Genomic DNA, 72,089 nt, shown 5'->3' on the forward strand with positions numbered 1-72,089 from the left:
AATTCCTGGCATCCTTAAACAAATGTACAGATGTTAGCTGCATCTCTTCCCACTGCTTTTAAAACAGGAAAGCCTCCAGGCTTTCAGCTCAACTGCAGTGTCTTACATGTCCAATAAGCTACTTTGTCAACAAAAGGAGCCTTGGGGAACATCACTGAAGGGACTTTTTTGTCAGCTGGCTTTCAAGTATCATGCAAGGCCAACACACGACATCAAGCTATTGAGAAATCTGGCCTGGTGAGAAATTTGTCTTGAATAAGTGTGTCGTGCATTAAAACAATTACGGGATGTACACAAGACAAATAATAAGATGGCCTGTACTGCCCCCACAGACTCATCCCTGAAAGATCATCACATGTGGGCACAACTGTCCACAAAACTGTCTCCATTTTCCCCTACTATTTCCCAGGCAGGACACCTTCAGGTACATTACATCAGAAAGAGCCTGGCAGGATTGGCACAAGGTCCACAGAGGAACACCCTTTTCATGTCTTTTCAAACAGTACTCCCTACGGTGAGGTAGAAGTAACTTGTCATTAGCTATGCCCCAAACAATCATCTCCACTCTGAATGTCCTGGGGGCAGTTGGATCAGCCAGAGTCAAGGAGCCTGCAGGGAGAGGGGTCAGACCTGGCACCGAGGCACAGAATGGGATGGTCCTGACTCAGTTTGCATCCTCTGGGAGATGATTTGCTCTGTGTGCACAGTTGGTAAAGTTTACTGCATCCTGTGACTCTCCTGCCAAAGTCTCATTCACAGTGAGGATCCAAATCAAAGGCTCTGCTGCCTCTACAGCCCTGCCTCCTCGTAAGAGGTTAGGTTACACATTTTCCATGGACTAGAGGAGTGCCCACGTCCTACAGCTTAAAAGCAAAAATTAAAGAATTGACTGGATCCAAAGAAATTTTTTGTTTCCAAAAAGACTAAATATGAATGATTTCAGAGTCTGGAATCCCTTCACTCAGTGCTTTCCGAAACCCTAGCCGTAGTTCCAAAATCTACTGAGAGAGAAAAAACAAGCAAATCTTTCCCACTTCTGAAGATATGGCATACTTGCTTCAGTGCCCATTAAACAAGACAGCAAGTTTTCCTCCTCTTTGCCAGGTTAAACTATAGATATTCCTTCCCATTCTCTTGTACTGTCTTCCAGAGCACACACAAAGCACCATCTGGCCCTTCATTAACTCTATTTGATTTCCTTTGATCCCATGTAAATGATGAGAAAAAGATCTAAGACTCTCTTCTCCTCTTTAGACATATGCATAACTCACATCAGTGTCAATGGGAGTTAAATATCCCTCTGGAGAGGAAGAAATAGAAACCACTGTGTATTTCTCTGCAGCATCTTTGACTTTGCAAAATGGAAACAAAGTGGTCCAAAACCTAATTCCCAGAGCAAATTTCTCCAAGTTTGAAAGTGAACCTGTGTGAGGATGTAGAAATACCAGATGCTGTGACCGGACACAACAGGGTAGCTGATGTTCTTATTCCTAAACCAAAACACCTCAGCTGCCATGAATTCAAGTGGTAGCAACTCAGAGAGAAATAATAAAATTCAAAATATATCTTGAGGTTATGATCAATTTATTTAATCGTTTCTTTTTGTACAAGATGATAAGCAACGTTGTGAATTAAGGTCTGAGGTCAGAGAGCCTTCCAAGACAGCTCTTATACTTGGCCGCCAGAACAACACCATCTTTCCTGTTGTTCAGCACAGTGTTTTCTTACTGCTCATTAAGTTTGTAATAGCAAAAGATGTCTCGTGAGTTTTGCACTGGCCAGAGATGTACCAGATCCAGATAGCTAACAGTTACCAGTTACATCCCCAAGGCACACTTTCCAAGGCACCTGGGGGAGTTTATGCCCAAGTAACATCACACCAATTGTGCTGTGATGGTGAAATCTATGAGTATGTGTAGCCCAAGGAGAACTGCAGTCACCCAGTGAGCCATGGTGAGGCATGGAGGTGGCAGTCCCAAAGATCCTATAATATCCCTAGGATATATAGATTCTCTTAGGGTAGAGCCCAAACACTGTACTGAAGCTCATCCTGACACAGATCTTCTTGCTGAGCCCAGCTGCCAGGAGGGTTCTCAGCCCCCTTCTATTCCATCGTCCCTTTAGAGAGGCTTCTCATGGATCAAATGGTGTATTTAGGGTTGATTGTTGAGGGCTGACAGTTATGGCTGGTGACCCTGCACATAGTAGGAGGATTGAAACTAGATATCATTGTGGTCCTTTACTACCCGGGCCATTCTATGATCCTATGATTCTATGACCCAGTGTGGTAAGAATGATTAAGAGCTTATCCATCTGAATATGTGGGCAAAGCTCAGCACTCATCCCCTCCAGCAAACCAAGGTCCTCCATGTCAGTGTGTGCATATCTGTATATTTACAACTCTATATAAAGGTGTATTTCTGCACTCTTGAGGAAGGCCCAGTGGGGAGCCAGCAACACAGCATGGCAGGCAGGCAAGAGTCGGGCCCGCTGGATGGCCACTTTGCTTCGCCGGCATTTAATGCGGGCTCTGATCTGGTGCAATAATCAATAACCATCCTTCAGTCTTTGAACACCAGGGGGCTGAGAGGACTTTTCAAGACAAATTCCTCAGGCGATGATGTATACTTCACACTTACTGTGCACTTTCCACTGAGAAAAAGAGTGAGAAAGAAATAAGGGGGAAAAGAGAGAGAGAGAGAGAATTAAGAAGAAAGAGGGGAGGGAATTTTAAAATAAATAAATAAATAAAATAAAAAGGTGTGTGTGTGTGGGGGGGGGGAAGTGTAAAACAATAAAGCAAAGTATTGCATTTATCTACGGAAGTCAACGACTGCAAGAATCCTGACCACAAGGCGTGCCTATGTGTAATGGGGAAGCTTTCACCGAGAAATATGCGTGCGCGTGTGTAAGTTTCTATACGCACACGCATCTATCTAAATACGATGTATGGTTGTACATGATTATGTATACGAGTATGCTTATGCACGGACACATTTGGTTGTTTTTAGAAAGGCGCCGAGGGGCTCCGCACACGCAAAGCTGAGAGGCGAGGGGCTGCAAAGCGCGGCTCTGTGCCACGCAGCGGGACCCCCCCGCGCCGCCTCGCCCCGCTCCCCGGGTAATTACAAGCAGAACGCTCGCACCGTTTTTAATAACTGTCTCCCTTTCAGCACATCGAAAAAGCAATATATTCCAAAGATATATTATGTATGCAACACTTGATAAAGGAGCTCGGGGGAAATGATCTCCTGGATGTTCCTCGGCACGTATTTTGCTCAGCCTGATGGAGGAGGAATTGAATTTCGGCAGCCAGAACCCCTTCCTCCAGGTGATTCGGGGCTCACCCCGTTGCAGCGGACGCTGGAAGCCGGCGTGCGTGTGCCGAACCGGTGCGGTGTTGCTCAGCTGAAGCTCGACTTCCTCCTCCATCAGCGCGTCTCCCCTCCGAGACGGTGCGGGCTCTGTTCTGCATTTCGGGGCCGAGCTGAAAATCCGAGCGGGGAGCTCCGAGGCAGAGCGTTGGGGTGAATGTGCGCTTCGGGCAGCGCGGCGTTTCGATTCCCCCCGCTTATAAACACGAGAACGGCCTTCCGAGGAACTCAGACAACTTTGTAAAACACCCTCGGCTCACACGTTCGCACCGAGAAGAGCAGTAAAAAGGGATGAGTGTAGGGTCTGGATTTTATATTTTCCCGTCCTCTGGGGTCTGGTTTTAGACACAGGGAATTGTCTCGGGTTTTATTTCGGGATTTTTTTTTCTTCTCGTTGTGGGGAGGGGTTCAGCTTTCAAGCCGACACATACAGGTGTTCCCCCCCCCCTCCTTCCAGCTCGACGAGGACGACATCGAAAGGGAAATCACGTCTCTCAGAGCTCAGACAAAAGGCTCTCGGCTTTCCCCACCGCCCGAACCCTCGGCAAGTGGGAGCCGCGAGCAGAGAGGCGGCCCGAGGAGGCCGGGCGGGGGCTTTCGTTCAGCGATCGACCCGCTCTCGGAACACGGAAAAATAAAATGCGACTTTTCCCTTCTCTTTGCGATGATCTCTGCTTCTTTCCAGCAATGGGGAAATGCCATTTTTCCCTCCCCTCCCTGGGAAACGGGAAAAGCGCTGGGAGCGTTCTCCTGGAGGAAGAGAAGCGCTTCTACCGCTCGTAGAGCCGGGGCTCGGCTGTCGGAGCGCGGCCGTAGTTGCCCTCGGCTCGGCCCGTGTGCGGGGAGAGCGTCGGGACGGTGCGGGAGAGGGGCCCCATGATGCGGGCGGCTTCGCGTGTCCCAGAGGGAAGTCGGGCTGAGGGAGAACCCCCCGGGGCTGGTTCAGGGCCTTAAGTCCTTATATAACCTCGCATTTTAAATAAAATTAACTACAGTAATTAAAAGCTTTCTTCGGCGCGGTTCGGTAATAAAACAGTTGGGGAAAAAAACAAACAAAACCAAGCCAAACAAAAAAAAAACCCAACACCCGAAACTTCTCCCATTCGGACGCTGCAAGAAGTTGGCAATTAGCTACAGAAATCCTTCTGTAAACTAACGACCTGATCAGTGAGGAATACATACACTGTCCTTCCTTCTTTTTTTTTCCTTTCCGTTTTGTTTCTTTCCCTCCTTTTTCTTTCTTTTTTCTTTTTTTTCTTTTTCCCTATGAAAATGTCTCTATTCATTTGAGCACAATGTACCGAAACTCTGAGCCCGACTCTTCGTCGCACAGTACGCAAAGAAGAGAACCCACTCGCTCGGGTACGGCGGGCTCTGTAACTATCGGCGTTGCCAATAGATGGCACAGTGGCCTTTCCCTTGCTCGGAAGCTCCCGCTCCCCGCTTATTTACCTCGCTTGTTTGTTTGGCTCGCAGCAAGTTTTTTGACGCATAAACGTCTCTTCGCGTTTCCTTCCCCGGGGTACAGAAACCCGAGGTATCTTTACAAAGGTATATTGCAAAAATTAAAATTACAGATGTAATACATACTGTGAAACCTATAAAAATGCGTTTACAATGGTTACTTAAAAAAGAAATTTATAACTTTCATATGTACCTTACTCGCGCAATATGCAACTGCCATATGTTTCCTAGTGCCATAATTCAGTTTTTCCTGGACAGCTGGAGCAGGTAGGACTTCTGAAAGTACATTTCGTGTAATATGAGAACTGGCCCCGACTAAAGACCGAGGGCTGCCATAAAAAGACACAAGCCTCGCTTAACAAACGCTGTTTAACTACACATCGTTTCTTACAATGGTTCGATATAAACGTTCCCGTAGCCCCGCGTTATGACAAAACGGGGATACGCTGTATCTTTTTACTGCTGAAATCCCAGCCTCGCAAACATAAATATTTCCAATTAGTGGCTCCACTCTAAACTACAGTGATTTAAAGCTACCTAATTTAATTTAATTCCATACACGTTTTCATATTTTTCCTGAGACAATAGTGAAAATACGAGTTAAATTTATAGGAAAGCAATAAAGAAGTAAAGCCAGAGGTTTCTTCAGCCCTCATTTAGCGTTTGCAAAGGTTTATTTTGAGACTGCGGCCATGAAAAGGTTCTTTTTCAAAATCACTTGTCTGAAACGAGCAATGAATGTAAGTGGGAGAGTCACATTAAGGACTGGAGATTTCCCTCAAAATGATTCACGTTCGTGGCTGCATAATTCCGAATTAAGGTAGTAATTTAAGAGCTATAAAGCACGAGCACCAGAATATCTATAATTTTAGCACGGGTGCGTTTAAACTGTGTTTTCAATTCCTTTATGCAATTCCTCAGCATTTTCACCCGTCTGGAAAGCCGATCGGTCGGCTGCACGTTTATTTCCATACGCTGATTTTATTTAGCCTTCAGCAGCAGGCGAACGATTGTTTCTTCCCGCAGTTTTAAAACGAGACCTGAGGCTGCGGGGCAGCGGCCGGCAGAGGCGGGCGGGCGGCCGAGGGGCTCGGCGGAGAGGGCAGGGAAAGGCCGCCCGCCCCCACGCCGGACGCGACGCGCAGCTGCCGCCGGACAGGTCGCGACGTCGGCGGGCAGGGCGGGCCGGCCGCGACCCGTTCGCCCGATCCGCATCCGGCCTCCCCGGCTGAAGTCGGGACAACGTGTTCCAACAGAAGCGAGAAGCCCTCCTCCAGCCTCGCTCACGGAGCCTGCGTGAGGGCCACCGTCGCGCCGCTGTCACCTCACTCCCGGCACGTTGAGCTTGGTTTGGGGGTGACAAGTGATGCCCGCACAATTGCTCCCCGCAGCCCAGGATAACCCTGGGGTCACCGCAGGCGACTCTGGGCTCCATGAGCAGTGAGTGCAGTGCGGTTTCCCTAGAGCATCCCCCCCCCCCTTGCACCCGGTTCCCAATTCTACGCTCCCGGGCTGGGAGCATCTACATCTGGAGCCTGGGGTCGGGCCGCGTCGCGGATTTTGGGATCCGTCCCAGGTGCAGAAGGAGCCGTGGCAGGGCTGGGCCCCGGGACGAGCGCTGGAGGCTGCGCGCGTCTGAAGCCACCGCAGCGCGGGTTGAAGCCGCGCGGTGCGCGCCCGCGGAAGGTAACGCACGTTCGTAGTAACGAAGAGGAGCCCCGAGGACGCTTCGGCCGGATTTTTGCCCCTCTATGAGGCGGCCGGGGCCTGTGGTACCCCGCCACGTCCGGGGCCGCGGAGTGGCTTCCGTTCAGTCAAAGCCACTCTTAACTTTATCTCAGGTCTTCTGGGACAGAGATCTGCAGCTCCTTGAGAGCCACTCTGGGTTCTCTGCTCATTCCGGCAGTGGGACATCTGAGGTGCTAATTCAGACCCATTCCTCCCTCTCACCGGCTACGGGTGAGAAACAGGCGGAGGTGAGATCGGGACGCACAAAAATGAGATCTGCACGCGAATCTTTCCCTGCCGTCTGTACTTTCTCACTGCGTTTGGCTGAGCGGCCCCGTCAGCTGCCCGCTGTCAGTGAGAAACCATTGGGCTGACTGGGGAAAAAATGGATAATGATATAAATATGTTTTCCTCGGTGACCGCTCCTCCGCTCCCCTGCTGGGAAGTTACAGCACACGGGGGCTTTAAAGAGCGAAGCGCTTCGCGAACACTCCGTCCCTCTCCGAGTAACTCGGAAACATTTGCAGAAATCGCACTGCGAACGGCGATGCACAGCCGTAAGGATCTCCTAAACAGCACCCGACATTCTCGAAGGCAGAATAGGAAAAGAAATATCTTTATGGCGGAAAACGGCTTCAATATCTTTCTATTTTCGAAAGCCGCAATGTGAGGCTTTCCTGTATCAAAGGCGCAGCGCCTCACCCGAGTGTCCGCAGAGCCGCACCGCATGTCACCGTCTGGGAACAAAAGTAACCCCGGAAAGGTGCTTTGAATACATGCATTATCCCATCAGCAGCTCGCTAGATAGAAAGATTCTTCTCTCTTGCAGAATCCCATAAGGAAAAAAAATCTCACAGACATATGGACCGCACGTTGTTTGGTACATTTAATTGGATCCCGTTTGGGTTTTTTTAAAACAAAAAACAACAACAAAAAATCAAACAACAAAAAAGAAAACAAACAAACAAACAAACAAGCAAAACACCAAAAGGAAAAAAAAAAAAAAAGTCAAGAAATGAAAACAACGTCACAAGGAATCTATAGAAATCTAGCAAGGAAAAGATAAGAACCCAACAGCGGCCAGCGCCCAACCTCCCGGCATCACCACCACCAACGCCAAGAGGGGTGATGCGGCCCTTCTGCGTGATGCGCGCAACCCGCACGGCCCGGCTCCCCCCGCGGCCACCCCGCCGCACCCGCTGTCCCCGCAGCTCCCGAAGGGGTCCCGCCCCCCCTCCCCCCTTCCGTCCCTCCGCGCCGAGCCCCTACCTGCTCTGCCGGCCCCTCCGGGCTGTAGCAGCGGAAGAGCGGGGCCGCGAAAGGCGCCGTCGGAGCTCGGCGGGCGGGCGGCTCGCGGAGCGCCCTGGGGCAGCCCGGAGCCATTTCCTTCCTACCTCCCCCTATCGATCCCAGCCCCAGCGCGAGGGCGGTTCAGCTCCTGCGGGATCCTCGAGCTTAACACGCTCCGACCCCTCTCGCACATGTGATTTCCATCGGATTCGGTTGCGGCGGGGCAGGGCAGCTCAGACGGGCTTCAGTCCGCGGTGCGGTGAATGCGTCCCGGACGGAGAGCGCAGAAAGCGAACCCCGCGACACCGCGAGCTCCCCGCAGCCCCATTCGACCCGAAGTGGGATTTTATCGGGGTGTACGGCACAACCCTTCCATCGTGGTGGGGTTTTGGTTTGTTTTTTTCTTTAATCGTTTATCTGTCTGTCACTCCCTCGTGCTTTGAAAGAGATGTAAACAATTTAATCGCCGGTAACGCTACGTGGGGTAACTCATCTCTGGGTATGTTTAACACTCAGCCCTTCCCCGACGAAGCGGCCCATCCGCTATTGAAACGCGGCACACACCGCGCGCTGGGGATAGGTGAAACCCTACAGCTCATTTCACGTCTCCCCTCACGGCGGCTCCTTCCCCCCCGGGTGCCATCACCGGGTCCCGTTCCGCAGCCCGGAAACAAACGAACAAACCCCCCAAACTCAAATACTCAAAGAGGAACGAAGGGAAACAAGACAAACATCCCAATAGGTTTTCCCTGGGAACGCACGGCAAAGAGTGACTGCCCCAAATCTGCAGCTTTTCCATCGTATCGCTCATGGGAAGGATTTCGGAAAGGATTTCCCCGACCCTACGCCGTGCACCTGAATGAGGCCGTGGTTGCGTCCAACGATCGGCGTCGGAGCGGCTGCGCCCAAATCCCTTTTGCAGCACCGCGACGGACCCCCGACAGACGAGCAGCGCTCAGACCCCCCCTCCCGAACCGGGCCCGAACGGAACGAAGTCCCGCGGCAGAACCCCCTCCTTCCCCCCCCCCCTTTCCCGTTGCGGGGGTCGCTCCCGTTAACCCCCACCGCAGGGTGCGGCGATGCCGGCCGGGCCCCCCCTCTCTGTTCGCCGCCGCGGGGCCCCGCTCGGGCCGGGCCGAGCCGGGGCGGTGTTGCGACGCTGATTGGGCAGCGGGCGGCCGTGAGGGCTCAGCCCCCGCCCCGCGGCCCCGCCCGGCCCCTCCGCCCCGCGGCACTAATGAGCGGTCCGTCCCCGCGCTCTCCTGCCTGGAAGTGCTGACAGATCAAGGCAACAAATTTCAATTACAAGCCCTAATTTGTGTCCGCAGAGCGTTTGTTACCCATGTCAGTCCTGTTGGGCCCATCAGACGGGGCAGAGCGAGAAGGAGGAGGAGGAGGAGGAGGAGGAGGAGGGGGAGAAAAAGGGAGCATCTGCAAAAAGGAATAGAGGGCTCTTTTTTTTTTCCTCCCCTCGGAAAAAAAAAAAAAAAAAAAAAAAAAAAAAAAAAAGACAACAACAACAACAAAAAAAACTTGGCTGATAACTCGGATTTAAAAAGAAAGGCGAGGAAAAGCCCAGGCCCCAGCCGGCGCGGTCGGGAGGACGGGCGGGCGGCGCTGGCTGCAGGGGGGGCATGGCCGACAAGCGGCGGGCCTCGCCCGGCACCACCATGAGCCTGAAGGCTCACGCCTTCTCGGTGGAGGCGCTCATCGGGGCCGAGAAGCAGCAGCCCCCCGCGCCGCCCCCGCGGCAGCCCAAGCGGCGGAAGGTGGGCGGCGAGGACGAGGCGGCGGACGACGAAGCGGGCAGCGGCTGCTGCGCCGGGAGCCCGGCGGCCACCAGCGGTAGGAACGGCGGAGACATGGAGCCGGGCTGCGCCCGAGGGCCCGCCGGTGAGTGGCCGCCCCGGCCCGGGGAGGGGACTGGGAGCGGCGGGGAAGGCGAAGAGTTCGTAACGTCCGCGTGCGGGATGCGCGCGGCTCTCGGTATCCCTCCGTATAACCCGTCCGTACGCGCGTGGAGGGCTGAGCGAAACGCGCCCGAACGAAACTCGCGCGACGGAGCGCCCGGCGCTGTCCCGGCCCTTTGGCTTCCTTTCCGCTCTCTCCGCAGGAGCCGAGGAGGGATTCGCGGCGTCGTCCCCGCCCGCCTCGCCCGTCGTGGGCTCCCCGAAGGGCTCCGGGCCCGCCTCGCCTCTGCCCGCTCCCCAGGCGCCGCGCGTGGAGCTGCAGGGCGCCGAGCTCTGGAAGCGCTTCCACGAGATCGGCACCGAGATGATCATCACCAAGGCGGGCAGGTAACGGCTCCCGGGCAGCGGAGTAGACCGGGCCGAGCCGGGGCATCTCCGCGGGTGGGATTGCGCCGAGGAAATGGATGTACGGCTTAGGGAGACTGCCCCGGCTGTAGACGTTCGAGCTTCCCTGCTCGTTGGGGTGAGGTCTGCGCGCTGCGCCCTTCGGAGGGGAAACTTTTCCCCTTCCCAGAGCGTACAGATGGCCAAAACCTGGATAGTATAAGCGGATCTGAACTTATTAGAAATTACAAAAACATATTTTATTGGATCCATATGCTACCTTCTGAGTGTTCAGAGGGGCTTTATTAATGATGGAAACGCGGTCTCAAGCAGCACAAAGTAACATTTGTCTTAGGGAGCCCGGGCAGGGGGTTCTTTTGTACCTTACAGGTGCATCGCAACGGCAGCGCGCTGCCCGACGGTGTGCAGTTACCCTCGGGGTTTTCAGAAATCAAAGACATGGGGCTTTTCTTTCCAGTAACGACTTGTAATTGTTGGGTTGGTTTCTTTTTTCTTTTTCTTTTTATTATTATTATTATTTTCTTAAAGAGCAGCAAATAATAAATCAGAAGGGCTTTCGGGCTGATAGAGCTCGCACAAGTCATTCCCATTTTGCGGTCAGCTCAGTGGTGCAGTGTTTTCTTTGTTAGCATCAAGAATGAACTTTCTCGATAAAAGCCGTGCCAAGCACAGGCTGAAGTAAGAAACGCATTTTTACACTGAAACGACAGCACCAGCTAATTACTCCATTTTCTCCCCAGAAGGATGTGGATTGCGAACGTATTTTTTCTTTCCAAAGTTGCCCGTACGCCCGTTTCTGCTTCCAATAAAGAAGTTTTACTGTACCTCTCAAAGGCAGAGCAGCCGTTGCGCTTTACCTTAGCAGGCTGCAGACAGGAAGTCCGTCTCAATAAAGACCATATTGTTCAGTTACGGCGTAGCACGTTGTGTTTATAACCATCCTCACAGCGTTCGGGTTGTGTCACCGCAGACCCAGCTGTGCAACGTGCTGAGGTCCAGTGTGCCGTTTGCTGCTGTCAGTTGTTTGCACTGCTGTGAGCAGCGGTGCTCTTGCACCGAGGCTGCGTTTGCACATCTCTAGAAATGCATATCTAACTAACGGGCTTCGAGTGGGCTCATTGCTGAAGCGCAACCTCGAAACAAAATGATTTACTGTCTAACAATAAAGCTGAAATGATGTGGTAATAGTTGTACTCCCAAAGCGTATCCCAAAACATACGGAGCATTGTTCAAGTGAATGCACTTCTGAAATCTGTTTTGACATATCGAATGGGCCGTTTCATGGCTGTGTAACTGGAATCGGCAGAAAGGACTCTGTGGGCTAAAGGGAAGAACGAGGAAAATCCCACCAAGCGGTTCCTTGTCCTAAACAACCCTTCCCCACTCTGTTTTGCATTAAAAGTGACCTTTCTCTTTCCATGTTCAGGCGGATGTTTCCCGCAATGAGAGTGAAGATCTCAGGTTTAGACCCCCATCAGCAGTATTACATCGCCATGGATATTGTGCCGGTGGATAACAAAAGATACAGGTACGGTGGCTTTCAGGCAGGAGACATACGATGTGCGCAGTGGGGATCCTAGCTATTGCAAGACAATATTAACAGCATATAAATTAGCAGAATGCGGTGTTCAGCTCTCCTTCAGATTCCTGTTGTGTAGCCGGGATGTTAAAAAAGTATATAAAATCAGTGTGCCAAGTGTGCAGAACTAACAGGAGTGTTGCTGGAGCTCTGTGTGCCTTTGGCTCATGCTGTATGTGTGCTGTGGGCAAGCACTCTGTCTCTTGCTTTTGCAGGCTGTGCTTGTGGTACTCTTATCCTGTGTTATTCCTCGCCATGTCACTGGGAATTATTTCCTGTTAACACGTAGATAGATAGGAGAAATGCTCAATTTTCTAGCATTTAATGGCAATAACATAAAAACATTCTGGCATTAACCTCTGACTGAATGGTGATAGAATGTAACGTGCACGAGCTTTCTTGGTCATGCTTCAAAGTGATTCATTTACTTCAGTAGCAGTTTATCACTGAGATATTTGTCTGCTTAGATTCACAAAGGGTAGTGTTTCTAATTACTATTAAAATAAATAAATAAATAAATGGCATAGTTGTCTGAAAAATAATGTGATGAACAAAAGTAGTTGTTCTTCCAGCATTTGAGAGTTAGGAGCGATGTGCTTAAGCTCTGACTGCTGTGAGGGCAGCTGTAGTTCCAGACAGCCTGTTAGGCTGTGTTAAAGCCCTGCTCCTGTAGCAATGGTAGCAGGATTGGGCCCGCAGCAGTCACTGCTACTTGGGGACATTTGTGTGTTACGCTTTACAAATGTGCAGCCAGGATCAGCCTCACCAAGTGGTTCAGTGGAGGCAGGAGTGGGCCCCTACTGATGCTGTTTCGATCGTTTCAACCCCATACTTAGTGTAATTTAGGGGAAACCGCTGCCTATTTAATTGTAGAAGTACGAATATTTCAGGCTAAGACTAAAAGGTTGGTTCAACAGGAATGCCTCCTTGTTTCCTAAACAAACAGCACCCTATGTTTTTTTGCGTGTCCTTACCTCACTAGCTGTACTTTTGCCTTATTCTCCTGCGGTATGCAAGTAGTTTCTTAGTACTGCTTTTGATTTTGCTTTTTTCAGCAAGGTGCAGGTAGAAACACTGAACATGTCCAATGCACATCGCTTTTCTGGCCATATCATAGGGGAGAAATGCCTTTTTTATTTCTTTCCTTCCCTTGGAACAGAGTGGTGCAGCTGAAATAAGACTTAGTGTTGCATTTACTTAGCGATCAAAAGATATCCTTCCTAGTAGGTCTGAGCACCTTCTTAACTCAGAGGAAGAGAAAGTAAATAGTTCAAATTGAACAAAAATATTCATACAAAAGACAGTTGCACTGAGTATGAGTTATTTTAAACACAGTTCACTTTAAATAAATGCCTTCATGCTGTCTGCATTGTCTGCATAGTAAGATGCATGGTCCCTGGATAAGTGAGGTAGCTTAGTGTTGTGCACTGGGCATTATTGTTGTAGCTGGCAAATTTAAGTTTCTGCGATCATATTTGAGTACCATGTCTTTAATTTTCCTACTGGATGTTACTGTTTTTCTTGATTCCCATTCTCCTTGCTTTGTATGCAGTCTATGCATTCATCTATTTCTGCCTTATTTAACTTGTGCTGCTCATGTGGCTTTGAAAGCTGATTGTCTTGCAAATGCAATAGCAGCCTTATATTGAGCCTTTACTTCAACTGTCATAGCGAATAGCAAAACTAAACAGGAATGAAGAAAATCGAACCTAGGTCTCGATTTCTAGCAAAATTGGACCTCACTGTAAATAATAGGAAGCTTAAACTCTTGTCATAAATGTAAAATATTTAGAATATTATTTACTTTTGTAGGAAAAGTATATATATTATAAAGCAACAAATATAAAATAGATGGCGAAATGTCACAGCAGTTGACTGCATGGTTTAGGATTGAGAACTTGTCTCCAGATGGGATTTGGGAGAAGATTTTACCACTGTTCCAGATCTTCCTTTTACAGCTTGATAGGTGCTTTATGGAGGGTTGTGTGCACTGGATCATTTTAACTTCTGATCGTTGTTCAGCTTTTTCTACTTTGGAACCAGATTGTACAAACATATGATACTCTTTCATGGATTAAAAAAAAAACAACCAACAAGGACTGATTCACAGGAACTTTACTGTAGTTGGAAAAAAAGACCTCGGCATTTTTATTTAGCACTTTTAAAAATTGCCCTATGAAGTATCTGCCTTCAAAATAAGTTTTCTACCAAAGCAAGCGCTTCTTACATGAGAAAAAGATTTTTGTCAGCACTGGCCTATCAAATGAAATACAAGCTGTGTTTTTAAATTTTCGAGCCTTTCTGTGATAGTATTCAGGAAAAATAATATGGTATTTCAGAAACATCTAGAACGTAGTTTGACATAGCTTCATTATTTTTCCCAATCACAATGTTGTCTCCCTTCAATAGTGTTATTTATAGACTCTTATACTAGACTCAACATGTTAAATCTTCCAAATATGGAATTCCTGCTTGATTTGATAAGTGAAGGACCATATTCTGCCCTGTTTGCTGATGCTTTTTCAGAGCGGAGCTGTAGTAGTCAATGACTTGACACCAGCTTAAACCTCAGCATAGAGGCTAGCGAAAAGGCTATTATGGGCTTTAGAATCACTGATTTTCAATGAGACCACAGGTTTTTAACTTTCCTCTTTCACATACTGGACCCGTCCTTTGGAACTAAGATAATCATATTTCTTGTACTTTCATGCTAGTTATTTGATGGGTTCTTGCTATAGTTGTAAGGAGCCTAATCTATTAATTCAGACTGGGTCTGATAAATAATTCCAGATTCTGTGGTGATAGACATTTGTTTTTCTTTTGCAGGTATGTTTATCATAGCTCCAAGTGGATGGTGGCTGGTAACGCTGACTCCCCAGTACCACCTCGTGTTTATATTCACCCCGATTCACCGGCCTCCGGGGAAACATGGATGAGGCAAGTGATCAGCTTCGACAAGCTGAAGCTCACCAACAACGAACTTGATGATCAAGGGCATGTGAGTACTTGCTCTTTTACGGTATGATATGTAGGTGCATTGCTCAGCCCTGCAGGACTCTGACATACAGCTTCAGAGTGCCAGAAATAGGCTTGACTTTTCAAAGCTGTTTTGGAACTTTACCGTTCAGATTTAAAATCTGCTTACTTTCTTCTCTGATAATTAACTGCTTATTAGAGCCTGCTGTTTTACTCCCCCCTCAAAAATAAAACTCCTTCTGCAAAGTCAGACTTTACAAGGCTAGATTGCCTAATACGAAGGGGCAGAATTGCTCTCATGTTTTCCCACCAAGCGTGTTACTTGCAACTTCTGCTCTGATCAAAAAGTACGTTTAAATTCACAAGTGGCTAGGAGAAACATTAATAGCGTGTAATAACTTCATGCGAATAAAAATACACTTAACTATTTTCTTAACCTAAACATTTGTGTGAAATCCCATGAGGTGTTAATAATTGCAGTCAAAAACGAACAACATGGGAGCTGGGTTTGCTCCGATAATGATTTATTGCATACCTTATGAAGCGAGACCCTTTCACAGCTGAGGCTCATTACTTCTGAAAAACTGGCGAAGACGTATGCAGTATGAGTGTTCTGTTTGCAAGTTCTAAATTGTTTAGTTATGACATTATCTAATGTGACAAAATGTGTTATGTTAATATTTCCTTTTCTCTTCAAAACTGTTGAAACATGACAGATGTAAGCCAGTATCTTTCCAGCAACCCCTAAAATAGTTTCATTTGACACCTTAGGAAATAATTAAAAAATGAGAATTGTTTTTAGCCCGAGCGAAGTCTTTAATTTTGGAAAAATCCAGTAATAAATCTCAAATGTAGGCTTGCTTTCAAAAGAAGCATTGAATTCCAGGCAGTAGAGTTCTGAGATCTAAGAGGCAAGTTTTGAAACAGGATGTAGATTCAATCGCCCTTAATGTAGCACACTTTATTAAGTGGGATGCTTTCCCCTGCATAGACGGGAGTGAGAGTAAAAAAACATACCTGGGACAGGGTGCAAAGATACTACATGCATCTTCCAATACAGTTGAACTCTGACATTAAACCAAGTATTCTGAGTGTGATGCTTATTTTCCCTGTTTCTGCTTGCAAAGGAGATTGACTTGAAACTGTGGTCAAATTGTGCAGGAGTTTAAGCTTTTAAGTTACATACGCAGGAATATGGGAGACGGGCTAGACTGAGCGAGCTAGTGTGATAGTGTCTCCCTTGTGTACAGTGCTGTTCATAGTTGTGTTACCCATACTTTTCTTAAAGGAAGAGGATATTTGTATCTTTTGAGTTGGTGGCACTTTTGTTCAGGATTGTAGAAAACATATTGCGCATTGGCTGTTTCCAGAGTTGCAGTTAGGGAATCTCAGTAGGCAGTGTTTAAGTCTTCGCACAGATTGTCCTGTTATTTTCCCAGTGACTGTGTATTTGAGACTTTCCTTGGGTGGGAGTTGCTTTCTCTGAGTCCAGAGTTTGTTGTAAAGTCTTCACAAAAGGAAGCAGATGGGCAGAAGTTGCTTTTCCAATGGAGAGCTGGTCCTTGTACTCAGTGGTCTCCAAGCAGGAGAATATGGATTCAGGAGTCTACCCATGCATATGCAGCCACAGAACACTCCATTATGAATTCTAGGGCATGTAGAAAATTGTACTGCTATATGCTTCCATCCCAGGTCTTAGCTTTATTTTTCTTCAGAACTGAAACCTGCGTAGTGTACACAGCTCGCCATTATTCATAATGCAAGGGGATATAAATTTTCTGGTCTTTAGTTAAGCGTGTCGATTTGGGAATGAGTGAAGCAAAGCTCTAGCGCAATGATTTGGGACACATTGAACTGATTCAAAGCTACAGCAGCACCCCTCCTCCTCAAAATGGAAATTTAAGTATTAAAATAAAAGGACAAAAGAAGGATGACTGCAAAATAATTTCATATTTCTTAAATCTGGGAAATTGCAAACATGTCATTCATAATTACCAGAAAAGGCAAAAGCAGAAAGCAGAAAAGTGTCTTTTCCAATGGGTACATTTTTTCTTTTAAAGCTATGGTAGCATGGAATGCTGTATTGAAAAAGCTATGTAGACTCCGAATGCCTCCAGCAACAATGGAAAACGAATAATCATATTTTGTGATGAATATAAAAAAAACAATTGTTTCTCATAAGCAGGAAGGAACCATTTTTCTCCAGAGGGTACCAGAGGAGGGATGGTGGATTAGAGGAGCTGAGGTCAGGTCCAAACTGTCCCTAGAATATTAGTTTTTATATCAAGTGCTCTGATTCTCCCACCTCTGTTGTGGGAGGTTGGGTGTGTTTTATGTTATTAGAAAGCTTTTTTTTTTTTTTCCTCCTGCATAGGCAGAATGGCTCAGGGAAGCCTCCATAGCTGCTCTGCATTCTGCCTTCCTTCCTCCAGTGGCACAAGCAGTATCAGGATTTAGCTGTTCTTTCAGTATACGTTCCATGCTGCTTGGTTCTGGGATTTTGATCCTTGCTGAAATCTTTATTCTCCCTGCACTCCCTGAAGGTGTCAGTTTTTGCAGAGTGTTTGTGTTAAAATCCTGGGGCTCGGTTTTGACCTTGCACATGTAAATTTCCATTGAGGTCGGGAGTTTGTGTGAGCTCAACCCAGAGCCCTTTTAACGGAGCATTAACTCCCAGAGCCACTGACAGAAGTGACTCATGCTCATGGGAACGGTGGCTGTGTTTGCAAACAGATGCTCAGGTAGTATTTCTGTGTGGTATTTATATGGTGGTAGTAACTGACGGCAGCCAGCTTGCTTTGCGCTGCGCGGGTCCTGCGGCAAATGGCCCCGTTGGCCTGGTGTTAGCGTTTTGTTCAGGGAGCTGGCTGTTTCTGAGGCATCTTGCTTGGCTTCTCAATCACTCTTTGGGCTTTTTGCTGCCTTCTGCTGTTTGCGTCAGTGTTTTGAGTGGGAGTTTGCGATGACATGATTTTATAGTGCTGTTCTGTGGAGGGATTTTGAAGTACATCTGCACGTAGGACATTCTGATACATGAGTTCCCCTTGCAGGCTGAGGAGATCAAGCAGGATTTGTAAGGAGATGTTTTCCTGGTGTATTTTTGATCTCAGAAGAGAGGCCCAGAGTAAATTCCTACTTTGGAAAGATTGTGCGCCTATACAGGCGTTAAAGCTAGATCAGATCATTGAGACGCATACTGTATGGCATTCTTGTCTTTTGTTTGAGTTGCTAAGATGTGAAAAAGCAAATCTGTGTCTTGCAGTTGATGTTGAGATTGGGTCGCTCATGGTTGGGTTCTGTTTGTCTCATGAGTCAGTACTTCTTGCCTCCAGACTGGGGAATAACTGCTATGCTGTAAAATGGGTCTCCCTGTCTAATTTGAGCTGGGCAATTTTTCTGTTTTAATGTAGCTTTGTGTCTGAATTTGAACAGAGCGCAAAAGCTACTATTTTTGATATTGTTTTCTCTACTCTTCAACTAAATGTTTTTCGATGCTGAAGAACATCTAACTTTGAGTGAAAATGAGGCTGTTAGTGTGTTAATTGTTTCACGGGTGTACAGTAGATTTTACCTTCCTCAGTTTGAAAGTGGGGTTAAGCTGAAGGCTGTGGTGGGCTCTTGCCCTTCCGTGCCGTAGCTCCGAGCAACAAGCTCTGCTATCATTGGGACCCTGTGGCTTGTAATGCTGAAAAGCTGGAAAACATCAGCACTTGCAGTTCCTCTTTGTGGAAATTATTGTTCCACGCATCTCCCTGACTGCAGAAAGCCTGACTACATGGGCTTTGCTTGATGAAGGAAGATTTTTGGAGACCACAGCAGCAAGATGAGGACAGTGAAACCATGCCATAGGAGAACTGAGCCCACTGGTGCTGGCTGTGACGTCTGTCTCATGGTAGCACCGAAGGTGAGAGCCAGCACTGAGGCCTCATCGTGGCAGCTCCTTTCCATGCACCTACTGTGAGGTGACTCTGGTCAGAGAAAGCTTTGTGTGTCTGTGAATGCTGTGTTCGTTACTCCATGCTGCTTCCATATGGTTGTGGCCTCCTCCTTCTCCCAGGCCAATAGTAATGTCAGGGCAACTGCCGTGGTCCAAGTGCCACAACACTGAGGACTTTCACTGTGTCATAGAGGTTTACTGCCCTGGGAAGTGATGGCACGGTGCTGGTGGGCAAAATCCTTCTCAGCTCTCACTGTCCTGTTTGCCCATACCTACTGAGGAAGGGTGAAGGGCTTGAGTGTGAGGCCTCGATATATAGGGGGAAGAATGGATTTTTTATAGCAGTATGGGAGTTAAGCTTGTGTTTGATAAACAAGGATTTTGCTTGGTAATTGTCAGGACATACTAGAAAACAGCCTACTTGCTGTTGCTGCATGCTTAGGGAAGCTGCCAGCCTTGAGTGAGGGGTAAAATGTTGCTGTGCTGCCTCTGGAGCAGTTCAGAAAAGAGCCTGAGACTTCTGCATGACAAAGCCTTTCGCTGTGCTTGTCCTGGGAAGGAGAAAGCCATGCTTGGTGTCCTTTGGTCATGGTGGTGTGGCTGTGGGGAAGGTTGGAGAGAGACTTATGGCAGGGGTGCAGGCGCTGCTCTGCTCTATGCCCTGCCTGGGCTCAGCTCTGCACCAGGCCTTCAGAGTGGGCATTGCACTCGCCTTTCCTTCTGCACCCTGTTTGCATAGTGCTACTGCTCTCCATGTGGTGTTCATCCCCATGCTGCTGTAACTTTGCTTGTTCTGATACATGAACCAAGTCGTTCATAGCTGCCTGGATTATCACTGCATACAGGCAAGTGTTCATGCTCAGTTGTGCACGGGTAGACGACAAAACACAGGATAGCGATGAGCTCAAATGATGGAAAGGGGTTTCCTTGATGGATATTTTTTCTTTTTTTCTGTTGCACCAGGACCTTCCTTGGTATCACTGGTTATTCACAGGAAAATGGGATCAAGAATATCCTGTGCTGGCTACATTTTCATTTTGTAGATCTTTGCCCACAGAGAACTGAAAGCACAGATGTAAAGCATGCACATTTACTTACTCAAGATTTCAGAAACTAGGAAAAGGCCTCTTATAAGAACATCCACAGGTCGCTCCCTGAGCAAATTAATTGAAGCCTGTGATGTCATCGTCAAAGCCTTACTTGCAGGCTAATAAAAAACATGATTATCCAGAAACTTGGCGTATCATAAATGGGGTCATGTCATTTGGCCGGGACCAAGTGTGTTAAACTAGCCAAACCCTAGTTTAGCCAAATGAATGCAATGTCCTCTATGTCATTTGGATGAATGAGCTTCCATGGTATCTGGCATTCAGGCATAAAGGCTCTGTCAAGTGTCTGAGCATATACATATTCTGAGGCTACTCACGGAGCAGGAAATGAAAAAACTTCCCCTGATTTTTGATTAGGGGTTGCACAGGCCAGTAGCCATTTACTTATCAACTTATTAATTTATTAGACCTTCCAAGAATAATAGCTGAGCTTCAGGTTTTGATTTTTGTTTGTTTGCTTGTTTTATTGAAGTCTTCTTTTTGGTGGTTGTAGCTGAAGTGGAATAGAAAAAAAAAAAAAAAAGAAAAAAAATGCATATGTTAAATCTCTTCTAAAATTTGGGAACAATACCAAGAACTATTTTTGTTTAACTTAATGCTCTATGAGTTCATACAGTTCTTGTTTATCCTTTATTCTTACTTGAACTTTTGTATGCTGGGAGGGATTTGGGTATTGATGTTCATTGTCTGTGTATGTATTACAAACCTATGGTTACTAACGCTTCACAGTTGTGGCTTTTGGTGTTATTTTACTCTGCATTTCTGCTGGTTCTGAGTATGAAAGTCACAGACTATGTTCAAAACACGACACGTTTCCAGCCTTCTGGATATCAGGAAGAAAAATGCTCTAAGCATGACCTGAGGGCTCTGAAAACAAACGGCAAATGCTGCTGTTGTTAATCGTGTTAGATCAAATCCAGGCTCGGTCGGGGGGGGGGGGGGGGAAGCAATGAAACTTTCCTAATTCCAGTGAGACCAGGACTTTGCTCCCCCCACATTTTCTAAGCCAGTTTCCTGATTTTGCAGTTCCCAAGTCATATTTTTTTAAATGCTTGGAGTTGGCAATAACATAAATGCACAGGGATTAGACTACTGTAATAAGAACCTTCGGAGGTTAAAGAAAACATTTGATTTCCAGTAAGTGGCATGGTAAACACATGCCCTAATCTGTTCCAAAAAGCCATTAGTCCTGGAGCAGCAGGGTGTCCTTTCTAATAAATGTTATCTTTTCCTTTCATTTTGACTGCATAGATTATCCTTCACTCTATGCATAAATACCAGCCTCGTGTCCACGTCATCCGGAAAGACTGTGGAGATGATCTGTCCCCGGTAAAGCCTATCCCTTCAGGAGAAGGAGTTAAAGCATTCTCCTTTCCAGAGACAGTTTTCACCACTGTCACAGCATACCAAAATCAACAGGTAATGTTCTGCTTAGAGCTTGACAGGCTTTTCAGAGTAGACCAGAGATGTAAGAGACGGGGCAAAAGGAGATATGTTTCTTATATCACCAAGAAGCATTGTCTAAACCTCTTGTAATATTACAAGCAACTTTCACTAGTAGTATTGCAGCAGCGCCCAGAGGCGATAGCTGAGACTTCAGGCCATACGGGCTAAATGATGTGTATAAGNGTAACTTTTTTTAATGATGATCTCGCAGTTTTAAGTTGACAGCATTAAAGTTAATAGTGTCCTAATTATAAATGTGGCACTGAAACAGATGTCAAGGAGGAGTCTGAATTTTAAAGGCACTTCTAAGTGTACATAAGTGATCAGATATTCAAGCATTTTGAACCTGTCTCCAGTTATGTCAAAAGTCTGTCTGAATTAGGTGCCCTGCAATCTTAAAGGGGAAGCTGATGTCTGAAGAAAGCTGCGTTAATTTTCATTAACTGGATTCAGCATACATATTATTAACATATGATTTATCTGGGTCCATGCACACCCTAAACTAAATTGCAGTTTACCTGACTCCAGTGTTTGGTTCTTATTGCCACTTGTTTAAGTATTAATATACAGAGCGACACTATATTTAGTGCTGTGATATTTATTAACTCCATATAATAAATTACAGTATATTTTAGGAACTTATATATGCCTTGTCATCTCTACAAAGGGAGAACCATGAAAAGAGACTGTAATAAATAATGAAACTTAATTATTTGGTGTATACACTGTTTATTTAAGTAAATTACAAGCATCTTTTTTTCCCCTCCGTTTTATTTTTTTAATAGGGCACAATAGCCTAGTGATAATCTCTCTTTTCACATTTCCTTCTTGACCCATACAGAAATAAAATTTAATTTAAATTTTATTGCAATTAGGCAATGTACTCTCTTAGGTGAAGAATGACATTTGCCAGAAGATTTTCCTTGAGAATTCCAACCTGCCATTTAGTAGCATTAAATACCTATTAGCTTCTCTGGGGAATTGCAAAAATAATGGCCAGAAGGCTGGGCCTTATTTTGCTGCCTTTCAAGAGACCTGTCTTAAACCATGCAAATGTTGAGATGTTTCTGCTTTAAGTGTTGGGAGTTAGGATATTTCACTGTCAGAAGAGTCACTTTTTGTACTACTTACCTGAATTTTGCAGCTGTTAATTTCTTTAATCATCTTCACAGATAACTCGTCTGAAGATTGACAGGAATCCATTTGCCAAAGGGTTTAGAGATTCAGGACGTAACAGGTAGGTGCTGGAGAAGGAGTGGGCTTGTTGTTGCTGACAGAGCCAGTTTGTGAAGGCTGGTAGTAGATATCCTTCATATTGAGGGGACTACCTGTATTTACAAATTAGTCTGAGGACTTGGGCTCCCTGAGGGAGCACTTAGTCTTCCCATTAAAGATCTCAGTGGTGGCTTCCTGCTCCTCCTCCCCTGACCCTCTTGATCATGAACTGATTGGCAGGTGGCTTGACATAAGTACTCATGTTTCCTTTCATTGGAAACTGCAGCATACTGTGAAGGCTTAAAATCAAATTAATGCAGACTGAAGTATGTGATCTTTAAGAGGTTGGTTAAGACCAGAGTGTGCCACAGGACGGGAGTAGGGAAGTATGTACAGCCAAGGGGACTGTGTCACTATGATGCTGTAAGCTGTGATCTTTGGGCACCGCAGTGAGCATGTAGGTAATGATACTGACCTAGGCATGGGAATTCTCCAAAGCCAGCAGGCAAGGGTACGAGGGAGCACGGCTGGCCAGCAGAAGAAGCTGTTCCTGAAGTCTCCCTCCTGGCTAGAGACACAAACTGCAAATATGAATATCCATCTCCTTCATGCGAGTGTATTAGGATAAAGTGACTCCTTTTTTCTTAAAGAGGGAGAATCTTGTTCCCCTCCTGCAGTAATCTGATAGTTATTACTCATGCTTAGGAGGCTGGAGATGTGTGTCAAAGTATTTCTTTTGCTTAATGAGTTTTAAATCCACTTCCCAGGTGAATGCTTTTCTTACTAGGCTATAGATGACCTTGAAGCAGGCCCTATTTCCACCTTTTCTGTTGCAGTTGAACTGATTAATTGCTTGCTTTTTCTTGATCCACTATTCTTTCAAAATAGCAATAGGGAATCTGAGCAGTGCAAAGTGGAGGCTTAGGTCTAGTCCCTGCTGCCAGAACTGATGAGGTATTTTATGCAAAGATTGTTCAATGCAAAATACTTAAGCCTGTTATGAATTGTGTGTTCAACCATTTCATCTAAAAAAAGCAGCATTTAATTGCGGTGCATAGTATACATCAGTTCCAGTGACCACTTTGCGTTTGCTGTCTACAGCTGCTATATTTATGATCTAGTCTTCCAGAGAAGGGAGCAGACTGTGCTCTGGTAGGAATGTTCAGAGAGAATCTTTCGTTGGCTGCTTTACTGAGCTTTACTTTTAGCAGAGGCTACAGCTTTAAAGACCGTTTTGTTCTTCCACCTGAATTAACTGAACGCTGTGACTGAACAGCAAACAAGATTATTTTTTAGAAGATGAACATTTTTAGAAGGGATGGAGCTATAAAAATGTACAGGAGTCCACTGCAAGTATCTTCTCAGTTTTCAGTCCATATTTCCTGCTTTCTAAGATTTTTGTCTTCTGTCAAGAAACAATTGGCAATACCCTGTCCTGAAACCTGGAAAGAATGTCCCAGGCCCTGGCATAAATAGACTTTTGTCCATTTCTCTTACTTTCTATTTTGCATTTAAATTAGCAGTAACTTCCAGATAAAAGAAGTGACTGAAGAAGCAAAATTTGATTTGTGTACTTGAGTTTACCCAAGAAAAAAATTTCTCTGCAGCTGCAGCTGTGTAAAACTAGTTACTGTACGGAGGCTGTTCAGAGATGTTCTTTTCGTTTAGCTTCTAGGAATTGTTTGGGTTCAGGCATTAAAAAGGGGCATGTTTTTGAAAGGAAAAACAGTTACAGTCCATTTCTGTAAACTATGAAGCCTGTCTTGTAGAGGTGTGTTTTGGAATTGGTTTTAGATAAGGTCTGAAAGCTTTTACCCTAATAAAACCACTCGTTATGGAAGTGACTCTGTGTACTTTGTTGCAAAGAGGCGTTAGTTTGCTGAAATCAGTACTGCTGTTTTCTTTGATAGGCTTCGTGGCACTGAATAAGTATGTTTGGATGTGAAGCTTAGGTTTCAAATTTTTGAGGAAAGCACTGGTTTACTCATCTGATTAATAGTTTACTCTGTTACCAAACACAAAAATTACAGGGTCTGCTGCAAACGTAATGCCTCCTATTTTATTATGTTGACCAAAAATGTCAGAGGCAAGTGTTGGTGGTATGGCAGTAGAGGTTGAACCTTCCTGCCAGTATTCCATTACATTTTGTTGCCCTGCGATAGATGGCAGCAGAGAGGCAGTCTGACAAAATGGCATCTGGCATGGAATTATGGATGAAGCAGAGGTGTGGAGTTGACTTCCTCCAAGCGGAAAACATAACACCCACTGACATTCATTGATGTTTGCTGGATGTTTATGGAGGCCAAACAGTGGGTGTGAGCACAGAGAGGTGCTGCATTTCAGCAGTGTTGACAGCACCATAGAAGTCAACAAACCTTCTGGGTGGCTGTGCACAGCAGTCACACAAAATGGAGAGCATCTCAGTCAGCTCATCAAATTAGTGGATTACAGCCAGAGGATTGTGTATGGAGATGAATGTCACTTAACTGGTGGCAATGATGGAATATCACAAAGATTGTGCCAAGGCAGTCCCTGGTGAAGCTGAAGATGACAGTTTCCTGAAATGCACTGATACCAATGATGATGTGTTGTTACCACTATGAGCCAGAGTCAAAATGAAAGTCCATGGAGTGGTGACATGAAGAAGTTCAAGATGCAGCCCTCAGAGGGCGAAGTGATATATACAGGCTTTTTTTTGCAATAGGAAAGAAGTGATCCTTCTGGATTTCCTGGAACCCAGGTGAACAGTCAGCTCTGACTGCTACATGATGACAGTGGCTCTGCTGAAGGCTCCAGCTTCCAGTGTAAGGATAAAGAAGACAACCTTTCTCTTGCAACACAACACCAGGCCTCATAACAGTCTCAAGACCATAAAGCACATTGCCAGTCTTGGCTGAACTGCATACCCACCATATAGTCCAGATGTGGCATCTTCCAGCTTCCATCTGTTTGGACAGAAGAAAGATGGATTGTGTGGGCAACATTTTCCTAGCAATTGTGCCATCATAGCAGCTGTGAATCAGTGGGTGGTTACCTTCACTGGTGCAGATCTGTATGAGCACAGTATGATGGCTCTTGTTCATCTCTGGCAAAAATACGTAGGTAATGGTGGTGACTATGTTAAAAATGGTGTTTTGTAGCTGAGAATTTTCTCTGTCAAATAGTTTTATTGTGCTCTTTGTTGTAATTTTAATGGAAATAAATAGGAGGCATTACTTTTGGAGTGACTTATATAAATATTAAGATTTCTATCTTCATAGGTCAAACTGTTCTACTTCTCACCTACACATCTTAGTTTGTGAGAAAAGTGTAGGAAGTGCTGCACACCACTATGTTTAACTTTTCAAAGTTGCTTTAATTATTGTGGCTGTCTTACTTATTAAAAATACTCCCTTTCAGGTCATTTTCCTTTAGTTCCACAGGCTATTTTACAGAAATCAGTAGCTTCACCTTTTAAAAGTGTTCCCTGTACATTTGCAAAGTGCAACAGAATTTATGTGCTGAGAATTGCTTCATTCTTCAGTTAGGCCTTACATTTGACCCTATAAAAACTTTTACTCAGGAAAGGTCCAGAATTTCTCTCTTTAAATGCTTCAGGAAAAACATAACTGTTTTGTTAAATAAACTTGGCTATTTGATAGCGCAAATTAGAGTGGTGATAAAATGTGGAAATTGTTCAAAAGCATCTTGTATAAATTATCACCTTGGCTACACTCCTCCAGGAGGTGGCTTTTATCTCCACTTTAACTAGAATTGAAAATTCACCATTACTGCAGAAAATGAAGGCTATCTTTTTAGTCGAGGTTAAGCTAATAAATGCTTTATAACCGTTTCCTGGAATACATTTGTGGTCTTGGAAATGTAAGTAGAAGAAGCAGTATTAGAAGAACTTGTTGGTAGCTTCAAATTGAGCTGTTTGTATAATGCTAGTTTACAAATGTTGCTGCTCTAAGGCAGGCACTCATAGTTGGTATGTATCTGGTGCTGACACTTAGCAGGCCTTTGGGGCTTGAAAGCCAAAAATAATTGCAGAACTATAACTTGCAGCTGCATTCTGTGAGAAAGCATATGAGCCTTTACTTTCTGGACATAGAGATTCTTCTAAATACGATCTGCCATGACCGTGTAGATAGTTTTTTTTGTTTTGTCAGGAGAGTATTGATGGAAAATGATTAAAGATCTTTATTTTCTAAAGACATTTTTCCCAGCACCTGAGACACAACATTCTTTGCAAAACAGCTGTATGCCCCTTCATTGCTCACAGTGTTTGTGTGATTGTCCAACTCATCAGAAAAGACTTGAAGTCCGGTTTCAATAATGGCCAGTTGATCACCTTTGCTCTAGTCAGAAATAGGAGATTGCTTCTCTGGCAATTAGAGCAGCTGCTTTAAAGGAAATGCCGTGGTAGGAAAGCGTTTAATATTGTTGCAGCCAGCTCCACTCAAAAAAAAAAAAAAAAAAGCCAGCACCCCAAATAAAATCATAATAGAGAAGCAGACTTGTGGAAATGGAAAACTCTTTGCAGTATATCAGCCCAATGATTGCAGATTGTAGCAGTCTTGTGGGTTAGAATGTAAGGCTCTTCTAAAAAGCAAAATGAACTTGAAAATAGCAAACTTATTCTGAAATGTTGATCATTTTTCCGTGTTTTTGAGATAAAGTATTCAGAGGAATATGACAAAATGTTTTTTTGTTCTAAATAGAATGGGACTGGAAGCTTTGGTGGAGTCCTATGCTTTCTGGAGACCTTCCCTTAGGACACTCACCTTTGAAGATATACCTGGGATACCTAAACAAGGTAATAGCCTTTGTGTTTTATTCCAAAACAAAACTGCATTAAGATAAAATTCTTTATGTCCATCATTACTTACTGAAATCAAGATGAGTGTGCCACCTACATAAAAAAATGACTAACTAACCCCACTGGCAGCCATTACCTCTCATTGGAATTAATTGAAGTTACAAAAGAAGTGCTAACTTAAGCACTGTGGCAGTAAAAGTGTTAGGTCATAAAGATAAATCAGATCACACATGGAGGAAAATGACAGTTAAGGACAGAATAAACTCTTATTGAGGATTATGCTTTAGCTATGTACACAAGGCAGTATTTATTTATGGGTGACTTCCATTGTAAACATCCAAACTCAAATGTGGGAATTACTTGTGTGCTTAGGATTAAAATACATAAATAAATGCATGAAAGAATAGGTATTATCTGTATTGAATAAATACTTCTACATTTAATTGTGTTCTCTCTTTGGAAAGCTTTGATTCTTAAAGACCAATAAATTGTTCAGTGAAAGTCCTATAAGCATTTTTTCGCATCCTAGAGCTTGAAAATTTTGCTTTCTGCTGCTCTCTAGTCCATAATCGCTTGGCTTTATCTTTCCTGTCATAGTGGTAGTGCTGTGAAGGAGAGATGGGCTTTTAAATGGCCTGTTCAGACACAGGTATCTCTGTATTCTTTTCAGAATTCCATTATTTCCAGGGCATACTTGTGCATATACAAACCTCTCAGTTTTTCTCACCTAAATCAGACTTGCTCTTGGTTTATTACTTTTCCTGCTATCAAATTGATAAACATCCTACCTACTTTTTTGATAATATATGCCAGAGGAGAAAAAAATAAAAGAACAAAACCAGAAAATACAGAAACACACAGAAATCACTTTTCTTAGCTTCTCCTTGGACTGCTCCTTTGATGAATCTTCAGCATAAGTGCTTGATGTGAACAGTTAAAAATAACTTTTCATGTGAAGTCACAGATACTTGGGATGAACATGGACAATTTTTTAGGCAGAGGGAGGGGTTGAGGGTGCTTTTAAAGGGTGTTTTGAAGGGACAATAACATCAGACCTTGTCCAACTATGTAAGACTGAAGGATAACTCACTGTGAAGACCTCCTGTTTCTCCTTTGTAGGGGGTAGACCAACTGTGTTGCCATCTGTTTGTACATAGCCAAACTTTTGGAGAGCAGGGAAACTGCAGCCATGGGCTTCCCCCTCTGCTGTAGCCTGAGGTTAAGGACCTTATGAAGTTACTGTTGATTGGAGAATGGAAACTAGAATCCTTGCAAAATCTTTAATGTGCCTTGGACAATAGAGTGATTTAGAGCTTAGGCAAAGAGACTTGGTGAAAGACCCCATTAGAACTTTGTCCCAGTTTTAATGTGGCCATCTTCAGACAGTGGGGTTGTTGGTATAGAAAAAGTTGGAAAATTCCACTAAGATAAGCCGTCAAGCTATAACCACCATGCTCATTAACCATGTCTCTCAGTCTCGCATCTCCATGTTTCTTGAATCCTCCAGGGACAAGGTCTCTATCACCTCCCAAAGCAGCTATTTCAATGCATTACTACTTTTTCTGTGAAGAAATTTTCCTAATATCCAACCTGAGTTCATAGGGTTTCTGAGATGTGGAGCTATCTCATCACGTTTTGTGCTTGGTGTGTGTGTGGGTTTTTGTTTCTTAGTTTTGTCAGTAGAAAAGCAAGCAGGAGGTAAACTTCATTTTAAACTTACTTTTCTTTTTTAGCTCACCTATCATGAAAACCTGTTAACTTACTGACAGCGTGTATCACAAGCTGTCAGACTGTTACTGTGAATAACAATCAGGAATGTCTTCTTTGCTATGTGACTTTGGCCTGGGAGACTGTAAAAGGTCCAGATCTATTTTTCTATGTTCACTTTCCCAGGAGATATATTTTTCTAAGACAAAAGTTTTCTTGCAGCTGAGAAACTTTCAGTCCTCAGAAGATACTTGACCTCACAAATGAACAGCAGGCAGTTCATATTTAGGAGCTCTCAGTGCTTGTGGTTGTCATATAAAAAGTTCTGATAGCAGTAAATGAGTAGTTTGTCAACAGTTTGCTGCAAGAAGTAAAATAACAATGCACAATATACAGCCAGTGCATTTCCTGAGGTTGTTTTATCTGTGGAATCTTCTATCATTTAAGATAAGGAGCCAATCCCTTATGTGGTGCTCTGACAGTGACAGACGCAGAAAGATGCTTTTCTCGTGCAGAGCATGGCTTGAAACCCACTCTGGAGTATAGCAACAACAGAGACCACACAAAATACGTAACTTTGAAGAAGGCTTCCTGTGGTGTGGTACTTGGATGGCTGCATTGTTGCTGCTAAGCAGTTCTCTTGCAGGATCAAATGAAAAGTAGTTAGCCTTTTGGTCTGGAGCTGAAAGGTTGGGTGTATTGAGTGTTGGTCACAAGAGCACAGCTGGTGTTCCATTGACAGATGATTTATTTAAAAACATGCATGAGCCACATGCATCCACCTTCACATGTATGCACATACATATTTTGCATGAATTTATGTCAAGTGTTTTACATCAAGGGTTATTATAAAAGACAATGGTCTCAATTTGTCACCTAGAAAATGAACCTTTCCCAGCATGCTCCTTACACTGTCATATTCTCTTCCAGGAAATGCAGGTTCTTCTACCTTGCTCCAGGGATCTGGCAGTGGAGTGCCTTCTACCCACCCTCACCTTTTGCCGGGTTCCCCTTGCTCATCTCCAGCCTTCCATCTCAGTCCCAACACTAGCCAGCTCTGTAGCCTTGCTCCTGCTGACTACACAGCTTGTGCCCGCTCAGGTTTGACCCTGAACAGATACAGCACTTCTTTGGCTGAAACCTACAACAGGCTCACAAGCCAAACCAGTGAGACATTTGCACCCCCAAGGACTCCCTCTTATGTTGGTGTGTCGAGTAGCACAACTGTGAATATGTCAATGAGCGGCAATGACGGGGATGCATTCAGCTGCCCGCAAACTGGCTTATCTATGCAGATTTCAGGGATGTCTCCACAGCTCCAGTACATCATGCCATCCCCTTCCAGCAATGCCTTTACCACTAATCAAACCCACCAAGGCTCCTACAACACATTTAGACTGCACAGTCCCTGTGCTCTGTATGGATATAACTTTTCGACATCCCCTAAACTGGCTGCCAGTCCTGAGAAAATTGTTTCTTCCCAAGGAAGTTTCTTGGGGTCCTCGCCGAGTGGAACCATGACGGATCGGCAGATGTTGCCCCCTGTGGAAGGAGTGCACTTACTTAGCAGTGGGGGGCAGCAGAATTTCTTTGACTCTAGGACCCTAGGAAGCTTGACACTCTCATCTTCTCAAGTGTCTGCACATATGGTTTGATGAAGCTTTTAAGTAAAAGTACAGTATGTTTGGTGTCTACAATGTATTTCTTTTGGAGTATGAAGGGACAATCGATGTAGCTTGTAAAGTGTGTGTATATATAATATGAGAGGAAGTTTCACTGATTTTTTGACTTGTTTGCTGCCAGATTATTCTCCTATTTTGAGTTGCACGGAGTTTTCTGCAGCGCAGACTGCTTTAGTTTTCTGGTATAATACACTTAGTTGTGTAACACGTTGGGACATATGCAACAAATTAAGTAAGACTTCCTCCCCTTTCCCCCTCCTCTGTTCTAACCCCTTTAAAGAATGAAATGACACTTAGAGTATTAAACGACACAAACAAGCCCACTTACATTGCCTGTAGTACTAGTGAGATTCTTTAAAACATTCATGCAGTGTTAAGCTGATGCACCAAAGGCATTTTACAATCTTCTTCTCTGTTATAAGGGATATGAAGAGTATTTGGACTTTCAAGTGTTAAGTATCAAGCATCCAGCCTAAAATAGAAGTTTAGCTAATGGATTATTTACAAAGTAAACAGAAAGATTAGTTTGCCTTCTCATGATACGCTGTTTTTAGCTTATCAACGGCACAGCATTCTTACTAGTGTTTTTTTTCTGCATTAGTCTAGATTTATGATTAGGAATTGAAGATAAATAGCGCTTATTCAAATTGCGGTGATGTGAGTGATTTAAACGAACAGCCAAAGAAATGGCATTCCTTGGTACAGAATGAACTTTGGGGTGCTTCATTTTTGTCAAAGGAAGGGCTTGACTCATCTTTTTTCCATCATAAATATTGCCTATAAGACATTTAATGAACAGTAGGATATTCTAATGTATCTTTGTTTTTATATTTTTACTTTTTTAAAGCAAATGCAGGTTTGATTTAGAAAAAGTGTGCAGGATGAGAAATTCTGTGATTGATTTTACCATTTTTTGTGTGTTGTGACCCCCCCCCCTCCTCCCCATTTTTTTTTTTTTATAAGAGAAAAAAGTCCTCAGTATTTCATAACTTGCATTCATATTGCCCGTAGAAGCAATATAAAAGCAGAACTTTCTTCTGGCTGCCTCCCTGTAATGTGGCCAAGTTGGGACTGGGATTACAATGGGCAAAATTCCTTTAGTAGTTTTTTTCGAAAGGTACTGTGTAACACCTAGAGCCTGTTTCCCTCCCTCCAGGGAGCCCTCTGTCTTTTGTTGTTGTTCCTTTCTGTCATGGGGCTTTTGCTGCTCTGTTTCTCAGTCTTTGCTATGGAATTATGGAATTCCCATCTCTGGTTTAACTGGCAATTGCAAGAACAGAATGCAGATCAAAATCTGCTCCTGATCAAGCTTCTTCATTGTGATGAGCACATGGGGAGATGCTGGTCCTGGGGATTCTTCTGCCCTCATCTGTGCCTGCACCTCTGTGTTGTGCATGGTCCTGCTGCGAGAGCTGCTTTCCGGCTGCGTGCCTGTTGGAGCTGAAACACGAAGGGTATGGAAGCGATTTTAATGATTGAGACCATCAGCCATCTTCAACATTGCCCTAACCCTCCTCTGTACTACGCAGGTGATATAAAGGTGTCATAAAGTGGGTACAAAAGTAACTAAAAATGCTTCCCTGTTCAATACTGAAGGAGAAAAAGGCCTTCAGATTTTACATTTTTCAGTGAAAGTGTTTTGATGTCTTTCCTGGCAAACAGTGGGCTTAACAACTACCACCTAAAAAAATACTCAGTGCAGCTAATGTTTCTTCAGTAGATCAGAGATAACGCATACAGAAGCAGCCCTCTCTCTATCTTTCCTTAGTACTTAGGAAAAAAAAGAGGCACCGCAACAAACTTTAAGCTGGTGCCTGGGGAAGGCTCTATTCCTATCAGTTATGTTTTGTTTATATTAAAGAAGATGCTTAGAAAGTTCTCACTAAAGCTGGAGAGATAAGAGGGTGAGCCTGCCATGGAAGAGATGAGTTTACTTCTTTGCTGTCACAAGCTTCCCAAGTGACCTTATGCAATTCACTTAACTTTTATTTTTTCTTTTCTAAAATGTGCTAATAGCACTTCTCTGCCTCATTAGGAAATGCTGACTGTACATGAAAGGTGAAGATGATCTTTACATCTGATGTACCGTGGGCAGTACATTCAGGGTGAATGGCTGGGTAGTGCCCATGTGTGAGGAAAACAAAGAGTATTAATGTAACTTGGGTCTGTTGCTAGTTTCTTGCATTGCATTGTCCTTTGATGCAGACCTATAATACTAAAAACACTGTTTAAAAAACTCCCAGTAATAATTTGTGAAATGGTTCTAAGATATGTAAAAGAAGGTCAGTATTTCAATGTTGTGAATTGTCATAGCTCTGTCGGTTTCAGTTAACAAGAGTTGTGTAATTTCTGCTCCAGACCAAACTTTGAAATGTTGCAGTTGGACATAATGCTAAATGAGAGGAGCGGTACAATTAATCTATATGTGAAAAGGAATAAGCAATATAATTATCCATGTCATCTTAAAGGCTGTGACTGTGTAGGAATGTGGAAGAGCTAAGTCATGCGAGTTCCTACAAGGAGGAAAAGTCGACTGTGGATGGATGTAGCATGGAAGTGCCCCCAACAAGAGCGTGTGCTTTGTCACCTGGGAAGTTTTTAGAACTGCTCTCATATTTTTCCTGAAAGTATTCCTTCCATATAGCCGCACAATATGTTTTGAAACATTTGTTCCTTAAAATTTGAATCATATTGTAAATACTTACTGGTGTGCCATTGTGAAAAGACTAGCTTTTTATTAACATAGTAAATGCTATATATGCCTTATATCTATAATTATATATCTGTATTTTACAAAAATGACACAGAAAATATATTAAAGTGTGTATCTAAACACTTTTTTCTACATTTGGAAAATTAAAGGACTTGAGCCTTTTTTCTTTTTTTCTTTTTTTTTCTTCTTTTTTTTTTTTCTTTTTTTCTTTTTTTTTTTTCCTCCACATCTCCAGTAAAAGCAAAGTGACTCCAAGGTAAGCTCTGAAACTCAAAGGTGCTTCAGTAAGCTATAGGGATCTATCTAGCCCACAGTCCTTCCATGTTTCAGCTTACCTGTCTGCTATGGACACTATCATTTGTATGAAGAGGCTGGGGCAGGCATTGCACAAGACAGCTGGGGCTGTAAGATGTGTGGAGGAGTGAGTACCTTGCCATGCTATTTTTCCATAGACCAACTCATTCCAGCTGCCAAGACAAGTTTTGCTGCCCCTTATCAGCCAGATTTGGGAAGTTAACACTTCTGTATGATCAGGTGCTTGTATGAGAGCTTGATGCCTTGCATATCTTCTCTATGTACTTACTTTGGTCATTCACTCTCCCTTCTGTTTATTCTAAAATCCATGGATTCCCAAGGCAGGGTTTACACCCAATAAACAGCTGGATATGCTGTGATTCTATTCAGCAACGAGCAACATTTATCCCCACAGAAATACTGCTATCCATAGAGGCCTTATTTCTCATTGTACTGCAGTAAATGATTCCATGTGACATAGGGCACAGAGCCTGAAAATATGATTGCTTTGGAATACTAGGGTTTCGTAGTCACTTAACACCAGCATTGTTGCAAATGACCAGAATTAGGGCAAAAGAAGTAGGCATGAAAATGCTTGATCATAAATATCAGGCCTCTGGAGAGAATGAGAACTTCTGTTTTTAATAAGACACAAGTCTTTTTTGAAATGGTGCAATCACACGCTGAGAAGCCTCATTTCTGCTTGAAATGGCAACGGGAGAAAATCACAGACAGCAGTGACATCAGTGTTAGCAGGTCTATATTGTGAGCAGCTGAAGAGGGGGAGCTTAAGTTATCATGGAAAGTAGCTCACAGATTCTCTGGGAGTTTTTTTCCTGTAAAGATAATCATCTAATTAGTCTGTATAGCAGATTGCTTGTAAGGGCTGAAGACTTTTAGAGATTTATATATCCACTTCAGAGATGCAGTTACCATTGTTTCACTCATTTGAATGTACTATCAAACTGTCATAGCATTATTGTTTATGTTTACTCTGAAGTCCAAGTTTTAATCTCAATAACTGCAATTATCATAAGGGAGTAATAATCTTTGTGGGCTGTCTTTTCACTTCAGCTGCCAACTTGTTGCTTGAGCTCTTCATTAATACAACCTCAGATACACTATTTCTTCTTTTTAGCACAGAGGTGCAGATACAACAATTCAATATATGCAAAACTGCATTAAAATTCACGCTATGCCTCATTTTCCACACTATTCCTCATTTGCCTATTCATTCAGAACACTGACATGCCTAGATGTCAACATGCCAAGGAAAAAGCATTTCTAGAGCATTCCACTTGCTTTAAATATTTTTTCATCAGTGTTGTTATGTTCAGACACTGAACAAGTATTTTTTACTCAGAAAAGGAAATGTCCTATGCAGCCCCCAATTATTTTTGCACAGTGATATCCAATTGTCCAAACTGACCTCAGACTCCAGACAGAGGTGTTCCAACAAGTAACAATCTGAATCTTCTGGATGTACTTAGAGAGGGTAATAGACCTGGATTGTGAATAGTTTCTATCCATTGCTTATGTTAAACCTGAATCCCCTTCATCTGAAAAGGTTCAAGCTAAAGCTTTTAACAGAAGTTTTCTTGATCTTTTCCTCGTCAAATAAGCAAGTTTGAAAGCTCATTCCTTCTTGAAGTATTGTCACTGTTTGATCTGTTCACACGCATTATCTACATGCTTGTATCCGCTGGCTTGTAGAGGCACCAGACGAAGTTTACAGGGGGAAGAGTACTTGGTCCACTATTAACTCTTACCCCGGAGTGGGTTTCCATAGTAAAGACTCATTACGTAACCACATCGAAGTGTTCCCTGCCATTTCCTGCCTTTCCCCACTCCAGTTCTGCTGCGGGGATTGGCTAGAGGGATGGAAAGAACAGAAATGGGTGCCACAATCCTACCAAGCACATCCTCAATGCATTATTTTAATGTCAGACATGCATGTACTGAGGTGGCACCTATGAGTCTTGGCCGTGTCAGAATATATCTCAATGCATCTCATGGGAGAAGAGTAAAGTATGATGTGAAAGTGTTTGTGCTACCTGAATGCTGGGCTGCTGGCATTTACTGCAGCGCAGTACCTACCTACATCAGCACTGCCTCAGTTTTGGGTATGCCTTGCCCTTATGTTTGCTTGCATACCACTGGGTTTACTTGGATGCTATTAACAGGGAGCCAAGACTAAATTCAGAGCATATTAGAGGAAACCTGCACTCCACTGTGGCCGGTGGCAATGCTGCCATTAACTTGAGAGAGTTTTCACCCATTGTGCTTTGTGGTTACCACATTTTCAGACTCCAGGCCATCCTGCCTTCAGTTGCTGAGTGCGTCTCCCACACAGCAGCTGCATTTGTACTGTTTCCAGGCACTTTCTTCTAGCTCTTCAAGGTGTTCTGCAGGTGGATAGTTGTTAGGTATTTCACATGACCATATTTTGTTTTCAAATCCTGCCCTTTCTGAGCCACAGTCTGTCCCACGCCAAAAAATAAGAGGGGCTTGAATGTTGGTCTCTCTCTCCAGGCCACTGCCGGTGGATGTTGCATTCGCTTCCACGGCAGATAATTGACTATATATTTCCCACAATGTTTTTATTGTATTTTACAAAGAAGAGTAATAAAAATAGAGGCTATATCACACTCAAAGCAGTGTTTCCATTCCTCAGGCAATATTTTTCACTAACCCAAAGGAAAACACCTCCCCACCCTTTCCTGGTTACTATGCTCAGTATATGGTTCTCAGTAAGAAGAAAACCAGATGCCATTCTTAAATGTAAGATGGTAGAAACCAGAAAAGCAGAAATAAAATGGACCCAATTCAGAGAAATGTTCCTGGATAGCCCTCAGATTCTTTAAAGTGCAATATAGGCATTAATGCTACCAGAGGCATCTGCAGAGGAGCTTTGATGCATCACCGAGAAGACAGCAGTTTGGTAGGACTGTGTGTGTGTGTGATAGATGCCATGCCATGTAGAAAATGTATTCCATACTTATTGTTACTGCTACACAAAGATATGTAAGCAAATGTTGTGTAGGCGGTTTTGATAATTCTTCAGATAAGATTGGTTCATGAGTGTTAAGCAGACCTCAAAGCTGTGTTAAAGGACACCATCTCAGGCAGAATTATGTGCCAAGCCCAGGCAACTCAGTCCATCCTTGTGGTGTTAATTAAATAGCATCTCATAATGAACATAAAGCAACTCATTTAGACAGGCATTTACTTCACTTTGCTGAAACTGAATCATAGAATCATAGAGGATACCTTAATTTTCTTCAGCATTTCAGAAAGATGACAAATACCTGGGAACTCTGATATTGAGTGGTTTAGCTCCATAGGTTGATGATGATTATTATTATTATTGAAAAAGAAGGGCTTTGGAAAACAAACTTTCAATCAAGTGAAGGCAAAAAAGGCTGGTATATGAGCAAACTATCTCTAGACATCACAGTATACAACCTCAGATGCCTAGAAATGATATGCCTGGGCTCATGACCTTGTGCTCTGCAGAAAGAACTGTTGCATTAAGCAGTCAAGTGATCCATGGAGGTACCTTTAACTTATGAAGTGTTGGGTAGTATGAGGGCTTTTGTTTGGTAAGTGAAAAGCTGAACTACTTAAAATATCTAGATTTGAATATCTGCCATTTTAAGCCTTTAAAATTCTGGTTTGGTTTTTGTTGTTGCTTTATTTTTTGGAAGATACTCTTAGCAAAGATGAGATGATGCTTAAAAATTTCCAGCCAGATGTGTCTCCAAGCTTTCCCAGAGATGAAGGATATTCAAATATAGTTTGAATCCAACCCATTTTATAGATAAGTTTGTTTTATAGCTGGCCACAGCTGTGAAGTTTGGATGCAGATCTGTAACACTTCTAAACTTTGAAGGCCACAGTCTGTGGTTTTGGATTTGAATCCCCAGTGGGTTGTTGCATCAGACTGCCATTCACATCTGTTTCACTGACAGCTTGGTGCAAATCTCCAATGCTGGCTTCAGATTCTGAAAGCTGAACATCAGAAATGTCTGTTCTCAAGAACACTGCAGCAGATGAGCAGTGACAGCAGCAACACTGCAGGTTAACAGCTCTCTCCATGCCACCTATGGGCCAACAGTGATCCACCACAGAACACTGGCTGGTGGGTCACAGATTACTGGCTTCCATGCTACAAAGTATGCTGTACACTTCCTTCATATTATGTTTTCCTGTAAGCAAATACTGCAGCTTCCCACAGTGACCTTACATGATCATGTAAAAGGTGAAAGCAGCTGTGTAATTGCTAATGGGTTGAGGGCTGGTCCTTGGAGCACTCTTGGAGAGCTTATCCATGCCGAGTGGTGGCTAAGAAATAAGGTAGAAAGTGAATTTACAACACCTCAGCTTGACAGGTGAGTACTCTCACATGCAGTCAGCCAGAAGGAAGGTCCTCCTGCTGAAATAAAAGGAAGCCAAACCACAGAGGCGATGCTCCTGCAAAGACACAGTGCTACAAGGCTGAGCTCCTGCCGTTTCCCTCTTGTTTGCTCTACAGGCAGATTTCAGCTGTACTATAACAAATAGCAAACCACAAACATCTATCTGTGAGAGTGTTACTGGTTGTCACTGTGGCATGGTCCGCCTCACCCACTGCAGTGACAGAGCCACCCATGGTAAACGCCGGACAACTCCTCTGACCTGTTAATAGTTGGCAGAGTATTTGATGACAGTTGCAAGAATCTGATGCACAGCAGTATCCTTTACAGCAGTTTAATCTTTGTCATCAAATCCCCCAGCAGCCATGATTAATAGCAGCACTTGAGCTTGTTTTGAAAGTTGTATATTTGGCAGCTATGAACTTTGATCTATGGTTTTGCTTTAAAGAATCATTATGACACAAACTTTTCCTGTAATCCTTCCATCTAATTAAACCACACACAAATACTATGTGGGGAAATATGATGCTATTGATATAAGCTGTGTGTTTATTACAATATTTTAGGCACTTTATTAAAGTGGATAGTTGTTCCCAGCAAGATAATAGATAAGGTCCCTAAAAACACTAACATTGCCCAAAATGAGTATATAAGAGAGTTTCCCAAGGCCAAATTCGATTTGAAAATTTCTCTGTTGATTAATACTGTGCCCTTGAACCCAGTAAGGGCTCAGATGTTTTAACCAGAGCTAAAATTACTAGCACTTAATGAATCCACCCTACTAGTGTGTGCTTTTTTACCAAAAGTTTGCCTTTGTTTTAGGCAGTCATAAGACTTCAATGACAAATATGATGTCTTCTAATATTAGGCTGTTTAGTATTTGAGATCAATTTAATGGAAACGCTTTCAAAGAGCTAAGAAAATGCATCTTCATATAAATATTAAAAAACCGTGAGTCTACCTTCTTTTTTTGTAGCTGAATCAGCCAGAAGCCAGATTTTTCTGGGGTTGAGGTAGAGGTCTCCACAATCCACACTGAGTTGACTTTGTTGTGCATTGCATCTTTTTAACCTTGGAGTTTGTGCAGAAAAGGGTTCTTTCCTCTAGTGTAAGCCATGCAGGCTCTGAGCAGGAGTTTTATGGAGCTGCTGGGGAGCTCTGCAGTTTCTCCTAATTGACCCAGGTGTGATCTGGGCATCAGAAAACAGAAAAAACAGAGGTGTAAATCAACAGCTTGGGGTTCCTACTGCTACCAGGTTCACCAGTGTCTATACTTGCTGATCACCATCTTTCCCCTGTTTTCAGTGGATTTCCAGCCAACTGGCTTTTGCCTAAAAAAACTGACTCCTGTTAGTACTGGTTAAGCCTGGTGACCATGGTTTCTGCTATGAGTCAATTGGAAAGGAGGCAAAGTGTTGCATGTAATAATTTTCCCAAATTGTCTCACAAATTCCCAAACTTCATGTAAAAGTAAAGCTGCTGAAGCAACATGAATGATCCCTTAGGGAGCTCACACTTGGGCACCCTCAAGCAAAAGGAGTAGATGCCTGTAGCCACTCTCTGGACTTGATCAGAAAGGAATGAAACAGATCTGCCCTAATATAATTCTGTTTCCTTGTGCCAGGTTCTTTGCTCTTCACATTGATCCCCTGTGACCAGCTATGTCCAAGACTGAACAGAATTAGCAGGGACATTTGGCATGTGTCCATTGTCATGAGGGAGGTTGAGTCAGTGGCCAAAAATGGCCTTGACTTAACCTGCTACTGAATGACTGGATGCAAGTTACTTGAGCTATCACCCTCTCTCTAGTGTAAAGCAATGTACAAAACTTGTTTGGGGATCCTGAAATCCTGCTTGCATCTGCATAACCAGGGCTTTGAGTGACAGTAATTGGCTGGGCAGAGTGGAGGTGTCACATTATTCTCAACCAGCTTCAAAGTCTTGTGGGTGGATATAGGGTCAAAATGCATTTCATATACAACTGGAATAAAGTTTTGTGTAAAGACCTTATAAAACCTCATAAGGACTTTTTACTAGATCAGAGGCCTCCTATTTTCTTATTGAACTCAATGGGAATTTTGCTACTGACTTCAAAGAAAGTTGAAAGGAGTCACGAGGGCTTGATTTCCACTAATACATGTGTGCTTCTGCACACCAAATTTGCATCTGGAGGGGACTGTTTTAGTTGTTCTTTGTTGCTGTGGTTGTTGGGCTTTTTTTTTTTTCTACTTGAGAGTTTATGTAAGCACAAGGTCTGGTACATGTAAATTGTCTGCACATATGAGCAGAAAAAGCTTGTTTCTTTGGAGAAAAATCACCCATATACTACACATTACACACATGCCTTGAGAAAAAAAATGGATTCATTAAACTGTCTCATCTAAGAGGCATCCTACTCCCAGGAGATCCAAATATTTCCTAAGCACATAGTGGCTGGTGAAGCAGATTCTACTCTTATCTCTATCAGCAGCATAAAACCAAATCAAATATAAATGAATCCTTCTCAGATCTTTTCAGAGGCTATAAAATTGAAGGCTTCAGCTTCTGTTCTATAAACAGTAGTAAAGAAGCATAGAGAACAGATTTAAGAATTCAAACAGTTGTCAGAATGGTTTAAAACTTACTTTGACTTACACCGCTTTTGAGGGCAGACTTGTCCATTCCTTTCCTGTAGCAGTTTGAAAATAATTAGTTTTATCAAATACACCAAATCTAACACTACATTAGATAAGAGGGCTTCTTACAGAGCAGTACGAGTTAAAACTTTGATGTTTCAGAAATAGGCATGAAGCTGTAGACTGGGAGCACAATTTGTAAAGTAGTGACTCACTGTGAGTAGGAGAGTGACCCTGCAAATACCTATTAATTTTGTACAGAACTGGCACATCCTAGAGATGCCTAGGGACCTAAGCAAAATCAGATTGAGCTCATCTCCCTGTCATTAATGACACACTGTCTTCTTTACTGTTGATTGAGACCTTTCTGCTGAGAACTATCCTTGAGGAATGATTTCCCAAACATCAGATCTTTGTGCTAGAGATAACTGTTGCATTGCGTGCCTCAATATTTATCATCCTATTCTTGCTAGTTAGACATTCTCTATGAACCTAGGTAATTTCACTATTTTCTAGATTTTTACGTATTCCAGATATCAGTAACCATTATCTTAGCCTTTCTCAGTGATCCTGTTGCCAGGCCTTATGCATTTAATTCCTTCAGCTTTCTTGAGGGAAGATGCCAAAGAGCCCAGATGAAAAGTTGAGGCTGTATCTGCATCTCTGAGTAAGGGTAGAGCAGAAAGCAGAGTGAAGAAATCTGCTCTGCACGCACTTTCCCTGATGCATGGCTCTTTCTATGGTGTGCGAAGGCTGGAAATGGAGTAGAAGACTGCTGAAGTTTCATGGAAGGTTATTTTATATTAGTGAGAATTCAGGGAGTTGTAAGATGTAGTAGGTGGGAGGAGATTATAGAGAGTAGCAGGGGGAGAGGTTTGGTGAAAAGCATTTGTGTAGTCCCATAAGGTATCAACACCTGATTGCTGATGGAATAAAACCAGTTTTCTAAGCTGACTGATGTTTCTGTCTCCTTCTTGAAGAATATATACTTAGGAGTTCACACTCTGAAACTAAGCCAGTCAACTTTCTAGAATAGGTTTAATATCTTTAGTTGTATTTGAGGTCAAAGGGCTTTGCTGCAGCTGCAGCTCAGCCAAATAATCTGGAGTTGCTGCAGAAGTTACTAGTCAGAGCTCTGATTTGTGTCAGGTGTAGGTTTAAACCATATGTGACAGGGATACTTTTTGGTGTTGAAAGCTAAGGAAGGTGTCCCACACTTCCTGGGAGCTTAGCCTTGGGCAGTGTATACTGAAGAAAACAACTTTATAAGGCAGACAATAAAAAAGTGACATTGGGAACAGAGATATAATTCATCCAATAAACAGTAACATCCAATAGCATCGCTGCAGTGGTACCTAGTGTTGATTTCTTTATGCTGTCGGGAAGACTTGCTTTATGTTCAGGATTAGCTTTTCAACATCCAGTGCTGATAAAGGCTTTTGAAAGGATGTAGGTAGCAAGCCATGAGATAAAGGAGCAGAGCAGCTAGCAGATCTCTTTTTGTTAAAGCTATTGTAGCTGCCAAACCAGAGAAGGACAGTATACTGGGGACAGTTGTAAGCTTTATTTGGAGATCCATGTCTCTTGAAATATGCAGTCTGGACCACAAAGGAATCCTTTTTGGTTAAGAGGATATGAGTAAATTGAAGGGATATCTGCAGATGTAAGTCGCTGATACACACAGAGTGAAGCTGATGGGGTGACAGCTGTGCTGGGCTTACCTATCATTGTGGACTGCAACCCTCGGTGCAGAGTGAGCAGGTAAGACCTTGGCACTGGTTTACACCATGCATTCTGATCCAATAGGCAGATGTTCTAGCTGTAGTATTCCATACCATTCAGTCACAGAGGTTTATGCTCACAGGTCCCGATCGGATCTCATAGCTTCTCACTTTGCATTGGCAGGAGTGTTTCAGTGTACAGTAGTCAGCAACTGAGAATATGCTGACAGACAGTTTAATTGTGATAATTAACAGCAATTTTCTCACCTTGATTAAGTCAGATTCTTTTCTATTCTAAGCTGCTCAGGCCACTGAGGGTCCAGTACTGCACCCTGTTCCCGTAAGTGTCAACAAAAACAAGTGTGTGAAATACCTATGTGTTATCGTCTGCTCCTTGGAAACACAAAATACACTCTACAGATGCAAGAGTGCAGCACAGATCTCTTCAATAAGCAAAACGACAACACATGTATTTAAATATCAGAGCCTGAATGGAGTCTGCTTCTTTTCCCACACCTCTGTAAAATCAAAGTTTGAAACCCTGTAGGAGCTCTTTTAAAATATCCTGGCTTCCTTGCTGCAGACCATATGTTATTTCAAAAACCAGGGCTGCAAACTCAAATAATTGCATGACTTGCACTCTATCACTGCAGACTGTGCTCCACTGGCTTCAGCTGGCACGGTTTGGTAGCTGTTACAGATGCCACAAGTCATTGCTTTGAAGTTTGCACATTAAAAAAAAAAAAAAAAAAAAAAAAAGGAAAAAGAAAAAAAAGGAAAAAAGAGGAGGGGAGAAAAGGGGGAAAAGAAACCTTTCAAAAGATTTGCCTGAATTTCTGTTATGAGTAAGTCGACATTTTGCAACATCTGTCATAGCCCTTGCCACTTTAGCTTCCTCCGTCTGATCCTGCTCTTGTCTTCCGTGCTCACACTGGAGCAGCTGTGTCCTCCTGCCTTGAGTGAGGGACACTGAGGAAGACAGGGAAGCCCTAAGATGCTGACTTGCTCCTGTGAGCAAACTGTCATCACAGTGCCCTGCAACAGCTGCCCTGTGGAAGGGTCTGAGGTCCTCCTGAGGAGCCTACAGAGGCCCCAAATGTTGGATATTAGGATATTTAGATATCAGGACAAGTTTCTTCTCTGAAAGAGTGGTGAGGCAGTGGCACAGGCTGCCCAGGGAGGCGGTGGAGTCACCATCCCTGGAGGTGTTCTAGAACTGTAGATGTGGCACTGAGGGACATGGTCAGTGACATGGTGAGGGTGGGCTGACAGTCGGATTAGGCGATCTTAGACATCTTTCCAACCTTAATGATTCTACTATTATGTGAAAGCACCTCCCAGCAGTGGCCCTTTCCTCTCTGCTGCTCTGAGCAAAGTGCTATGAGTGGTTGTGTCCTGGATCAGTGGATCCTGCAGAAGTGTGCAGCTACCCACCTTCTTGTTGTTGGGAGGCCCAGAGCGGTGGGTCCATATCCTGTTCAGGTGTTAGCATCAAAGAGAATAAGTCTTCCCTGTGCTGTTTCTTTGGTTATTGATTTTCATCTTCCTAGCTGCAAACTGTATAAACTCACTCAGATGTCAAATGACAGCACACGGAGCAAAAAGTGAATCGCCAGTGGACCTGCATCCAGCTTGTTTTAGTTAGTTTTTGGAAATAAATATTTCCAGTTGAAGACAGCAGTGATACCAGAGATAAGATCGAGCTTTGACTTACAGTACTCCAGCACTGAAGAACAGCACTGGGTGCCTTCACTTTGGCAACTCCAGCTGGCTGTCCAGAGAATTCACAGTATCATTTTGCATACATCATGAACCCGAGGCCAGATCCCTTGGCACACTGTTCGCAGGGCTCAGCACATAGTGCTCATGCTTGCAGAGGTGCCCTGACCATCCTCAGGACTGTGGCTATGCTGAGAGCTCGCTCCCTTCATTCAAGCTCTGTGGGGAATAATTCCACCCGGCCTGTTTTCAGGTCTGAATTTGGGGCTGGAATTCATCACCTCGAAGCTGCTTCCCCCACTTCAGTGGTGTGCTCAATCACAGGCATCTGTAAGCCTTGTAATCCATTTCACCCAGCTTGCCTTTCACGGAGAGGATGGGATGAGAAGTGGTCCCACTCCATAAAAGCATGCAACACTGCCTGTGACCCTGCTTAAAGGCCAGAGGAAGGTGTCCTTGAAACTATTAAGAGGAACTATGTAACGACTCTTTACACTATAATTTCAAGTATCTGCTTCAGCTTCCTTATTCATTTCCAGTGTATTTTTGTTTTGCTTTGTTTTAATTTGGTAATAATATCCTGAGCACGGCACTCGTCTGGTTTAGTCAAGGTGGTGTTACTGAGGGCTTTTCCCCCCCTCTACACTGTTGGTCTGTTTTATAGAACATGAGAAAAGGGTCAGGACACAGATAATTAAAATGCCAGCACGTGAACAGATTTTGTCCACATGTTCTTAAGATCTTCTTGTTTTTGGGTTTGCTGTTTCTATGTACCAGGTGTTAAGACCAAGTTATGTTAAAGGAGTTTCATATTAAGAAAGTATATTTGATGTGGTATATTATTAAAGTCAAAGTAGCTGGCAGCAGCACTGTCATCATAGGAATCAGTACAAGAGGCAACGTGAAAGGAAAAGCAGTTAGTGGTAGAAAGGAGCATTATTCACACACACACACACAAAACAACCCTTGAACAAAAGCAACCTTTGCTCTCACTCTGCCCTTTTCAGTTATCAGGATGCCTGGAGTGGAGATCAAAGTGCAACACAGAAGCGATGTTTTGAGCAACCAGAGCTAGGGCTCTGCTGTGGCAGTGTTGCTGTCTTTCCTGTTCCTTCCAGAACACCTTTGAGTGCTGGGTAGGATGAAATGAAGATGGAAAGATGTAAATGTTGAGTCAAATAAGAATATACAATGCATGCCTGATATATAATTCCTGGCTCACATCACTTTTTACAATGCAGGATTTAACCAAGAAGGGAAACATGAAGTGAGTGGCCACCATTTGATGAAGATTAGTCTGTGCATATACATAGGCTTTATTTATATCCTTTGCAGAAATTCACAACTGGTTGCCCAGTTATTCCTTTATAGCCCATGGCAGAAATTTTGAATTTCTAGGTGTTCATTCCTTTTATTCCCCTAGTGTTTAAACGTGGTCAGACAGATTACTTTTTACAAGGACCCTGAGTTTACAAGCAGTCCCAGAGTTGCAAAGCCTGCTCAGATGGATCATGCAGAATTGTGCAATTAATTAGGAATGAATCTTACTTAAGATTACCCTGCTAAGGGCTCTGATTTCTCTTTGTGTATCTCTTGTGCATCTCTGTGTACTGGCAAGCATTGTGTACAACACATGGTTGCCCTTGCTCACTGTAGCCTCTGCTATGCTGCAATGGCTGTTTATGAGGGTTGAAACTGGTAGGACAAGGGAGAATGGTCTTAAGCTGAGACAGGGGAGGTTAGGGTTAGATATTAGGAGGAAGTTTTTCACTCAGAGGGTGGAACAGGTTGCCAAAGGAGGTTGTGGATGCCCCATCCCTGGAGGCATTTTAGGTCAGGCTGGATGTGGCTCTGGGCAGCCTGGTCTGGTGGTTGGTGACCCTGCATACAGAAGGGGGTTGAAACCAGATGATCATTGTGGTCCTTTTCAACCCAGGCCGTTATATGATATGATTCTATGATTATCATTTTTCCAAGTTCTTTTCCTTCCAGCCCCCTGGTTGCACCTTGCAAAGACCCACCAAAGTGTCACCGGCTGGGTGACACCGATACTGGTACCGAGATCTATATCCTGAAAATGAGAAACCTTCAGTTTTTTCCTCAGACAACTTTGTAATCATCTTCTTTCAGTGCTGGAGGTGCACAACCATCTGTTCAGAAGTGGAAAAACTGAATATTTTGAACATCAACTAAGAGTTAATTATTCAAGCACACCTCCAGGAAATCATGCTGAGAACAGGACAATTTCAGTTCTCAAAAATGGGCCTTGAGACCTGAGGAGGGCCAACATTTCAACAAAGTTAAAATCCCAAACATTTGAAAAAGAGCTCAAAGAGCCTTAATATAATGGAAAATTAGGTGTAGGTGTGTCCCTCTTGGCTTTTTCTTTCTTTTTTTCTTTTTAAAAGCTTCATGTCCCCCTCTGTACTTACACCGAGTTGTGCTGTTATCAACGTCATGAAAGTTAACAAAAAGCAGAGAGCTGTAATTTCACCTGAGCTGAAATAACACTACAGCAGTTAGGTCTGTTATAGCTGAGATTGGAAAGAAACTTTCAGTTACAACTCTATCCATTTTTACATCTAATTATAATGTTCTTAATCTCATACAATTTTTGCTTGGCTGAAACATTGTATTTGCACTCATTTGAGAAAGTGCTAATGGTTTTATCAGTCATGAGTAATGTAGTCACTTCCACTTCATACCAGTATCCACACAATCATGCCTTCATATTACATTCACATATATAACTTATTATTTTGAGTATATACATATATATTTATACATACACACACAGGCACATAAACTGATAAGGAAAAGTATTTCAGCATTTGGCTTTCAAAGAATTATGAAGTTAGAAACAAGTGAAAGGTTCACAGTGAAACTTAAAACTTTACTGGCTATAAGATTTCATTACTAACACAAAACTCAGTCCAATACTTTACTCAGGCCAGGTCAATTTATTTTTAGCAGGAAGGATGGTATGTAGTTAAAATTAAGGTTAAGGTTTGATTTTCATTGCAAATAGTCTGCACTACTCTACAGAGCAGTTCCTCAAAATATATATATATAAACCTATATTTACATAAAGAATTAAAGAATAGGATATGCTGATTGTAAAGAATGTAAGCTTGCTAGATTCCATGCAGTGGCTTCTGATTTGCCTTGAGTTGCTGTGTATATGGAAGGGGTCTATGAGTTTGCTCCTTCATGTTTCTTCCACTGTACAATACCTTTTCTGATGCTGCAGGGGAGAGGTGAGTGTGAGCTTGCTCCTAAATTCAGTCATAGTGCACAGCTAACTTGATTTAACTGACAACCAACAGTCAACTAAGAATCAAGTCGAAGCAATGAACTCATTTCTAAGCTTTGTCTGTAAGTAGAATCTACTTTCAAGACATGTAAAAGCATCAGATAGTTATAAATACAGTAGGTCAGGCCATCCAGAGAAGCTGTGGGTACTACATCCCTGGAAGCTCACAAAGCCAGGTTGTATGGAGTCCTGGGCAGACTGAGCTGGTGGGGGCAACCCTGCTCATGGCAGGGGGTTGGAACTGGATAGGCTTCCTTCCAACTGGATAGGTCCCTTCCAACTCAAGACATTCTATGATTCCAATGATTCTATCATTCCAGGTTGCAGAAAAACAAAAACTGAGGAAAAGCAGGCATTTTTTCCCACATTGATTACTCAGCACTCTTAACCAAGTAATTTACTGTTATGAAAAGAAATATCTAGATCTATTAAAAGTTGATTTTGACTTTTCTGATAGACATATGTGAAAGAAGTTGAGAAAGGAAAGTGTGTCAGTATCTGTCATGCAGTAAAATCTCAAAACATTCATCATAAGGAATTAGGTCTTGCATCTCTGAAGCTGTTACATGGCATGGCCCAATCTGTGATATGTTCCTCATAATGATTTTAGAAGATAAAATATGTGCACTGAAATTTTACACCTGCCGCCAGTTCCCTTCCCTATATGCATTGAAAGCAATGCTTTGTGAGCAGAGACATTTTTAAGTCCTTTTATTGAAAGGCCATTGTGCCCTGTATTGTACTAATATTTTCATAATCTGAGCAGATGTTTAAACAAAGTTATAAGACTGCAGCATCCGTGGCTGCTGGGAATTGCAGTTTACAGCCCTGTTCCAAAGCAGAATCATGGAAAGTTGCCACAAGGAATTATTCCTCTGAGAAAACGAAGCGTAGGTTTGGAGGTGACAGGCTCCCCATGAGGAGAAACAAGGAACCCTTGGAGAAGTTCTTTTCTTTGGCACTCAGCTTTATACAAGTTAGAAGCCCTCCTGGGTCTTCTACAATTTTTCCAATGGGTGGGAAACACAGTTAACATTTAGGAAAAGCAATCTCTGACTGCCAAAACTGCAGTGTCTGACAGTTTTGCATCCAAGCAGAACTGATGAAAATCCAAATATTTGTGGATTTTGCTTCAGATGCAAATATTTTGTATAGCTCGAATCCCAAGTTGAAATCCCAAAGGATTTTTGATTAAAACTCCTGATATTCATACTTCAGTGTTTCCCTCATTTCAAATAATATCAAGCTGAATCTTTCTTAATAACTTTCTGAGTAGATATACATGTCAAAAATGTTTTAGCCTTGTACGTGTTTATAAAGCAGTATGTGTTTTTTCAAAGCCAGCTTCAGTGAGGATTTTTATGCAGGGCGTGTTTTATGGCTAAAATAACAAGCAGAAAAGATGATTATTTGCCAGGAGGTATCATTCAGACAACCAAACCGCACACTTCTTGGCCATGGGTCAATTGTGCTATCGATTGCCTCCCACAAAATCAAATTCTGGAGCAAAAAATGTCACTGCCTAAAACAATGGTCAAGTTTGTGATGATACCATTTGGATTAGCAAGAAAGGGCACTGCCAAGGCCAGATGTGTACTGCTATCCTCTGTCAGCCAAGCAGATGGAGCAGAATGTTTTGCTGGAAAGAGAATTGTGTGTGAATTGGTCTCAATTTTTTTTTGTATATCTGTATTTTGTTTGATATATTCAGTCGCTCCAGATCCAAGCCTTCTTATCGGTTCATGGAAGCACACAGATGAGGTAGATGACTGAGCTGTTTTGTCCTTCTTTGAAAACTTTCAGCAAGCTTCTCTCATCAGTGCCAGCTATAGAAACTGAGCTGCCACGCGATGGGAACCAAAACTCTGACATGACTAATAACTGATTAAAAGGTAGGACGGAGAAGATTAGGAACAAAAGGTGGCGGGAAGTCAAGAGTGGAATCCTGTAGGACTTGAGTTCTGGACTGAGCTGTTCAACATGTTCATATGTGATATGAAACAAAGAATGAATTATGAGGTGACAAGGTGCACTGATGATAGTAAGCTATTTAGGGTGGTGAGGACAAGGGCTTCTTCGTGATTGAAGAAGGGCCTGACCGGATTGAGAAACTGAGGAAAATACAAGATTAAATAACTGTGTAAATGAATGATACTTGTAAATGTAAATATGTAAAATTATGTACAAAAGAAAGAAATTTTAATTCATTTTTACCTATTCAGTGGTGAGCACTGAGGTCTGCCATCACTGCCTTTTTTGAGTGAGATCTCGCTGTCACAAAACACACTTCCATGAGGATACTACCTAAAGGTATAATAACAGTGAAGAAAACAAATTAGATTTGGGGCACATTTTGGTGGGCAAGAAGTCCACATGATTACACCACCATACAGCCCATGGTGACCCAGTCATGTCTGAACAGTGTAGGCTGTTTTGGCTTCTGTTTCTGCAGGACTTTAACAGAGCTGGAATAAGGTGTACTGAACAGCAGAAAGAACTGTTAAGATAAGGTTCAGCTTTCGCGAGGAGTAGAGAGATTGAGTAGAGCAGCAGACAACTGGTGAGGTACAGTACTGCTCTGTAAAACCACACTTGTCCTAGAAATAGCAAATAAGAAATAGATGCCCATTGTCTTGTCCAGTGCAGAGTCAATCAAAACAGAATAAGATTACATGAAACTAATGGATGGCAAGTGTCAAGGAAACAAAGGAGGTTTATCTTCCATAGATCACTAGTAAAGTATAGAAAACCCCATGACTGGGCAATTTGGATACTAAAAGTTACTGACTGGACAAAGAAATTAAACAAACCATATTGAAAGCATGAAAACACTCAAAGAGGAAAACAAAAGCAAAAATGAAAACAAAAATGAAAACAAAACAACAAGAACAAAAAAAACCCCAAAAACAACAAGCCAGGAAAAAAACCTCACAAACTTCATATTCAAATATTCCCCAGGCTACAGATAACTTGGGACTGTGGTTATCTTTTGGGCAGCTACCACTGCAGGCTGTTTCTGTTCTTATTGCCTACCTTACACACCTGCTACTGACACTCCTGGAGATAGGACGCTCAACTGGATGGACCTCTGGTGTGATCCACTAGAATTGCACTTATATTCTTGTATTCACTGCTCATGATATGAGTTACTTTGATTACATCTGTGAGGATAAGTGAACATTTCAGTAGGAAAAGAGAAAAAAAGTTGTCTCACACACCCACTCCCCCAGCCCAGCCCCCCCCCCCAAAAAAAAAAAACAACACCAAATATTCTGATTATCTAAATAACTATTTACAATAAAAATAGTTTGATGGTTAAAATTGCATTTGAATTTCACATGGAAAAACAAAGTTAACTACTGTGAATTGGTCCTTTTCTGCTCAATAAAGTCACTGCAGTATTTTGGTTTTGAGTCAAATCACTCCTGTGCCTTTAATCTTGCCTGAGGAAAAGTCCCAGGAATACTTACATGGGTCACTGTAAAAACTTCTATTTCTTTCCTTTATATTATTTATTTATTTATTTATTTATTTTTTTACTAAAATAAAAATGTCTTGTATGTCAAACTGCTTTGAGATGCGCTGTTTAATCATATCATAGAAAGCTGCAGCGAGGCATTAGTTAGGCAGTTTTCCTTATCCAATCTCTACAAGCCTCTCCCCTGTATGAAAGGAACTTGACCCCGCAGTCACAGAGCTCACAGAGATGACTCAGTCCTGGAGAGTGCACAACAAACAGGAATAGCAGCACTGCTGTCAATCCTGACAAAAATAAGAAATTCAGAGTCGTTGAAATGACAGACATGGACACTGTTCTTGCACATGAGATAACAACTCTACCAACCAGAAAGAAGAGCGGTGAGAACAACCATTGCTAAACACAGGGACTTTTGACAGGCTGTGGTGATAAGGAGTTCTCAGCTGGCAGGCAGACAAAATGCATCCCTTCAGAATGTCTTTGAATCAAGGGAGCCAAAGTGCTTGCAAAACAACAGTGTGATGCAAAATAAGAGAAAAATACAGAATTCATGAGGCAGAAACCATAGGAGATGCAAATCTTAAAAAAGAACTTTACTTATGTCATCGTGAAGTACGTACTTGAACTTTTCCCAATCAAATTTGTCTGATGCAGCAGAACATATTCCTGGCATTTCTGATGTTCCATTTATGCTGACTGCTGCCACTCACAGAAAAACTCTTAACTGTTAAGAAACCCTGGGCTTTGAAGCTTCACTCTACTGGTTGTAATTTCACTGTCACCAATGGGAGACATTTGCGTGTAGTATTTTTTCAGCTGCAAATGCCTTTTATTGCAGTTGAACGTAATCCAATACCATTTTCTTTCAGATGCTGATTGAAGAAAAAATTATTACATTCATCTTTTTCCTTCTGCATTAAAATAAGTCAATAATTTGAAGATCTTGATATTTTTCAATATAAGAATGAGTGAGAAGGAAAAGAAAAAAGCTACCACTAACAGGGACATTTGATTACAGTCCATGGGGAATGAAGTTCTGGTAAGGAAGAATACAATTCAGTAATGGAAAACCCAAATAAAATTACTTGAAAGACAGAAGCCTAGTAACTGACCACTGAAATAATCAATGTGATAAAGGTTACCCTCCAGGAAATTGTAAAATAAGAGTAAGTATTCCTCACAAACACACATTTGATTTAAAGCAAGCTCTTGAGCTTGAAGGAGAAACTCAGTCAGGAAAGTCCTATATCACTGACAGCCTGAAAAGCACAGCTATCCTCTTATAGACAGAGGAAAGTAGAACCCTGAAGCAAGTCACATTTCTGATCAGGAATTGGCATCCAGCCTAGAAGAATCTGCTCTTAAATTGGTTTTCTGGGAAGAGGCCACCTTCAGCCACCCCTTGGGCTCTCAGGCAATTCAGACTTTCAAAAACCACTACCTTATCTCCTCTTTTTCAGGCATCACAAGCAGCCTTCTGGACACACCTATATATCAGCTTGATCAAAATGACATGAAGAACTTCCAGAAATCATAGGAAACTGGAGCCCAGATTCTCTTTCTTGGAGAAAACAGCATGTAATGTAATAAGCATTTAATGATAATAATTCCAAATTCTGCATTGCAAGGCCAAGCGTGGGACAGTAATGAGTTATATGTGCTCCTAAATCATTTCTGTTTGTCTCAGTGATCTGTGCAAGGTGAATTTGTGGAGGCATGGGCTGTTCTGGTGCAGAAGAATCTGTGATTAGAATAAGCCTACACGATTGCTTTTAGGTATCTCTTTGCCTTGTATTTCTTCTTCATCTTTTCTTCTTTTACTAAAAAGAAAGAGATAAAGAAAGAAGGCATGAAGGAAAGAAAGGAAGGAAAAAACAAAAAAAGTGGAGAAAGACAGAAAGAAAAAAAGAAAGATGGAAAGAAAGAAAAAGAAAGAAAAAAAGAAAGATGGAAAGAAAGAAAAAGAAAGAAAGGAAGAAGGAAAGAACAGAATATATTGCAAAATTCTTGCCTTTAAAAACTAAACATTTACAGAAGTTACATCTGAAGAGTCCACTGGGAGCTGCCACTGAGCTCTTCTAACGTGACAGTAACTGTTTGATCTTCAGCACTTATCAGCAGTTCAGTTGAATCCTCTGTAATTTTGAAGATCAGTTCACTCTTCCACTTCCTGTGCAAAAAAATATGTACAAAAAATTCTGTTCAGAAGAAGTATATGATGCTGGCTTCCTAGCATTACAGCAATGTGCTAGCTTCAGCAGGGCTCAGGCTGCTGCGCTTAAAGCATGCTGACATTTGCTGGTGCCTCTGCGTGAACAACTGGCATGATTTGTGATCTGCTCTGTGGACAGGTGAATGGCAGGCGAATGCAGGCTGTGCACTTAGCTGGTGGATGCCTGTCCTTGCAATCTGAATCCCTGGCTGATGTAAGAGCCAGTGTATTACCATTTCTGCTGCCTTGGCTTTTGATACCACCACCTTCTTGGTTATTTTTAGTTGGAACTGAGAGGGAAGTATCACAGTGGGTTACCCAGCAGGTTTGCTTATAGTTTGCCACCAGACTATTTCCTGGAGCTTGTTATGCTCAATATTACTTGCTGATTGCTATATTACAAAAGAAGCAAGGAAGGAAGGAAGGAAGGAAGGAAGGAAGGAAGGAAGGAAGGAAGGAAGGAAGGAGAGGGAGGGAGAGGGAGGGAGGGAGGGAGGGAGGGAGGGAGGAAGCTAGACAAAACATCACTAAATGTAATTCTTCAGATCTGGTAGGTTCTGGTTCTCTGTACTGTAATACTAATGTATAAGCAAAATGCATTTCCATTTCACAGTCAGTGTATGTAGCTAGATAATATAGTCATTCATTCTCATCAACTTTTTGCATGTAGTTGCATTCCTTGGCCAGAACCTTTCATGAGTGGAAATCAAAGAAAGGCAGAAAAAACATTAAAAAAGTATGATATGGTCCATCCTCAGCTTCATCAGTTGTGTTTTCTTTTGCATTCGTCAAGATGAAGAAGAGATTTTGAATTACATCCTTGAACATTTGGAAAATGTTCACTGAATCTGGGCTGTGTGTGGGGATTCTAAATGTATCATAATATGTTTGAATTTCACAAACTTTGGCTTAGTTTCAGAGTCTCGGAACATGAAATACAAAAACTATGCCTAGCTGTATTAGCAACAGGTTTCTAAGGACAGACTGAGAGTACACAGCAACATGAACTTTGCTTGGAAGGGAATTACTGTTTCCTCTTTTATGGTGCTAGCCCTGAAATGGATGAAGTCTTTGGGAGTAGGCAGCTTGCTATTGACATCTATTGATGAAGAGGAAGAAAAGCAGCTCAGCCTGGCCTGAGATCATCACATATCAGAAGATGGATGGGGTTGGAAGTTGGTTGTGAGTATCTGCTGGTGAACAATGGAAAACTGCTAAAATAGACCAAAACTTTTTTTTTTTTTTTTTTTTTTTTTTTGCCTTTTATGCAAAAAGCACTTCTGGGTAAGAATTCCTTCTGGCAGTATGTTTTAATTTGTTTTAATTCATAAGAATTAAAGGTCAAACCATTAAAATCATTTAAGAACTAGCATTGTGATTCCGCAGCACTTACAGTGTTGTCATGTAATAGTTATGTATATACATAAACCGTGGCTTTCATTGTGTGAACACACTGAGTGACCAGGAGACCATTTTCACATGTAGTTAGTTATTTGCTGCAGTTCTCTCATTAATGCCTAAGTGTGATTTTAGTTCATTTGCCAGTTTTTCAGCTTTTCAGGAAGAAACATAGACAGGAATTGCCATCAGATGCCCATTTGTAGTGAAACCAATTGAACCATGTCATACAGTCCCTTAATACACACAAATATGATTTCACATGCGTGCAAAGAACTGTTTACAAAGAACACCACATGTCCATAGAGAAGGAAAACAACCTGAACATGCTTCCAAACACAGACTGATCACAACTTTGTTGTGTTTGGCTGCAATTATTCTCAAGTAAATAAATTTGCCTCCACTTAAATCAGGTCTGAATTTTGCCCTATGTTTTCTTGGAAAGAACAAACAAATCTCAACAACAGCAAAAACAGGCCTGAATGTATTAAGCAGCTATTGAAACCATTACACAATATGGGTTTTTTTTGGTGCATCAACAGGGATTTAAGCTTCCTGCAACAGCCCTCTGTGATGGATGGCGAAGCATCTGTGGTAGCTCAGCTGGCAGCTCCAGCACCTTTAGGGAGAGTCATGCACCTTTCCTTATATGCAGTAGTTTTAGCCAGGCATGGAAAAGCTGGGAGGAAGGAACCAAGCTTCTCAGGTCAAATGAAGGAAGACTTGGTTACTGCTCTTTAATCGCATAGATCTAAGATGGCACGTCACTGCACTCATCTAAACTCAGGAAGAGCACAAACAGAGGCAAGGTAAGAGATGCTGGGCATATGTGCAATTAGCAAGTACACAGAGCAGCCAGAAGCTCAGGCTGTTCTTCGTTCTCTGCCTACCTCTTTTTTTTTTTTTTTTTTTTTCCCTTCTTTGTGTGTCTAATGAAGTTTTACTGGTTTCCCAAGGCTAAATAAAAAGGAGTAGGTAGCAACAGCACAACAAAAGCTCTCTCTTGAAGCTCTTACAGCAGGTTTTGTGAAAACTCAAATTTATATATATCTTAATGTGAAAACATTGGTAAACCTCATTCACCATCTTCACCCGGCTTTTTCCATGTCAATCTTCCACCTCAGAGAGGAGCATGTGGTTGTTTTAGCCAGGAAAGCAAACTGCATAGACAAATTAAGTTGCTAAGAACAGAAAACTATTGAAATATATTACACATTCTGTGAATCACAGTTCACAAATCAAGGACATTTAAGTACAGAACTTATTTGGGTTCTGTAGGAACCAAAATACAAATTTGATAAATAAAAACATTATCATATTTTGCCCTACTGTGAAACCTTTATACTTCCTTGAAGTCAAGAGGATCTATCCCCTCCGAAAGATGGACTTATTCCTTTAGAGTCACTGAGGAGGTGCTGCACTGTAATGTTGACAGAAGTTGACAAATTCCTTAAGTCCTACTGGTCCTCTCGGTGAACACCAGATGTTTTATGTACATATATATCTATATGACATTGTAACTAGACGACGAGATAGGAAAAAAGAACTTGGGCCACCTATGCTCTTGGACGCAGCACTGGAATTCTGATGTTCTGTGTTTAATCCATTAGCTGAAGAAGATAACTGCCTCTTTATTAAAACCTAGCAATCTGTTTCATATTAATATAAATTTTGAGAAGAAGAGCATAAATCGTAAGTGAGCAGTGCTCCAAATATACGTTTGAATAAAACGATGCCTCTTCAGAGCAGTAGACTGTATTTATATATTTTGGATAGAATGCTGATATATTTTGGCAGGCCCACACATAGAATTTGCATGTTGATATGCTAGTTTGGATACGTTCTTTTTAAGTAGCACACATTATAATTTACATTGTTTTCCTTCGAGTCCCTAACTCAGCATCACTGACTACTTGAGGATGGGGCCTTTGAGCAACACTATGGAGCTTCACAACTGCTAAAACTTATTAAGTACTAGCCTGTGTAAAATTTCACAACAGCTCAAGCATTTAACAGCCATGGCCACAAGAATGGAAACCTAGGATGGGATATGAAACAATGACAGATTCAGGTCTGGCTATCAGCTAAATCCATAGATAATGAATTCACAATATGTTTAATTGCCATTCATGCTACTGTCCAAGAAAAAGGAAAAACATACTCTGAAACAGCCAGAATTCTTCTAATGGCATGTTTATGAGGTATCACTTCTTGTATTTATTAATCCTTGTTAAAACTTTCAAGTTTTATTCTTGGAGTCCATTTCTGAAGTTTCTATTTCTGAAGACAAAAGGATTTGAGGAATTTGGAGACCCAGAATATAGATGTACATTATCGCTTTCTCCAGAACTTACTACAACATAATCACAGCTGTGTTTTATATTCTTTTTTATTTGCTCAGATATTCACTATTAATAATACTAACAATGAAAACACTCCTAGCTATCTTCAGATCATTTACACATAGTCTTGGCCAAAAGGGAGATTTTGACTGTGCTTCTCAAAAAGCACACTCCTGCAGGTGCCTTAGAAGGGTTCTGTTTTTGAACAAAGTCACCATGCCTATGAAGTTTGCAATCACACAGCTGATGCTTTGATGCACTGGAAAGAGCATGAGCTTTGTTTTGTTCCAGGTGCCACACCAGATGGAGTGTTACTCAGGAGTCAGAAAGAACCACTTCCTACAACACAGCAATGTCTTCCACTATAAGAGACTGTTAGGAGTAATATCTGAGAGATGTAGTTGAGAAGGCATAGCTTGTTAAACAGTGAAACATTCTGAAATTAGGGCAGGAGAAGGAAAGGAAATTCACAGTATATTCAAGGGCCAACATTTTTCTTATAATATGTGCATACAGTTTCAAATTATTTCAGTCATTCCTGAAAACCTTATTTAAGAGCTAGATACAATGAATTCAGGTATTAGAAAATAAGCACCAAACTTTAGAAATAAATGCAGTCTCCATAGTCAGGTACAGTGGAGAGAGTGGTGCTCAGTAATTACGATTTTTTCCCCCTTTGGGTTCTGGTGAGAGGTTTCAAGGGGTCCCCTGGGCCCTCATGCAATCCTTTCCACACTCTCATACAGCAGAACTCTTAGATGCAGATAATGAAAAACTAAGCATCATCTGCCAGCCCTGCCTGCCTTGTGCTATCAAAGCCCTTGTCCACAAAGTAGAAATTGAGCGTGAGGTTCAGTGTACTTCTCAGTCTTCACGAGCTCAAGTTTCCATATCCCAAGAAAGCATCCTAATCACGAGTAGGGAGGTGACTTATAAATGCGAACAGCTTCTGAGTGAGAGGAATGGAGATTTTGGACCTTAATCTGCATGACTCCAGTTGCGATTCATATATCATTGAGTGAGGGAGGGAGAAATGATGCTAAGGTCTTCTCAGCAGAAATCTACACACATCACTGGCTCTATGGGGGTGAATTGCTTGAGTATCTGGGGTCAAACTGGAGCAGGAAGGAGAGACAATGCAGGTCTTCAGGGTCCTCCCACAAAATTACTTCTATCCCTGTGAGATGTCAGAATGAATTGCCTCTTGCAGTAGATTGTGCAGCTGTTCAAACTATGATTGTGCTGCCCTTTGGGTGCACGCAGCTTGGCTCTCTCTCATGCTGAACATGCCTCTGAGCAAGAAATTCCCTGATAATAGTAGTAAGATAACACATCAAAGTAGCTGATGCTATTTTTTAAAAGGTTTTATCCCTCTTCTCTTCCCTTAATCTGGTGGTTAACATCTTAGATATTGAGCCACTTGGGGCAAGGCCCATGCCTTCCTATTTTTAGAATGTACCCAGCACATTATAGGCCTGATGCAAGCCAAATATGTTATTATAAGCCAGTATTGGAAAAAGGTTGTTGCAATGTACTTTCTAGGTTGCCAAGCAGGCTGTGGGGACTACTGGATGGTATAGGCATGATTCATCTCCTTCCACCCATCTGCCCCTTTCCACCTCTTTGACAGTTCCACTCTGCAGAAGATATTTGCCATGTGATTTCATGCCTGTAAAGCTTTATCAAAGAACTTATCCATTCCCATCTCATCGAGTCTAGAGCAAAAGCAGTAACTGTATTCTTCTTAGCATCTTTTTTCATAGAATCATAGAATCACAAGGGTGGATCATCAACCTGGCAACCACAGAATAATTGTCTGTATGTTCTTTATGTCCGTGCGTCCTCTTCTAGTCATTGAAATTTGTTCAGGGAGTTGCTTCAAAAATTACTTACAAATTCTATTCCTTTAGGATGCCCTTAATGGTGACCCGGCAGCTTGTCTTTTCTTCAGTAAACTCTTTTTAGACTAATGCAAACTCTCTCTCAACAAGATAAATGGTTTCATTTAAAGTAAGTTCATCTCATTGGGATTCTATCAGTTCTGTATACCAGCATGCATACTAACAGATTTGCTGTTATTCTTCACATCCAGAAGCTTCTGAGAAGCAACTCTGACCGTTCTCAATAGAGGAAACTAAAAATGATCTTTTCCAGGTCTCCTCTCTCACATAGTGTTCTCTATTTCATACTTAGATACTCTGAAGAAAATGTACCTGATACATTTTAAAGTAGAAGGAAGAAGAATAGGCATGTTCATACACTTTTCATTTCTGACCTATGTCTTTGTACCAGAGTAAGTCTACAGAGCTGGAGACTATCCAGTCAGCATTCTCCACAGAAGAGGAGAGAGAAACAGAATTTTCACTTCTACCTTTTAAGGACAATGCTTTCCAAAGTTGGTAAGATATAGTAATGTACTTCTAAGTTTCCTAGATATTCCAGGTTATCTTGGTTCCATTCAGGAAGCAAAGGGATAAAATAATCAATTAATATAAAATTAAATTTAAAAAGGTGTTGTTTTTTTTTTCCTATGTTCCTCTTTATGCTCCATAAGATATGCTTCACTAGGATGAGTGGTGATTGATGATCTGGTGCTGGTGATTTAACTACCGTGGCTTCAGGTCTGTGTTCGTTAGTATTTTCTCTGCAGCAATTGGACATGTCTGATCTACTTTTACCGTGTAGATCTGGGATATGTTACATCTGAAAGACTGTTGTGAGAAGACAAAAGCCAGTGAAAGCCACTATCATTCATTCTAATTACGCTGTCATTATTTGCAATTATATTAAGTAAAACTCAGGTGTAGTTCATTAAAAATTATTAATTTCCTAGGATCTAGAAGTTGAGTATAAACATAAGTAGGGATATGTCTACAAAGTACGGAATAGTTTCTTAATCTCACTCTAGAACAAAAGCAAAATTAGATTTTTAAAATATTGGCATCCAAGAAATGCAGAGTGTATTTGCTACCCCAGTTCCACACTTCTGTTGGATATGATAGACACAGCCACTGAAATATGTAAGGTCTTCTCAGGGAATTGAGCATAAACTTAGTGTATATCTGTGATAGGATCTGTTTAACTTCCTTTCTTCAAAATCCTTTTATATGTAAAAAAATGTAGATGATATCCCAAGGCAAAGTCAGCTCTGTACTGTGTATTCTGGAATAGATCACAGTGTAAATAGAAGAAAAAAATGAAAATAAAATTCCAGCTGAAATACTTGTCCAGGAATAGTCTACCCAGATTTAAAGGTTATAAAAAGCCAAAACCAAAGAAGTCTTTTCAACACTAATCTTATTTTCAAATTATTAATGTCTATCCAATAATAACATTGGTTTAAAAATAATAATAATATTTACCATCCCCTAAGTGCCAGAAATCAAACTCTTTGGGCTATTCATTTTTAGTTCCTAAGTGACACATGGCAAGATAATATTACCTGCCAAAATTTTCTGTGCCTGGGCTGTTGGATCAAATAGGTCTGCATTCTCCAGACCACTGGGAGCTGTCTCTGGGATGTGCCAAAAGTTTGTTACTCACTGTTGTTTCTGTTAGATACTGCAATGTTTTGCCACTGTTTAAATACGTCATTAGCACGTTATAGAAGTGAAGTAGAAAGACAAGGCAGGAAAGGTTTGGAGTCAAGGGTAAATACATAACTTGGAAAGCACCCATCATTTCTTTTGTCTTCATAAATATGAGTTCTACAGTTCCTTGCGAAAATGGGTCTGGGATTTGTTGCTCAGATTTACTGTGAAACAACAAGAGGCTCTGAGAGTATGCATTTTTGGTAATGTGAACTTCACTGGTAGGAACTGGGAATGAATATGGGGATGTGTGTTGTTGCAGATCCACATGTGACCTCCACGTTTATGGACACATAGAATTACAAGAAATCCTTGAAATTTGCCTTGCTTGTCCAGACTTTTCTTCAGGGCAAAAGCAGGGAATAAACGCATTACGCTCGTCAAAGATGAGAAACCTTAACAAGGAAATCCTCTTGGAGTGAAGACTTGGAAAAATACTTCCTGTGGATTTTGCAACATAGCTTTTAGTCATCCAGTGGCTGATTTCAAAGCTTCTGAAACAGCTTTTCTCAAGAACACTCAAAGCAAGCCAAATTTCACCAGGAATTAATTGGTCTTATGGCATGTTTGAGAATAGCAGTTAAGTGGAGAGGAAATTTGCTTACATCCTTTTAAAAATATACCTGGAGTGGATATAATAAAGAAATAAATGTAAAGAAACTGAAACTGAGGTTGGTTTTACAGCAAGCACTACTAGTTGAGGTTTGTATTTGTTTGTTCGTTGTTTCTAAATATCATGGAAACACAGTCATAGTTGTGATTTCAGAGTGAATGGTAACTCCTATTGTCAAGATCAGAAAACAAATGACTAATCAAACATCTTCAGAGCAAATATTAGCAATTATAGCAACAAAAGCTGGAGTTTTGAAGGACTCAATTTTCTATTCTTTAGATCTGTGTGTTCAACCTTGAAGTTATCTTCTTTAAGTGCTGTTGAACAGACCACTCAGCTTGATGTATTTTTTCATGTTTTACCTTTACATAAAGGTCTGGGACAATCTTACCTCATCCTGGTACTGGTACTTCCAAAAGGTACAGAAACAAGCTCCTCTTCGCCACCCAGGTAGGCAGTTGAGATGCTGACCTGCCAATCAAATAGAACAGGCTGCTCTGAAGGCTGAGGAAATTTGCTGTAGTTTGTACACTTGTGCAGTGTCAAGTGATTTCAGTCACTGTGGCTGGAGATGATGTGAGGAGTGATTAGCACGGCACTTGTCCAAGACTCAGCAAGGGTTATGGCTGCCCTTATGGTCAGCAACTGCACAAATATGAAATGGGCTGAGTTTGTGGAAGTAGGTTCCCACAAATTATTTGAAGTGTGAGGCTACCTCCTATCTCTATTTATTATTCCAGTTCTTGCTGTAGCACTGATGAAAAACTCTGTTTACTTTAAGCTGTTTCCATTATCGGGACAGTGTTAGAAGCAGTTCTCCCCAAATCTGCTTCCACAGTAAGGCATTGGCAAATGTGACATTGTGACAACCTTGTTTAAAAATATTCATCTTAAGACGAGGAGTTGTATTTGCTCTGTAAACCTCTTGGTGTTTCAAAAAACAAACTTGCACGTCTGTCACCTTTTTGGCCTAAACTATCCCGCCATAGGATCTAAGGCAAATAAATATTTGTCCATTGTGTGTCATGGGTTGGGCCAGAGCTGGGAGCAGATATGAGCCCTGGAGGACACTGAGAATGACCCCAGGATTGTTGCAGCCTCTCTTGGCATGTGTGCACTATTTGGGAAAGTGGCTCCTGAGAGCTTCAGACGGCAAGAGAGCTCCCGTCTGAGAATCTCTTTGTGAGAGGTTATGGGTAAGCCTAACGTGTTCAGCCCATGCTTTCATTTCAAGCAATACTGGTGACAGATGAAGACACACAAAGGAACTCATTTAGGCAGTCTTTACTACTCTAGTGGTCTGATGTGCCCCCTCCCCCCAGTCACGATAGGCTTGGCAGCAAAAAAAAAAAGGAGGTTCAGAGAGATTTTACTGGTTTGTTGTCACTGTCAATAAGTAATAGCTCTGTTTTTAATAGCCAGCCTCTGGGTAGCTCAGCCTCCACCCGCCGCCCAGCAGACATCTGAGTAAGCGCTTTTGGCGGAGGCGGCAGATGGATGACTGTATATTACATAACCAGCCGCTGCCAAGTTCTGCACAGTTCCATGTGTGATGCTTTAAGCAAAGTTTCAAATAAGTCCACAAAATGTGCATGCTTGCAGATTTGGATCTGGCTGTAAATTTTGCCAGATGGTTACTGTGCCCTACCACGAGCAATGCCTTTGCACGTGGTGCTAAGCTGTGGACTGCGTGGCACAGGGTGCTGTAGAGGCATCTCTGGCCTTGCTGAGAAGATGGTCATGTATGAGCCTTGCTGAGGAGATGGCCACTCTTGGAAGTCCCTAGGGAGGTGGTCTCTCAAAGATCTCAGTGAGGCGATGGCCACACACTGACATAACTGAGGAGATGGTTGCATGTAGGCCTCACTGAGGAGATGACAGCATATAAACCTCACTGAGGAGATGGCGAGATGGCTGCACATATACTTCACTAAGGAGAGGGCCACATGTGGGTGTCTCTGTGCAGATGGCTTTATTTATACCTCTCCTCAGGTCTGGCTGGTTCATGGAGGAAGTTGAAAAGACGTGCATGGGCAAGAGACTACTTTGCAAGGGAATGTCTCCTCAGAGCAACTCAAAGGAAGAGAGAGTGAAAGTGTTGTAATGGGAATTTTCTCAAGGGTAACTCTTGGAAAAGGACTTACTGCTATCTGGAAGAGGACAGAAAATGAGTATCACACCAGGAGTTGCCTGAACCCTTGTTCAACTGGAAAGCCTATGTAACAAGAGATATCTACCAGGGCCAACCAACTAGTAAAAACTGGGTCACAGCTTCAGCGTAGATGGGAGCCTAGCTACAGTTGCTAAAGGTGCGACAGGGTGGAGCATCTCTTAATTAACATAATTAATAGATCAAAAAATCTCAAGGTAGTGTATCACATTAGGTGTATGTCAAGACTACAGATGTACCTGAAGAAAATACCTAGCTCTTACAGAGTCTTTAGATTGTTTATAATGGAGGGCAGAGAAAAGGAAGAGGCAACCTTTCAGAGAATCCCTGACAGCCCTATTGCTGCTCTAGGAAGATTACTGTTTGAACAATGAGTACCAACAGCTGTAGACTCTGAAGTAATTGTAGATTTGTTTGGTTTGATGTCAGTCTTACTTACCAAAACAAACTCTGAGAGGGAAAGTGGTCTTATGTTCCTCTCCAAGTTCCATCCAGGTACTATAACTTCTCTTGCATTACACAGAGTGCTCAAATACCATGCCAAGGATGGTGACAGTGGAATATGAACAAACTAACAAATTCAGCTAATGTACAGGACAGGGGATAGGCTAGCTGAAAAACAAATCGTGTTGGGTTATGAATACAGCGCTGTCCTACACAGCTCTTCACACATGTATTTTAATGGGGATACAAATAAGTGACTCACACAGTGCTGTAAGTCACTAGATCAAGAATATGGCATAGCTCAGTTTCCAGCTAAGAAACACTTCATTCAGCAGTCAAGTAAGCTGTTATCTGGCAGTCATTATATCTGTGATTTACAAGGAACATACAGATCTGCATTACTAGTGTCAAAGACCACCAATATAAAATACAGCAAATGGGATTTTTATCTTTCAGCACACAGTGAGAGTGGATGCATGAGCCACACTTTTCAGGCTGTGTGTAATCAATCTAGTGTAAGACATTATCTTCAAAACAGAAGAGTAAACTTAGGACTGCTTTACACGACTTCTTACCTTTGAATATATTTGACAATCTGCTCTTCCAGTATCTTACAAGCTCTCTGTGGCCACTACAAGATGTTCATCACCAACATGAAATGGTTATTGATGTTAAGTGAAGCTGTTATGTCAGAGAAGACTGCTGACAGGCTAAGGAGCCGACACTTAACAAAAATCAAAGTCCGTTGCTACTTAGTATTTTAAATCAGCTTCAATAATCTCTCAGTATGAAAAAAATATGCACAGAAAAGAAAAGCAGACTGGGAATGAATGAATATCTCACAACAAGAAAATGATAAAACTGGAAAGTTAAAAAACAAATTTAGTAGTGTCTCTGTATCTTTTGTATTTATCAGTTATTTTCTAGTAAGGAAGAATCTTGAGAATGGGGAAAGGAAACTGTGTGTCTTAAATTTTGCATCTGGAGCAGATATGGGTATTCTTTGAGCAAATGATTTCTAAGGCTGTTTTCCTTAAAGTACAAAGCTTCTTAATTGTGTTCAGGAAACAATCATTAGTGTAAAATTTGGGCCAAGGCTGTTCTCCCTCAGTTTCAGACCGTATGAACAATCAAGAGACTCTCAGACCTGCTGGGTACCCTCAGTGGGAAGTGAAAACTCTAGACCTAATGACACTTGGATCATTTCAGTCACTTAGGTGGGCTCCAATCTGGCAAGCACTTGGGTTGTAATGATTAGGGCTGTGTAAATAAATGGAAAATTATGGTTTCGCTATTATTTCATAATTTTGCTTCAAAAGGACTCTGAAAAAACACACCAAATAAAACATTTAATTACACCAAACAAAATATTTAATCTCAGGTACATGCAAGTAAACTATAGGAAACAAAATGCGTGAAAATCAGAATAATTATTATCCCTATCTTTTCTACAAAAAATCAAGCCAGGGAAAATATTTTCACAGATAAAACTATTCAACATTCTCCACCCAGACTTGCAAATGGACATGAGATGACCAAAACCACATGTTCCGGGGTTCCTTTAAAGTTTTTTTTTTTAACCCAGTTTTTGTGCCTAACTTAGCATTCACAGTTTATTTGAATGCACTGTGGTTATTCTGAACTAAAAGACGTAAAACGTTTGCCATATGCAGCCTGTACTTGTGTATTACAAAGCATATTGAGATTTTGGAGTCAATTTTATTATGAGTAATCACATGGATATTAAGAAGGTAATTTTACAAGAACAATTCCTTCTGGCTTTGCTGTGTTTATTGATAATATTTTTTCTCTATTTGTTAATGTGATTGGAAAAACTTAGAATCAAATGGATTTTAATTTTGGATGACTTGGATTTAAATGTTCCTATCTCACATACATTTTTCAAATGTTTAGTGCCAGAGCAGGAAATTATTGTGTCCTGTGATCTCACTGTTGTGTATTTATTACTTGGGTTAAAGGTGATATCATAAACCTTCAGAAAGTCCTTGTATACAGAAAAAACAGTGAGGGGGAGATGACTGCTGACCTCTCATTCACATCAAGAATGCTCAACCATAAAATAAAAGGTTGGTATCAGTGAATTTTTTTTAAGTCACAAATTTCCCCACGTGGTGACTCTGTGATGAGATATGCAGTGCTCTTGTTTGGAGACAAGAGATTAAAATCCCTTGTAGGTGCAGGGATTTGATGTTATTGTAAATAGTTCTCTCTGCAAAAGTTTGCGAGGGAGAAAGGGATGAAGATAATAGAATTCCTTTTCAAATTGTCTCACACAGGTAAGAAAAAGGGAAATTTGCTCTCTGCCTTTCAAGGAGACAGGCTGTGGGACTTGATGTAGCCCAGCAACTGGGAATTCAAGGTCCTTCATTCCTTGTATGTTTACTCCATGGGTCCAGTAGCAGTAGAAAAAATAAAAAATTATTTCCTCTGGGAAATTCAACATAAGTATATGTATGTGTGGCCACTTCTACTATTCCCCAGGAATGACCTGCCCTACTCTTTCCCAACACTCTTCTCTTTCTCCCATTTTTCCCCAAGTTAACAAGTCTGGAAATAATTAAGAAATCCAGTCAGCTCTCCAGCACTATATAATTCAATTTACTGCTCAGTGTGTGAAAATTTGAGCTCAAGGCAGTGTTTATCTGTTATAAAAATGCTTTCTTGTAGGGGGAAAAACATTCCTCCTGGTTGCTTGTGGCTCAGAGCCACTCACTTAAATCATTGAAACCACAGGACTAATGATTAAGTATAACTTTTTTTCTTTTTTGCTTTTGCTGTTTTAGAGTACGTGATTTCTTGAAACACAGAACACGCACACATACAGAAAACAAAAATACAAACATTGACAAGCCCTTTTGCAATACCTTTATCATCATCCAGTCCTGATATAAGAACAGCCATATGGTAGTAGCCCCACTGTGTTAATATGAATCAAAATGGCAGATTCTTGATTATTCTTGAAGAATAATATGAATAAGGAGAGGAGATTGAGATGCTACCTCACAGGATTCTTAGACCCATGCAGTGATCCATACAGACATCTGAAACTATGAGAACTCAAGAAAACCTTTACTTTTTAAAGAAATATGCTATGTCATGATATTACCATTTTCACAGATGTCTGCATACTTGATGCTTACCCAGTACTGAAACTGGAAGCTCAGGACTGGCAGAGTTTGCTAATACACAGTACCGTGCAGGGAAGGAAAGGGCTGATTTAGAAAGGGCTACATGCAGGCATCCTCCTGGCTTTCTTGGTTAGAAAAATAAACATTTTTTAGAGTAATACATTCCACTCCTCTTGCTTTCATTCCTACTGGGGCTTGTGTTAGGACTGCCCTTGCTGGCTCTGTCCATGCTACCAATTTCATAGAATCATAGAATCAAAAAGTTGGAAAGGACCTACAAGATCATGTAGTCCAACCCTTCTCCCATTACCGTAGCTACAGCAAACCAATAAGCCATATCTCATAGCTCCTCGTCCAGATGCCTCTTCAACACTGCCAGGGATGGAGACTCCACCACCTCCCTGGGCAGCAATTCCAGTGCATAACCAGTCTCTGAGAGAAAAAGTCTTATGTCTAGTCTAAATCTCTTCTGGTACAACTTGCAGCCATTTCCTCAGGTCCTGATTGTTGCCTGGGAGAAGTGGCCAAGACCCTCCTCATCACAACCTCCCTTCAGGAAGTTGTAGAGTGCAATTTAAATGTATCTGGGACCATTCCCTGGCTGTGAGGCCAGATGGCATAGAGCACTCACAGCCATAGTTATTAACACCCTTCTGGGAATCATAGAATCATAAAATCAGAGTGGTTTGGGTTGGAAGGGACCTTTAAGATCACCTAGTTTCACTCCCATCCTGCTATATGCAGGGACACATCCCACTAGACCAGGTTGCTTAAAGCCCCATCCAGACTGGACTTGAATGCTTCCAAGGAGAGGACAAGCACAACCTCGCTGGGCAACCTGTTCCAGTGTCTCACCACCCTCACAGTAAAGAGGGTGGTGAGACAGATGGTTTCTGCCCCATGCTAACTCCCAGCTACAAAACATGGGCTATAACTATGCCATGGACTGTAGTAATCATTTTAAACATAGACTATTGAACCTATTGAATTTATTTTAATTGTTAATAGCCTAATATTTAATTTAAAAGTATAGTTGCATTGCGTGTGCAAAAGGAAATGTGTTTCTTTCATGTACGTCTCCATAATCTTGATGTGCAGGACAGGTAAGACAAGTAATCAGTATATGGAATAGGAACAGCCACAGCTGAAAGTGGGTGGGATGGTGTTTTCTTGCTCGAGATCCCCAGAGCTTACAGAGCTGTGCAGAGTGGCTGCAGGCCACTTGGCATTTATAGGTCACATGAAGTAATTCAAAGTACAAATATTTACTGGAGATAGCTTTCTTAAAGCAGTAGATACTAAATTTTGAAAGAAACCACATCTACCTAAACAAAAATGTCTGTCTTTTCTTTCTGCTTTGTTAGTCAACATTTTTTCATGACTTCCAAAGCTGCTAAGATATATCAGAGATGGCAAATAAATAATTATGTGTACAACTTTTACCTGTAAAATTTTTCTGGTTTGCTTTGGCCATTTCTGTCTGTCTACAGCATTTGCATAATATTTAACAATAAGATTTCATGTTGTAGTTCATTTATAGAACAGAAAGATTCTGAAGAACTCATGCTTTTCAGTGCCTCATCTAGCAATGCTGTGGCCTCTCTGAGGGTTGTTATAGCATGAACATAATATTACTGCCTGACTACAAAATTTCTTTCTTACAGTTGGACAAGATGCCTATACTTTTTGCACTTTGTTGTGAAGCAGTAGGAAGGATGAGATGATAAGCCACTTCTAGAAGCACTGATAGGCTTAATATATTTTTATTATTTCCCCAAAACTTTTGAAGGAGCCTGAAGTCTTGAAAAGAATTAGCTGGGAATATTGAAGTCCTGATAGGAATCATAAGCAATCCATGTTCTCATGAGCTCTGCAGTTGTTGTCTGGGCAGGGAAAGACAGATTGTCTTCAAAGAGGTGAACATTCTGAATGCACTTACTGCTCTTTCCTATGTTCTCAAGCATAAAGCTTTCAGAATGTTGTGTGAGCATGACACTAACACCTCCAGACATCAAATCCACCCTTCTATCACCACTGCCGTTCTTCTGGGGTGCTGAGTAATAGCCAGTCTTGTAGCGAGGGTCATTAATGGTAAGACAGTCTGTGTTTCACTCACCTGCCTATCAATCAAATTCCTGAAGGCCAGAGTTCAATTAATTGATGACACCCTTGAGGCAACCCAAGCAGTTAACAAGTCAGTGAGTCTTGGTAGAAAAACAAGCAGTAAGTTAAAAAAGAAAGACAACAAACCAACAACAAAACCTCCCATAACTCTAATTTGCTATTTTACCTCCCTCTAATTTGTTTTTCCACTGCAACCCCACTTAATATGACAATGCATAATTTTCTTTAAAAAATGAAAGATAACTGTCATGGACTAGACACAGATAAACAAGATGTATTTCAAAACCAAACATCCTCCGTGCTACAGATAGACTGACGACCTTAATAATGCCAGATGGAACTGACAAGTTTGTCCCAGTCCTACTAACCAATTTCAGTGTGTTTTTTTTCTTAGCTGTTTGAACTATTTTGCCATACTTGTGAAGTTAGTTTTAGAGAGGTGTGCTGAATTTTGTGTGTGTGCATGTGTGTATGTTGCTGTTTTAATATATTCGTAATTTGACTTTTGATAAACTCTGATGTAAAAGTTTATGTCACTGTTATGATTCTTCCAAGAAACACTGAACTATGTAAAGACTCCTCCCAAACACAAAATCACCTTTTTTTGCAGTAATAAATCAGAGAAACATGGTTTAAATGACAAACAAATCTAAAACAGTGATATCAGCTTGGTTTAATCAAGACCATTTCTGTTGACCTTACCAAAATGAGCCTGCATGATGATATATAGTCTAGATAGTGTAGAACTAAACTATTTTTGCTATGTAGATGTGTTTAAATGATGTAATTAAGCCTAACTGTGCACCACTTCAAGCTTTGCTTTTAGCTGAAAAGAAAGGTTTCATTGGCATAGCAGAGTTTGATGTGGCCTTACATTAAAGTTACTCAAATCTGCTTATTTCTTCTGTTATGTATATAACCATACTGGATGACTTTGCTAGAAAATGTTTCAAATAGAAGTAAATCTTCTGACAGAGATAGTCTGGCCTCCAATTTTGTAATAAAAAATGAACCTGGCAAGTTCTCCTCAGTCCATTTTTGTTAATGTTGGAGTGTATGTTGTCTGCAACAAACAAAATATATTGGCAGTGTACCTTAGCTAAGGCTTTGCTTTTCACAAATGATTTGTTTCTGTCTTCAGGTTGATGAAGAAATGGGAATCTTTCTATTTTCCATACGTATTTTGAGGCAAGCGGAATATAGGTTGCTAGCATCTTTTACTGAGTGAGAACTGAGGCATATCTGCTGCTCAAACTGATCAAAATATACAAAATACTTTTGGTGTAGTTTGCATCATGAACTTCAATTACATCATTATGTTGTAAGGGGTGTGTTAATCTGGGAGAGGCCAGAAGTTTTGTTAATTTGCTCACATGTGAATTCCATGGAGTTTCCCTAAACTGTCTACTTTAGCTGCGTGGAAGGACCAAGTTCTTGAGTTGAGAGAGCTACTTAATATTAAATCTGCCTGTGTAAGTCTAAGATATTAATCTACTGAACTAGATATAAACAAAATGTCCTGGATATGTATGTTTATTATTACATAACTGCTACTTTGCATTTACACTGATAAATGGGATGAACTACCTACTTGTTTATAAGCTGAAATGCAGATTTCTAGCTGATTTCAGACAGAACTAATTTTGATGAGTCCATACATAAGTCATGCTGAATCACTGAGCTCTCTTGAGTCCCCTTCAGTCAATGGCTTAAAATCACCTTGGTGAGACAGCCACAGTTCTTCTGGTCCCTTATACCTGTTACATGCTTTGTAAGCTCTGTTCTCAAAAGCTGAGAGGTAGAAGCCCTGAAGGTCAACAAAAGTCAACTGTCTGAAGATTTTTTCACAAAGGATGATATTATAAGGTGAGAAGTGATGCATGAAGTGCTGTTGGGATGGAGATACTGTGTGATATTTGGACTAGTATCTAGCTCATAGGACAGCTTCAATGTTCTGTTTTATCTTAGCACTCCATAGCTGCCCATATGATGCTGAATTTCCAGAGGAAACCAGAATTTAGCAAGCACAGAATTATCTAGTAAGCCACATCGCTCCCCCAGCTTCTGAGTTTTCAGTTTCATTTCTTAGAGGAGATACACCCTGTTAACAGCTGTTAAATGAATCATGTTTGCTTCAAGTTTGTTAGTAGCAATTAAAATATGCCATGGAGACTCTTCAGACAATATAAGCCATAAGTCCACAAGAGACTATCAGTAAAAGTTGTTGGAAACTATTTTTTTATCACTGTTCTTATTTATATTATCTGAATGAAAACTTCAGTAAACTGGAGGTAGACTGTGAAGAGGTAGGTTTGCTTCAATACAATCCAATAATTATTACGGTGATAATTTATTCCTGTATTTGGACAAACTTCAGACAGACAGCAAGATACCACATTGACTCCAGTCAAAATTTATTGTATTTGGAAGACAAAATAAACAGTGTTGTGGCAGTCAATGCAGTATATTTAAGAAAGTTTTTTTTCCAAGGATGCTGTCAGAAGTTTGAAATATGACTGCAGTCCTTGAATCCCTGAATAAAGCAGAAATTAATAAAAAAGCAAGTAAGCTGTATGTTCCAAGCCCCTCTTCCAAGCTCATCATACATGGAGATGTTCCAAAGAGTGTTATACATTTTGGATGCCACAGAACTGTATCAACAAAATAGAAAAAAGAACCCAGGATCAATGGGAATCATAACTGAAACTAGGAAAGAAAGAAAAATAAAAGGCAAATGTAACCTGCATGGGAAGCATGTTTGGTGATATAGAAGGGGAAAGGCAGAAGAGAATGTCTTTTGAGCATGCAAGTAATCAGCTGGGCTGTAGTCCAACCATCTTTATGCATGTAAGAGCAAACAAGTGAGTTAGGAATCCCAAAATCTCCTGTTCTGAATACCTAAATAAACTTATCACAAGTTCTTCGAGCTTGGAAGGAAGGAAGCTGGTGTTTTTTGATAACTTGGAGACAATCCACAATCTGAATGTAGTTAATAGGACTGGGTTGTGTTTTTTTTTAACTGCAAGAAGGAATACCCAAAACCACAAGACCAAAGCGAAAATAATTCAGAGACTTTCAGATGAAGTCCGTTGCTCTGATACACTTTGAGAGGTCTGTCTGAGAACTTACAAAAACTAATAAGAGTAAAGAGTAATA

The 72,089-nt window shown here is 41.9% G+C and overlaps 1 protein-coding gene and 1 long non-coding RNA gene across 3 annotated transcripts; one reads left to right on the forward strand and one right to left on the reverse strand.

Moving 5' to 3' along the window:
• The first annotated feature begins 9,072 nt into the window (after positions 1-9,072).
• On the forward strand, positions 9,073-33,362 carry TBX18 (T-box transcription factor 18). The gene is made up of 8 exons (XM_015858965.2): positions 9,073-9,749; positions 9,970-10,153; positions 11,598-11,699; positions 14,577-14,748; positions 21,024-21,191; positions 22,391-22,455; positions 27,137-27,231; positions 29,872-33,362. The coding sequence occupies exons 1-8, from the start codon at positions 9,491-9,493 to the stop codon at positions 30,594-30,596; spliced, it is 1,770 nt and encodes a 589-aa protein (XP_015714451.1). The 5' UTR covers positions 9,073-9,490; the 3' UTR covers positions 30,597-33,362.
• Positions 31,982-50,921, reverse strand: LOC107311983. Of its 2 annotated transcripts, none has more exons than XR_001554329.1 (4): positions 50,884-50,921; positions 50,456-50,574; positions 49,628-49,717; positions 31,982-32,063 (listed from the first exon to the last, which is right to left on the reverse strand). It is a non-coding gene; the product is annotated as an uncharacterized LOC107311983 (long non-coding RNA). The 2 variants fall into 2 exon arrangements; XR_001554328.1 differs by having other exon boundaries at positions 50,447-50,574.
• Positions 50,922-72,089: the final 21,168 nt, after the last annotated feature.

This window comes from Coturnix japonica, chromosome 3, assembly GCF_001577835.2.
Source record: "Coturnix japonica isolate 7356 chromosome 3, Coturnix japonica 2.1, whole genome shotgun sequence".
Taxonomy (NCBI): domain Eukaryota; kingdom Metazoa; phylum Chordata; class Aves; order Galliformes; family Phasianidae; genus Coturnix; species Coturnix japonica.

Bases quoted from the DNA above. Each gene is read 5' to 3' on its own strand.
- TBX18 (XM_015858965.2), top strand. From the start codon at position 9,491: ATGGCCGACAAGCGGCGGGCCTCGCCCGGCACCACCATGAGCCTGAAG. The intron at 11,700-14,576 runs GTACGGTGGCTT...TTTCTTTTGCAG, and splicing joins GTGGATAACAAAAGATACAG to GTATGTTTATCATAGCTCCA. The intron at 14,749-21,023 runs GTGAGTACTTGC...TTGACTGCATAG, and splicing joins AACTTGATGATCAAGGGCAT to ATTATCCTTCACTCTATGCA.